The 63,243-nt window shown below is 39.9% G+C and overlaps 1 protein-coding gene and 1 pseudogene across 1 annotated transcript; one reads left to right on the top strand and one right to left on the bottom strand.

Annotated features, from left to right (window-relative positions):
* Nucleotides 1-19,555: 19,555 nt before the first annotated feature.
* On the bottom strand, nucleotides 19,556-51,272 carry LOC129006301 (zinc finger protein 37A-like; annotated as a pseudogene).
* Nucleotides 51,273-54,051: 2,779 nt separating this feature from the next.
* LOC129006302 (FXYD domain-containing ion transport regulator 6-like) lies at nucleotides 54,052-56,060 on the top strand. The gene has a single exon (XM_054435851.2). The coding sequence runs from the start codon at nucleotides 54,052-54,054 to the stop codon at nucleotides 54,337-54,339; it is 288 nt and encodes a 95-aa protein (XP_054291826.1). The 3' UTR covers nucleotides 54,340-56,060.
* The last annotated feature ends 7,183 nt before the right edge of the window (nucleotides 56,061-63,243 follow it).

Here is a 63,243-nt window from a genome sequence, read left to right on the forward strand (position 1 = left end):
GGAGCAGGTTGTTCAGTTTACAAACACCTCTATGCAAATAAACTAGAAAATCTAGAAGAAATGCATAAATTCCTCAACACATACACCCTCCCAAGACTAAACCAGGAAGAAGTTGAATCTCTGAATAGACCAATAATAGGAGCTGAAATTGTGGCAATAATCAATAGCTTACCAACCAAAAAAAGTCCACGACCAGATGGGTTCAAAGCCGAATTCTACCAGAGGTACAAGGAGGAACTGGTACCATTCCTTCTGAAACTATTCCAATCAATAGAAAAAGAGGGAATCCTCCCTAACTCATTTTATGAGGCCAGCATCATCCTGATACCAAAGCCGGGCAGAGACACAACCAAAAAAGAGAATTTTAGGCCAATATCCTTGATGAACATTGACGCAAAAATCCTCAATAAAATACTGGCAAACTGAATCCAGCAGCACATCAAAAAGCTTATCCACCATGATCAAGTGGACTTCATCCCTGGGATGCAAGGCTGGTTCAATATATGCAAATCAATAAATGTAATCCAACATATAAACAGAACCAAAGACAAAAACCACATGATTATCTCAATAGATGCAGAAAAGGCTTTGACAAAATTCAACAACTCTTCATGCTAAAAACTCTCAATAAATTAGGTATTGATGGGACATATCTCAAAATAATAAGAGCTATCTATGACAAACCCACAGCCAATATCATACTGAATGGACAAAAACTGGAAGCATTCCCTTTGAAAACTGGCACAAGACAGGGATGCCCTCTCTCACCACTTCTATTCAACATAGGGTTGGAAGTTCTGGCCAGGGCAATTAGGCAAGAGAAGGAAATAAAGGGTATTCAATTAGGAAAAGAGGAAGTCAAATTGTCCCTGTTTGCAGATGACATGATTGTATATCTAGAAAACCCCATTGTCTCAGCCCAAAATCTCCTTAAGCTGATAAGCAACTTCAGCAAAGTCTCAGGATACAAAATCAATGTACAAAAATCACAAGCATTCTTATACACCAACAACAGACAAACAGAGAGCTAAATCATGAGTGAACTCCCATTCACAATTGCTTCAAAGAGCATAAAATACCTAGGAATCCAACTTACAAGGGATGTGAAGGACCTCTTCAAGGAGAACTGCAAACCACTGCTCAAGGAAATAAAAGAGGATACAAACAAATGGAAGAACATTCCATGCTCATGGGTAGGAAGAATCAATATCGTGAAAATGGCCATATTTCCCAAGGTAATTTACAGATTCAATGCCATCCCCATCAAGCTACCAATGACTTTCTTCACAGAATAGGAAAAAACTACTTTAAAGTTCATATGGAACCAAAAAAGAACCCACATTGCCAAGTCAATCCTAAGCCAAAAGAACAAAGCTGGAGGCATCACACTACCTGACTTCAAACTATACTACAAGGCTACAGTAACCAAAACAGCATGGTACTGGTACCAAAACAGAGATATAGATCAATGGAACAGAACAGAGCTCTCAGAAATAATGCCACATATCTACAACTATCTGATCTTTGACAAACCTGAGAAAAACAAGAAATGGGGAAAGGATTCCCTATTTAATAAATGGTGCTGGGAAAACTGGCTAGCCATATGGAGAAAGCTGAAACTGGATCCCTTCTTTACACCTTATACAAAAATCAATTCAAGATGGATTAAAGACTTACACGTTAGACATAAAACCATAAAAACCCTAGAAGAAAACCTAGGCATTACCATTCAGGACACAGGCATGGGCAAGGACTTCATGTCTAAAACACCAAAAGCAATAGCAACAAAAGCCAAAATTGACAAATGGGATCTAGTTAAACTAAAGAGCTTCTGCACAGCAAAAGAAACTACCATCAGAGTGAACAGGCAACCTACAAAATGGGAGAAAATTTTTGCAACCTACTCATCTGACAAAGGGCTAATATCCAGAATCTACAATGAACTCCAACAAATTTACGAGAAAAAATCAAAGAACCCCATCAAAAAGTGGGCGAAGGACATGAACAGACACTTCTCAAAAGAAGACATTTATGCAGCCAAAAAACACATGAAAAAATGCTCACCATCACTGGGCATCAGAGAAATGCAAATCACAACCACAATGAGATACCATCTCACACCAGTTAGAATGGCAATCATTAAAAAGTCAGGAAACAACAGGTGCTGGAGAGGATGTGGAGAAATAGGAACACTTTTACACTGTTGGTGGGACTGTAAACTAGTTCAACCATTGTGGAAGTCAGTGTGGCAATTCCTCAGGGATCTAGAACTAGAAATTCCATTTGACCCAGCCATCCCATTATTGGGTATATAACCAAAGGACTATAAATCATGCTGCTATAAAGACACATGCACACGTATGTTTATTGCGGCATTATTCACAATAGCAAAGACATGGAAGCAACCCAAATGTCCAACAACGATAGACTGGATTAAGAAAATGTGGCACATATACACCATGGAATACTATGCAGCCATAAAAAATGATGGGTTCATGTCCTTTGTAGGGACATGGATGAAATTGGAAATCATCATTCTCAGTAAACTATTGCAAGAACAAAAAACCAAACACGGCATATTCTCACTCATAGGTGGGAATTGAACAATGAGAACACATGGACACAGGAAGGGGAACATCGCACTTCGGGGACTGTTGCGGGGTGGGGGGAGGGGGGAGGGATACCATTGGGAGATATACCTAATGCTAGATGACGAGTTGGTGGGTGCAGCACACCAGCATGGCACATGTATACATATGTAACTTACCTGCACATTGCGCACATGTACCAAAAAACCTGAAGTATAATAATAATAATAATAATAATAATAATAAAAGAACAATGGCTGATGAGTAAAGAGAAACTGGAGGCTTTAGAGAAATTAGTTACTGAACAATTAGAAAATGGGCACATAGCTCCAACATTTTCCCATTGGAATTCACCAGTTTTCATAATTAAGAAAAAATCAGGTAAACGGAGAATGTTAACTCACTTAAGAGCCATCAATTCAGTTATACAACCTATGGGAACATTACAGCCAGGATTGCCTTCTCCTGCTATAATTACAAAAAAATTGGCCTTTAATAGTCGTAGATTTAAAAGACTGTTTCTTTACTATCCCTTTAGCTGAGCAAGACTGTGAACGGTTTGCATTTACAATTCCTGCAGTAAACAGCCTGCAGCCTGCTAAGTGTTATCATTGCAAAGTGTTGCCACAGGGCATGTTAAACAGTCCCACAATTTGCCTGACGTATGTGGGGCAAGCAATTGAACCTACTCGTAAAAAATTTTCAGTGTTACATTATTCACTATATGGATGGTATAATTTGTGCTGCCCCCACTGGAGAAATATTACTCCATTGTTATGATCACTTGCAAAATTTGATTTTTTGCACTGGTTTAATTATAGCTTCTGACAAAATTCAGACTACTACTCCTTACTCCTACTTGGGGACCTTAGTAAATGACACTACCACTTTGCCACAGAAAGTAACCCTTCATAGGGATCAACTAAAAACATTAAATGACTTTCAAAAATTACTAGGGGACATTAATTGGATACGACTCCCTCTAGGCATTCCTACCTATGCCATGAGTAACCTGTTTTCTATCCTTAGAGGAAATCCTAGTCTCACTAGCCCTCAGCAATTAACAAAGGAGGCTGAGGCAGAGTTACAACTGATTGAGAAGCAAGTCCATAAAGCTCAAATAAATAGAATAGATCCAGAGAAGACTCTAGATTTGCTAATTTTTTTCAACTCTGCGTTCACCTACTGGTGTTATTGTCCAAGAACAGGACTTAGTAGAGTGGCTTTTTCTTCCACATACTAATTCATGGACTCTAACTCCTTATTTAGATCAAATCACTACTATGATAGGGATTGGGAGAACTCGGATTGTTAAATTACATGTATATGATCCTGGAAAAATTATTGTCCCTCTCACGAAGGCACAAATACAGCAAGCTTTTATAAATAGTCTTACTTGGCAAACCCATTTAGCTGACTTTGTGGGTATTCTCAATAATCATTTTCCTAAAATGAAGCTGTTTCAGTTTTTGAAATTAACTAATTGGATTCTCCCCCAAATAACTAAATTTAAACCAATTAAAGGTGCTGAGAATGTTTTTACAGAAGGGTCTAGTAATAGTAAAGCTTCTTATTCTGGCTCAAAATTAAAGTTATTCAGATGCCTTATAAAAAGCAAACTTGTAGCTGTAATTGAGGTATTGACTGCTTTTGATATGCCTATTAATGTGATTTCTGATTCTTCATACGTGGTTCATTCCACACAGTTAATTGAAAATGCTCAGTTACGATTTCATACAGAAGAAAAACTGACGACTTTATTTACCCAGTTGCAAATAGCAGTTAGAAGTAGAATGCACCCTTTTTACATCACTCACATAAGGGCTCATACACATCTTCCAGGACCTTTGACTGAAGGGAATCAAACTGCTGATTGCCTAGTTGCTACTACAATATCTAATGCTAGACACTTTCATATTTTAACCCATGTTAATGCCTCTGGTCTCAAATGCAGATACAGCATTACCTGGAAAGAAGCTAAAGCTATTATCCAGCAATGCCCAACTTGCCAAGTGGTACATTCCTCACCTTTCACAGGAGGAGTTAATCCTAGACGACTGGAACCTAACTCTTTTGGCAAATGGATGTCATACATGTTCCGTCATTTGGGAGACTAGCTTATGTACATGTATGTGTGGACACCTTTTCTTACTTTGACTGGGCTACATGCCAAACAGGAGAGTCTTCTGCCTGTGTTAAACATCATCTTTTGTGGTGATGGGAATTCCAGCTTCCATTAAAACAGATAATGCCCCAGGATATACTAGTCAAACTCTAGCTACATTTTTCTCTATGTGGAATATTAAACACATTACTGGTATCCAATACAATTCTCAAGGACAAGCCATAGTGGAAAGAATGAATCTCTCCCTAAAACAGCAGTTTCAAAAGCAGAAAGGGGGAGACAGAAAATATGGAACCCTACAGAGGCAACTGAACCTAGCATTATTAACTTTAAATTTTTTGAACCTGCCCAAAGGCCAGATGTTATCAGCAGCTGAACAGCATCTACAGAAAACAGCTGCAAACACAGAAACAGAACAACTGATTTGATAGAGAGATCCAATAACAAAAAGTTGGGAAATAGGTAAAATAATAACTTGGGGTAGAGGTTATGCTCGTATTTCTCCAGGCCAAAATCCACAGCTGATTTTGATGTCATCAAGACACCTGAAACTTTATCATGAGCCAGATGCCAAGGAAGAGATTCCAGGAGGATCCCGAGGACCCCCAATTGCAGCCATGTCGAGGCTGATGCTAAGGAAGACCCCAACTGTCATGAGCAACACCTGTCAAACACAGCCACACACCTGGGGACAGATCAAGAATCTGTCACAGATGGTGGAAGAAAACCTGAGGACAGTGGGACAACCAGTGACAATGAGTAATTTAATGGTAGCTGTGATAGTGACGATCACCACTGCCATGAGTATTCCTTCAATAAGGGCTGACAAAGAGAACAGTTACACTTACTGGGCATATTTATCAATCTTGGCTGGCAATAATGCCCGGATGCAATCACTCTGACAGTTACACATGCTTTCTGATCTCAGTATTTACTATAATAAGTCTGCTCCTATAAATGAGGCATACCACCTTCAAAAACCTATTTGTAAACAAAATAGAACCTCACCAGAAATAATGAACATACTTGTTAAGGAAGATAGCATTGCAGAACAGGCAGAGGTGCTGCACAATGATTCCTATGGAATCATTATTGATTGGTCTCCTAAGAGGATGTTTAGCTTGAATTGCACCTCTGAGTCTGTGTGCCACTACTACACTATGCTCAGATGTTCGAAAAAAATGGTCAGATGGTAGAAATGATAAGAAGTATGGCAAAAGTTCCTATTATCTGGAACCATGGTGGGATAGTGGCACCTCAACCTCAAATGATATGGCCAGCTCTAGAAGCTAAACATAAGGATTTGTGGAAACTATTAATAGCTCTTAATAAGATCAAAATTTGGAAAAGAATAAAAAAGCATCTAGAAAGACACTCTACAAACTTGTCTTTGGATGTTGCAAAATTAAAGACAAATATTTAAAGCATCCCAGGCACACCTGATCTTAATGACAGGAACTGGAGTGCTTGAAGGAGTTACAGACAAATTAGCAGCTAGTAACACGTTAAAATGGATAAAAACACTTGGAAGTGCTGTGATTTCAATGATGAGTGTGCTTTTAATCAGTGTTGTTAGTCTTTGTATGGTCAGCAGATGTGGATTCTGACTCCTGCTAGAAGTAGCTCACTGTGACGAAGCTACCCTTGCTTTTATCAATTTGCAAATCAGAGAAGGGGGACATGTTGGGAGCAGGCCCCCCAAAATCTGCCCATAAACTGGCCCCAAAACTGGCCATAAACAAAATCTCTGCAGCACTGTAACATGTTCGTAATGGCCATAACACCCACGCTGGAAGGTGGTGGGTTTACAGGAATGAGGGCAAGGAATACCTGGCCCGCTGAGGGCAGAAAACGGCTTAAAGACATTCTTAAGCCACTAACAGTAGCATGAGTGATCTGTGCCTTAAGGACATGCTCCTGCTGCAGTTAAGTAGCCCAACATATTCCTTTAATTTGGCGCATCCTTTCATTTCCCATAAGGGATACTTTTAGTTAATTTAATATCTATAGAAACAATGCTAATGACTGGTTTGCTGTTTCTAAATACATGGGTAAATCTGTTCGGGGCTCTCAGCTCTGAAGGCTGTGAGACCCCTGATTTGCTGCTTGGCACCTCTATATTTCTGTGTGTGTATCTTTAATTCCTCTAGTGCCACTGGGTTAGGGTCTCCCTGACTGAGCTGGTCTTGGCAAGGGCTTAATTTATCCCTAAGTCCAATCTAGCTGTTTATCTATATCCTCACAAACCACTAAAACACCTGTTGTGGGTTGCGCATTGTGGTCATGCCTGTAATCCCAGCACTTTGGGAGGCTGAGGTGGTGAGTTGAGATTGTTCCACTGCACTCCAGCCTGGGCAACAAGAGTGAACTCTGTTTCAAATAAATAAGTAATTAAATAAATAAATAAATAATTTAGAAATAAAAATAAACACCTGCTGTGAAGTCTTACAGAAATGTACCTGGCTCTGGCTTCTCCCTGCTTGGGTTTTTCAAATTATGCCAAGATAAGAGGCAGCAATTTCAATGAAAGAAAAGTATCTCACAGTCTATTTTGTTTCTTTCTTTTTGTTTTTTTTTTTGAGACAGAATCTCGCTCTGTCACCCAGGCTGGAGTGCAATGGTATGATCTTGGCTCACTGCAACCTCTGCTTCCCAGGTTCAAGTGATTCTCCTGCCTCAGTCTCCCAAGTAGCTGGGATTACAGGTGCCCTCCACCACACCTGGCTAATTTTTGTACTTTTAGTAGAGACGAGCTTTCACCATAGTTGGCCAGGCTGGTCTCGAGCTCCTGACTTCAGTCAGCCTCCAAAATTGCTGAGATTACAGGCATGAGCCACCACACACCCAGCTCACAGTCTTTAGTCTCCCTTTGAGAAAAACAGTTTTATAGATATATTCTCACTCAGCTGATCCTTTCCCTTTTCTTAACATTTCTGGTATTAGTTTTTACCACAGTAAATCTGCAACAGTGACTGAGCCCCCAGCCAATATGAACTGTATAGTCACATCCATTGTTTTCCACTGTGCAGTAACCTATGAACCAAAGGGTGAAAACTGTGCCTGAGTGACAAATTTGAAAGCCTGATCTAGTACTGCAGAAGTTTCTTTATACTCCATTCATGTGATAGAAAAGATCCCTAGTGAGAATGTAGAGATAATGTGAAAAAAAATAACAGATCCATTGTTAAAAATTTCCCACACAAATTTTAAAGTATAAAATGTCTGGCAAGAAAATGTTTAAAGGGAATGACACATGTGGAATTCAAATTACTCTCGGAGCACTTACAGCCTCTCTTAGTAGGTACGGTGAGCTAGATACCCTAACAAACAGTTCGTTTCCTTCCAAAATTTCAAATGATATTACTGACTAATTTTATTATAATAGTCACAGACAATGTGAGCCATAACTATTTCCATACCTTTTGTAAAATTTGTGGCATTCCGATCCTTTTTTCCCTGGATCTGCTTTTATTGTTGTTCTTTTTGTTTTGGAAAATGGGGAGTGTGTGAAAGTCAATAAAGCTGTTGAATTTGTCTCCTGTACGTTTAGCATCCAAGCCACTCAAAACTGCCCCAGGTGTGAAGGAGTGAGAAGGGATTTGCATTTCTGCCTTTCTTTTTAACTTTCCATGTATCTGCTGTCAAATCTCCATATGCTATTTCCCACACCTCCCATTTGGAAAATTCCTGTATAAATCCATCATTTTACTAAATGCATTGTTTTAGAACTGAACTGACCCAGCACTACATATGTTGTAGAATCTGGACAACTTCCAGCAACTTTCTTACCTCTGATTCTTGAGTGTTGTATGCAGCTGGGTGGTGCTGCATACAAGACTTGGTTTAAACCATGGGGGATGCTTTAAACCACACCCATGGCATTGGGTTCACTGCTGGAAACATTAAAGAATTTAAGATTCTATTATGAGATTATTGAACTTTTTCAACTTCATCCAAGCAGACATATGTAATTGATGTGCAGAAACATTTCAGAAATTAGGTCAGCAGACATTCAGTTGTCCAGGGGTGCCACCCATGTGGGCAGTGCTGGACACTCAAGCCATGTGTATTCATTAGGTCCTTTGGGGCTTGACCCCTGGTTGAGAAGCTGACACAGCATTAGACAACTATAATGAAAAAGAATTAATGCATACTATATTGTGTCATGAATCTGTGGGTCACATTATTCCAAAATATGTATTTTATAATTGTATTTGACTGTGAGAGAAATTAATGTACCCATGGATGAGTATATACTGATTAAAACAAAGTCACTGGTTACATTATATAATTTTAAACTTTATGTCACAGAAGTTAGTAAGAAGTTCTAGTATCGTTTGTTTCTCACAGACACTGAGTTCTGGCTAAATACATTACGATACAACTTTTAACAAAAACATTACTGCAAATACATAGTAATGTATATCTCAGTTAAAAAATAAATCTCTGAATACTATGATCAAAACACTTTGACAATTTCAGAGCTGATTCTATACCTCGAAGAGGTTTGATGACTAGAAAACTCAATTGCAATAAAAGACACTTCCATATCCCCGTTGATCTCTGTGTCTCCCCTTTCTCCCATCTCTGCTCACAGGCGCCATGTGGACCATGGTTCTCATGGCAGCCCTAAAGCAGTCACAGGTAGAAGCTCCCTCTAGGGCACTACAATTCCCATCCTTTGAGCATGCGGCCAGTCTCGAGCAGCTCCAGACCCCAGCTGACCTCACTTACTGTTGCCAGGGAAAGGCCCTGTTTGTGGACTTCTTGCTGCAAGGGGTGGCTCGCAGTGCATGTGATTCCTCCCATCAGGCAAACTGGCCATACTCTGCAGATGGTAAACTGCATGTCCAGGGAGCATAGGCCAAGGTTATTCACATGGAGCTTAAGTTGAAGCCCTGGCCAAGCTCTTGGTGTCTCCCATTCTTGACTGGACAACAGAGCAATGAAGGGCTCCTTCCTGACAGTTCATAAATGCTCCTTCAGACCACAATGAGATTTTGCTACTAACATCATGTCTTCATTTTCTGAAAATTACCTGTGTGTTTCTTTTCATAGACTTCACAATCAGGAGAGAACAGATAATTAGGCTGGGTTGGGTCAGGTGCAGTTCTTTCAAGAGATGAGACTGGGGACCAGATATTCCTCCTTATTCTTCAAAATCAACCTCATATAAAACATCAATTTCCTGTCTTTAGATGATCTCAATATGTAGCATGGAGCTGTTTCTCCCTGGTCCTACCAGTCTCAACTTGGTTTAGCCCTTAAATATTTATTGAAATGATTACCATATCTTTCCAGTGAGTCCCCCAGGTCTTCCAGATTATCCAAAAGATTAATCCTCATAAATACAGACTATCACCTTGAAACAATGGCTTCCATCCAATTCTGTCTGGTTTCAGAAGTGCTGGTGCCTTATCTTTTAGGTCAAGTGCAGATCCCTGCCACAATTTCAAGTCCTACAGCCCGTGTCCACCCTGTGTATCCTAGATCCACACTGCTGGCTGCCAGGGGGACCTGGGACTCAAGGAAGGACACAGCAACCTTTTTAAAGATGTGGCTAAAGGAAATTCCTGATTCAGAAACAAAATGATAAAAGAAGGAAACAACATCAGGGATGAAGAAAAATAGAAATAATAAAAGCATAGATAAATATGATAGACTAGCCTTCTTCAATTTTTCTAAACTGTGTTTGATGATTAAAGCAAAAAATTATTCCATGGTCTGATATAGTTCTTCATGCATGTAAATTATGTTGTAAAGTGAGAAGGAGAAATGGGCCTACATGGAGGTGAGGATCCTGCACATCACATGGCAGAATGTGGACACCAGTGGGCTGCAACAAGTGAGGTGCATAAAACGTCACACCTGAAGTAATGGAGGGTCTAGAGAAACCCACACATTCTAAAACAGTATAGATAAACCAAACTGGAATTTAAAAAAATATTACCTTGCTGAGACCAGCAGTCGGGGAGACCCTAACCAAGTGGCACTAGAGGAATTAAAGATACACACACAGAAATATAGAGGTGCCAAGGGGGAAATCAGGGGTCTCACAGCCTTCAGAGCTGAGAGCCCCAAACAGAGATTTACTCAGGTATTTATTAACAGCAAGCCAGTTATTAGCATTGTTTCTATAGATATTAAATTAACTAAAAGTATCCCTTATGGGAAACGGGAAACGAAGGGATGGGCCAAATTAAAGGAATATGTTGGGCTAGTTAACTGCAGCAGGAGCATGTCCTTAAGGCAGAGATCACTCATGCTATTGTTTGTGACTTAAGAATGCCTTTAAGCAGTTTTCTGCCCTGGGCGGACCAGGTGTCCCTTACCCTCATTCCAGTAAACCCACCACCTTCCAGTGTGGGTGTTATGGCCATCATGAACATGTTACCGTGCTGCAGAGATTTTGTTTATGGCCAGTTTTGGGGCCAGTTTATGGCCAGATTTTGTGGGGGGGGCCTGTTCCCAACATATCCCCCTTCTTTGATTTGCAAATCAATAAAAGCAAAGGCAGCTTTGTCATGGTGAGTTACTTTTCACAGGAGTCAGGATCTACATCTGCAGACTATACAAAGACAAATGATACAGATTAAAAGCACAATCATCATAAAAATTATGGAGTTTCCCCGTGTTTTTATCCATTTTAATGGGTTACTAGCTGCTAAACTGTCTGCTGCTCCTTTCAGCATGCCAGTTCTTGGCATTAAGGTCAAGTGTGCCTGGGATGCTTTAAATATTTGTTCTTTTAGTTTTGCAATATCCAAAAACAAGTTTGTAGAGTGTCCTTTTAGATGCTTTTTATTCTTTCCCAAATTTTGATCTTATTAAGAGCTATTAATGTTTTCTACAAATCCTTAATGTTTAGCTCCTACAGTGGGCCATATCATTTGAGGTTGAGGTGCCACTATACTGCCATGGTTCCAGATAATAAGAACTCTTGCTGTACTTCTTATTATATCTACCATCTGACCATTTTGTTCAGATCAGCTGAACATAGTGTGGTCGTGGCACACAGACTGAGAGGTGCAATTTAAGCTAAACATCCCCTTAGGAGAGCAATCAATAATGATTCCATAGGAATCATTGTGCAGCACCTCTGCCTGTTCTGCAATGCAATCATCCTAAACAAGTACATTCATTTTTTCTGGCCAGGTTCAATTTTGCTTACAAATAGGTTTTTTAGGGTGGTATCCCTCAATTATAGGAGCAGATTTATTATGGTAAATACAGAGATCAGAAATCATGTGTAACTGTGTCATAGAGTGATTATATCCAGGCATTATTGCCAGCCAAGATTGATAAATATGCCCAATAAGTATGAGTGCTCCCTGTGTCAGCCCTTACTGAAGGAATACTCATGGTAGTGGTGATCATCACTATCAGAGCTACCATTAAATTACTCATTGTTACTGGTTGTTCCACTTTCCTCAGGGTTTCTTTTATCATCAGTGACAGCTTGTTGATCTGTCCCCAGGTGGGTGGCTGTGTTCGACGGGTGTTGCTCATGACAGTTGAGGTCCTCCTCAGCATCAGCCTCAACATGGCTGCAATGGGGGGGGTAGTCCTCGGGATCCTCCTGGAATATTCGTTGGCATCTGGCTTATGATAAGGTTTCAGGTATTTTGATGGTATCCAAATCAGCTGTTGATTTTGGCCTGGAGAAATACGAGCATAACCTCTACCCCAAGTTATTATTTTACCTGTTTCCCAACTTTTTGTTATTGAATCTCTCCACCAAATCAGTTGTTCTGCTTCTGTCTTTGCAGCTAGTTTCTGTAGATGCTGTTCAGCTCCTGATAACATCTGGCTTTTGGGCAGGCTCAAAAAATTTAAAGTTAATAATGCTAGATTCAATTGTGTATGGACTGTCTTGTAATCCCTATTTCTCCCCCTTTTTAGTTTTTGTCATCAGTTGTTTATCTGTATGATATGAAAACTGAGCATTTTCATTAACTCTGTAGAATGAACCAAGTATGAAGAATCAGAAATCACATTAATAAGCATATCAAAAGCAGTCAATACCTCAATTACAGCTACAACCTTTGCTTTTTATAGGGCATCAGAATAACTTTACTTTTTGAGCCAGAATAAGAAGGTTTACCATTACTAAACCCATCTGTGAAACAATGAAAACACTTAGCAGGCTGCAGATTGTTTACTGCAAGAATTATACATGCAAACCGTTTACAGTCTTGCTCAGATAAAGGGATAGTAAAGAACTGAATTGATGGCTCTTAAGTCAGTTAACAGTCTCCATTTACCAGATTTTTTCTTAATTGCAAAAACTGGAGAATTCCAAGGGGAAAATTTTGGAGCTATGTGCCCATTTTCTAATTGTTCAGTAACTAATTTCTCTAAAGCCTCCAGTTTCTGTTTACTTAGTGGCCATTGTTCTATCCAAATTGGCTTATCTGTTAACCATTTTAAAGGTATAGGTTCTGGAGGCTTAACAATGGCCACCAGCAAAAATGATATCTTAATCTTTGGTGGGAACTTTGTCTTTCCACTTGAAGGTCTTCCAAATCCTGCATATTTTTTTCTAGTCCCATGCCAGGGACATACCCCATTTCATGCATTTTATGTTGACTTTGAGGGCTATATAATTGTCTTGGAATTAGAACTTGTGCTCCTCATTGTTGTAATAAATCTCTCCCACATACACTTATAGGTACAAAAGTTATAATTGGTTGGATAGTCCCAGGTTGTCCATTGGGCCCTTCACAGTGCAAAATATAACTACATTGATATACTTCAGGGGTTTTAACAACTCCAACTATGTTAAATTTAGTGGGTTGAATTGGCCATGCAGACAGCCAGTGCTGTAGAGAAATGATTGAAATGTCCACTCCTGTATCTACCAAAACTTTAAATTTCTTTCCCTGAATGGTTATTTCACAGGTGGGATGTTTATCAGTGATTTGATTTACACAATAAACTGCTTTGCATTATTTGTGCTTCCAAATCCTCCTGTTCATTTAATTTCACTTTTTCCCATTCCCACATATGGCACAATCAGGAGCTGTGCTATGCGCTCTCCTGACTCTGCTTTCCAGGGAACAAAAGTAGATATAACAATGTGAATTTACCCATTATAATCTGAATCAATGACTCCTGTATGCATTTGTATCCCTTTTAAACTTAGACCTTCCTAAAAGTAATCCTATTGTTCCTGCTGGCAAGCGTACACAGACTCCTGTAGGGACCTTTTGTGGGGGTTTCCCAGGCAGAAGGCTCACAGCTTTTGTGCAATATAAATCTACTGTGGCAATACCGGCTGTGGTGGGTGGCAGACATTTTACAGGGGTGAGGGAATGGCCTGAGCTGGAAATATCCCAGTATAGAACGGGGCCCGGGACAGGCCCCTCATGGCATTTCCCAAAATTGAGTTCCCATCTTTATGAAACTTAGAGTGACACTGATTAGCCCAATGTTTTCCTTTTTTACATTTTGGACATATTTCAGACTCAGCAGTTTTCTTTTTTTCCCCTCCCTGGCAGCCTGATTCGCTGATTATTTCTACATTCTTTTTTAGTATGAATAGCTTGTTTAAATTCTTTGAGTAATTTAAAAAGAAAAAGCTCAAATGTAGCTATAATATTTCCCTGTTGATCTAGGAGGTATATTCTAACAGGGAACTGCCAAGCCTCTAAATCATCTTCTCGTCTAGCTTGCTGAATTCCTGCCTGAATAGAACTGAGTGGTCACTTGAGGCGCTGCTCAAACAGTCCCTGGGGCAACTAGTTTTCACCCAGTGTCCTCCAGAAAAGAAAGATCTAGAGGGTCATTTTCTTCAAAATAATAATGAGGGGGTGCAGAAGGGTAGGGATGAACCTCTCCTTCCTTTGCCGCTTTAGCTTTAGCTGGTAGATAAACTTTCTCTGTAACCTCTTCTGTTACTTCATTATACTCTCTTTCATCATCAGTGTCAAAAAGTTCCAAGGTAGAATGAACCAGACCCCACACTTGTCCCATTGGTACCCTGATGCTTCTGAGCTCCCCTTCTTACTCACTACAGGGATTGCTTAATTCCATGTTCTCCAACCAATGCTCCGGCAACACTTTGACCTAGATTCAAGCCCGCATGATGGACACCACTTGCCAAGACCAGCTCAGTTGGGGAGACCCTAACCCAGCAGCACTAGAGGAATTAAAGACACACACACAGAAATATAGAGGTGTCAAGTGGGAAATCAGGAGCTTCTCAGCCTTCAGTGCTAAGAGCCATGAACAGAGATTTACTCACATATTTATTAACAGCAAATCAGTCATTAGCATTGTTTCTATACATATTAAATTAACTAAAAGTATCCCTTATGGGAAACGAAGGGATGGGCCGAATTAAAGGAATAGGTTGGGCTAGTTAACTACAGAAGGAGCATGTCCTTAAGGCACAGGTAGCTCATGATGTTGTTTTTGGCTTAAGACTGCCTTTAAGCAGTTTTCCACCCTGGACAGGCCAGGTGTTCCTTGCCCTCATTCCGGTAAACCCACAAACTTCCAGCGTTGACATTATGGCCATCATGAACATGTCACAGTGCTGCAGAGATTTTGTTTATAGCCAGTTTTGGGGCCACTTTATGGCCAGATTTTGGGGGGCCTGTTCCTAACACCCATCATATACCAGCAGTGCATTTAGAGAAATGCACCACCTGAATGAGCTGTGTAACACTAGGAAAGCACATCTTTAGTTGGAACATTACTGGTTTCACTTAACACCAAGTATCACACACATTGTATACACCCTTTTTTTTTTCTATTTTTCATTTCTGATGTTCGTATATTAGCATTAAAGAGAGAAATACAATTTGAGTGCTTGCCATCAGTGAAGAAAGTGATTGGCGTAATTGAAAAGATGAAAAGAGCAGACATTCTGAGAGTCCTAAATTGATCTTATTGATTTTTAAAGGATTCTAGGGCTTAAATGTCTCAAACTAGTCCAAAAAAAGCCAACGGCAAGACCCATACAACTATAAATCTCACTAGGTACATCCCCTATTCCATGAACATGGGAGGAGATGAACATATCAGCCTTGCCCAATTTCTCAGCTTACATTTATTTGGATGTTAATCCAATACCATTATATGAATTATTTGGAAATTGGAATATTTGAGCAAAAATGTTTACTTTTTGCACTTGAAAATACAAAAAGATATGGACATAGAATGCATCTTTATTAGAGAATACTGAAAGTTTTGAAATTCCCAGTTGACTGTTTGGCAGAATGGCTCATTGTCAGGTAGAACTCTTTTCTAGAGCCCAAACTACATTGCTTAGATACAATGCACAGAGAAATGGGCCAACCCCACCTTTCCAGCTCATTCGTTATCAGCAAAAAGCTTCTGTCTGGGCTCCAGTTATGGCTATAGTTGGCTTCACAGGTGTGTGAACTGTCATCTGGGTGATCACAAGGTGATGACAAGGCTGCTGCATGTTGCTCTGGAGGCTTTTCACTGCACAGTGAACTGCCCGATCACAGCAGCCTTAGACAAAACTGGATAACATAGTTCTTAATGGTTCCTTCCTCATTGAGCATCCCCTGATCTGAGAGGCTGTGAGGCAAGTTTTTACAAGACAAAGGTATTAACTCAGAGGATCAAGTAGAACAAATGTATTGTTGCTGAACACCAGGGGTTTGGCCTAGGTGTGGTTGCTCGCTGCACAGAAAGCCAGTCACTAAGACGAGTATTGCCAGGGAAGAAGAGATTTATTGTGGTTGCTGTCAGTCTAATCGTCAAATCCGTTTCTCTCCCAACTAAAATTAGGAGTTTATATAGACAGGAATTAAGGGGAGTAAGAAATATGATCAACAGACAACAGTGGTTAGATGAGAGGTCTAGCATCTCATTGCAACCACCTGTGGGAAAACAGGAACGGGAAAGAAGGAAGAGGAGTCAACTGGCAACAGCTCTCCTTGTCCAGTTGTGGTGATCTGTAAAGTTTCATTTCCACGAAACCCTGTGGGAGTCCTAATGATCAGTTTATTGAGAGAAGAAACTCAGATGACAAATGTTAAGTTTCTCAACCTTTAAGACTGGGAGGTCAATCCTATACTTTGGATATTTTTGCCTGCTTAAATGTGATGTTGTATTTTAATTCCCAGTGCTGGAGGTAGGTCCTGGTGGGAGGTGATCATGGGGATGGAACTCTCATATGGCTTAGTGCTGTCTTCCTGATACTGAATTCTCCCAAGATCTGGTCATCTAAAAGAATGTGGCACTTCCCCCAACTCCCTCTCTTGCTCCTGCTTTGCCTTCTGCTATGACTGAAAGTTGAGGCCTCACCAGAAGCTGAGTAGATGCCAGCACCATGCTTCCTGCAAAGCCTGCAGAACCTGAGCCAATTAAACCTCTTTCCTTTATAACCTCTTTTCTTTATATTACCCAGTCTCAGGAACTTCTTTACAGAAATGCAAGAATGGTTTGACAGTCAATTTCTATGTTTATTTCCCTCAAAAAAGGCCCCCATAAACATCAATTGCATAGGAAAATTGAGCTGGTTTCAAGATCAGAAATTTGGCCCATATTAATAGTGGAATTACTGTATTGTGCTGTTACTAGTGGTATTGTAAATTGACAACTACAGATTTTATTCTGTTCTGTGGAAAATTAAGATCCCTTGAGACTTTATGTTTACAATTATTACTTCTGTTCATTTTACCATCTCCTCTTCCTCCATGAAGCAGTGGCATGTTGCAAATCACACACTCCAAAAAATTAAACACAGGACATTTCAAAAATTAGCATTGGTACTGAACACACTCCCCCAAATCAGGCTTATTTGCCATTCGTATTTTTTCTGTAGTGAACTTTTCATATCAATCTTTCACCAATTTTCTTATTGGGATTTTTCTTCTATTCTTATCCAAAGCTGTTTTACAAGTATTTTTTTCAGTCCATAACTCAGCTTTCCATTTCCTTAATTGTGCGCTTTAAGAACACAAGCTTTTGAATTTAACAAAATCTAATTTATCAAAGTTTAAAGTGAGTACATCGTTTTTATTAAGTGCATTAAATTTGTGTATATTCCACATTTTTATTGTCCATATAGAAATCATCACCTAACTCAAACCTACAAAAATTTTCTCAGTTTTTCTTCTACAAGTTTTAACTTTGAGCTCTTATATTTAGATCTATGATGAGTTGAGGCTTTATATATGCTTTGGGGAGTCAAATTTAACACGACTTTTTGAAGATGTATCTTTCCCCTTGGATTTCATTGGCACATTTGCTGAAAATGTCCCAAACACCTCATGGTGTATGGCTGTGATTCTGGACTCATGTATTCACAATTGTTTTGAATATTCACATAAATTTATAATCCACTGTCAAATTTTAATTCAGGTGGTGTTTAATTAATAGAACAATTTGAGGAAAACTGACATCTCAAAAATAGTTTTCTTGCCTATTTTGGCCCTATTTCTGCCATACACATTTTGGAAAACTTTTTCCAGTATTAAGAATAAATATTGGAAGCTTTATTGAAATTGTATTAAATTTACAGAAACATTTAAAGAAAACTGATATTAATAATGGTCTTCCTAATCATGGAAATTTTTACTTTATTTTTAATTTTTTTGGGTACATACTAGGTATATACATCTATCGGGTTCACGATATATTGATACAGGCATGCAATGTCTAATAATCACATCAGGGTAAATGGGGTATCCATAACCTCAAGCATTTATCCTTTGTGTTACAAACAATTCAATTATACCTTAAAAATGTACAATTATTATTGACTGTAGTAACCTTGTTGTGCTATCGAATACTAGGTGTTAGTCATTCTACTTTTTTGTGACCATTAACGTTCCCCACTTCCCCCTCATCATGCCCCCACTACCTTTCCCAGTCTCCAGTAAACATCCTTCTACTCTATATCTGTAAGTTCATTTGTTTTCATCTTTAGCTCCAACAAATAAGTCAGAACATGTGATGTCTGTCTTGCTGTGCCTGGCTTATTTCACTTAACGATCTCTAGTTCCATCTATAATGTTGCAAATGACAGGATCTCATTCTTTTTTATGGCTGAATAGTACTCCATTTTGTATATGTACCATATTTTATTTATCCATTCATCTGCTGATGGACACTTACGTTGCTTCCAAATCTTGGCTATTGCGAGTAGTGCTACAGTAAACATGGTGCAGATTTATCTTGAATATACTGATTTCCTTTCTTTGGGGTATATACCTACCAGTGGAATTGCTGGATTGTATGGTAGCTCTATTTTTAGTTTTTGAGGTACCTACAAACTGTTCTCCATAGTGGTTGTACTAATATATATTTCCACAGTGCACGAGGGTTCCCTTTTCTCCACATCCTCTTCAGCATTTGTTATTACCTGTCTTTTGGACAGAAGACATTTTAGGTGGGGTGAGATGATATCTCATTGTAGTTTTGATTTGCATTTCTCTAATGGATCAATGATGTTGAGTACATTTTCACATGCCTGTTTGCCATTTGTATGTCTTCTTTTGAGAAATGTCTATTCAGATTTTTGTCCAGTTTTCAGATTAGATTTTTTTTCTATAGAATTGTTATAGCTCCTGATATATTTATAGTTACAGCTCCTGATATAGCTAGTGATATAGTTTGGATATTTGTCCCTGCCCAAATCTCATTTTGAGATGTAATCCTCAGCATTAAACGTGGGTCTTGGTGGAAGATATTTTGGTCAAGGGGGAAGATCCCTCATTAATTGATGCTGTCCTCACGTCAACACCCATATTTCTGCCATATGCATTTTGGAAAAGTTTTTCCAGTGTTAAGAGTAAATATTGGGAGTTTTATTGAAATATTAAATCTATAGAAACTGCTATTATTTTAATAATGAGTCTTTAAACATTGAAATTAACTTTATTTTTAAATTTTTGTGGGTACAAATAGGTGTATATGTTTATGGGGGTACATGAGATATTTTGATAGTCATGAAATGTGTATAAACACATCAGGGTAAATGGGGTATCCATGACTTCAAGCAACCCTCACAAGACCTGAGTACTCACAAGATCTGGTTAAGTGTGTGGCACCTCCCTCCCCCTCTCTTTGCCCTTGCTCCTGCCATGTGAGATACTTATTCCCCTTTTGCCTTCCACCATGGTTGGAAGCTTCCTGACGCCTCCCTACACACTGATCAGATGTTAGCACCATGCTTCCTGTACAGCCTACAAAACAGTGAGCCAGTTAAACCTCTTCTTTATAAATTACCCAGTCTCAAGTATTTCTTTATAGTACTTCAAGAATGGCCTAATACAGATGGATAGTTTGCAAATATTCTTTCCCATTCTATGGGTTGTCTCTTCACTTTGTTGTTTCCTTTGCAATACAGAAGGTTTTTCACTTGATGTGATCCCACTTGTCCACTTTTGCTTTGGTTGCCTCTTTGTCAGGTATTACACAAGAAATCCTTGCCCACTCCAATGTCCTGGAGAGATTCCCCAATGTTTTCTTTTAGCTGTTTCATAGTTTGAGGTCTTAGATTTAACTCAATTAATTTTGACTTTTGTATATGCTAAGAGATAGGGGTCTAGTTTCATTCTTCTGCATACGGATATCCAGTTTTCCCAGCACCATTTATTAAAGACACTATCTTTTCCCCAATGTATGTTCTTCATACCTTTGTCAAAAGTGAGTTCACTGTAGATGTATGAATTTGTTTCTGGATTGTCTATTCTGTTACTATGTGTCTGTTTTTATGCCAGTATCATGCTGTTTTGGTTACTGTAGCTCTGTAGAATAATTTGAAGTCAGGTAATATGATTCCTCCAGTTTGATTCCTTTTGCTCAGGATAGCTCTGACTATTCTAGGTCTTTTGTGGTTTCCATATAAATTTTAGGATTCTGTTTTCTATTTCTTTGAAGAATGTTAAAGTTTTCTGGATGTTGCACAGTTTGTCCATTAACTTGCTGAGCGACATCTTTTTTTTTTTCTTTTTTCCTGAGACAGGGTCTCGCTCTGTCTTCCAGGCTGGAGTGCAGTGGCACGATCACAGCTCAATGCAGTCTCAATATCCCAGGCTCAAGTGATCCTCCCACCTCTCTGCCTTCTGAGTATGTTGGACGACAGGTGCATGCCACCATGCCTGGCTAATTTTTATTTTTTTTTGTAGAGACAGTTTTGCCATGTTGCCCAGGCTGGTCTCAAACTCCTGGGCTCAAGCAACCCACCCACTTCGACCTTCTAACATGCTAGAATTACAGGCATGAGCCACTGAGCCCAGCCAGAGTATTTTCTCACTGTTAGGTACATGAAGTGATTCAGGCTCATCTTCTTTTTCTCCCAATCTCTGATTAGGAATCATCCCTGGTCCCCTTTTTTGTGGATAGTATTTAGGAACTAATAACTTGGCAGTTGGTGTGCTTACTGTTACTGAGGTGTCACTGCGTTTATATCCTCTCAGTAGAATGAATCACTATATATATATATATGGGCAAACACAACAATTTCTCTATTGTTCCTGTATATTTAAAAGATATGAGTTCTATTCTAATCCCACACTCCAGGTTTTCTAGCTCTCCTCATTCCTATTTCTATAAATACCTTCTCTAACAGGGAGAAACCTTGCCATCATCATTCTCAACATATTTATTTGCTCAGTGGTACCAATCTCTCAACAATGCTGCCCATCTCCTCCACCTGTCCCTTCCACACCTCACCCTCGGCCCTCTTGGTGCCAGCAGACACATAGCCACAACTCCTCTCATCCCACGATGCAAGTCTAACTCCTCCACTCTGGGGGAAGGCAAAAGAGACACATAAAGAGTCAAAGAGGGGAATCAAAAGAAAGGAATGGAAGGTCACATTGATTTTTTTAAAATAATAAATCATCTTTTGATTGCCCTAATAAACATCTCTTGGTGATGATACAGTTTATGGATATGGCTAGACTTTTTTTTTTTTCAATTTTAGGATTTTGCATCTAAATCTATGAGACTTTGGTCTATAGCTTTATGTTTTTTGTTTGTTTGTTTTTTTGGTTTTGGTATCAAGGTTGCACTGGCCTCAAAAACTGAATTGGAAAAGTTCCAATTTTTTTCTTCTAGAAGAGTTTATAAAAGCATGGCATGCTTTATTTATTAAATATTTGGAATAACTTCAGTGAAGCCATCTGTCCTAGAGTTTTCTTTCTAGGCACGTTTTTGAATATTCCACTCAGGTATTGTTTGCAGTTGTGACAAGGCACAATGAATCTCTGGTATGACCTTGTTTCCAGGGCTTTTATTAATGGCATGTTCACAAAAGGACAAACCCGCTGGCACTTTCTAAGTTCTAATCATTTCTCCTCCATAATGCAAAATGCAAAACAACATAAAAATCCTACTTGTTTTCTTCTCAAATTAGCTTTTCAGCCTCCTGCCCTATGCAGCATGAGACATCTAGAAATTTCCTGAGAAATTATATGTGTTTGAAGCCCCTAATGTATCCATTTTTTTTCATTACAGTCTTGATTGTTCTCCTGGTTTCTGGTTCCCCCATGACTTCCCCTGACCTCCAGGGTATGGCCCGCTGCCTGAACCAAGTTCAGTATTCAGGTTCTTCCCTATAGCCAGAAGTAGAAAGGGTCCCAGAGCAAAGAGCTTCATTCTGTGCATGTGCTTTCTGGGATTTACCACTCTCTAGAATTTTGCCCCTTTAGTTCTCTTTGCTTCTATAGCAATAAGTTGCATTTAAATATTTTTTGTAATTTTATTGTTGTCCTCAATCAGTCTATTCTGCTGCCAACTACTATACCTTACCCAATAGCAAAATCTATTTTTTTTTTTTGAAAGTGTCTGTCACTCAGGCTGGAGTGCAGTGGCATGATCTCAGCTCACTGAAACCTCCACCTCCCAGGTTCAAGTGATCCTCCCACCTCAGCCTCTCTAGTAGCCAGGACTACAGGTGTGCGCCATCATGCCTGGCTAATTTTGTATTTTTAGTAGAGACAGTGTTTCATCGTGTTGGCCAGGCTGGTCAGGAACTCAGGTCTTGCCCACCTCAGCCTCCCAAAGCACGGGATTACAGGTACGAGCCACCATGCCCAGCGTACTTGTGCTTTTTCAAAGCCCCATATTTAAGTTATATCTATATACATTTTAAAAGTTATATCACCTATGAAAAACGTGTTTCAGTTTGGAGAGAAATAGAGTTGGGTACAATAAGTCACTCACAGCAGAATGTCCTGGCTTATGTGTTGGACATCTGCTAGGGCAGAAACCACCAGAAATCTGGACCCAGTCTCTTCTACTAATCCTCATAAGCTTCATACAAGGCAAGTTGACTTACCCCTTTGATCCACCGTTCTGAGACGGGTCTCCTGAAATTAGTCTGCCCCAGGATTATTCAAAAATCCTGCTGGTGGGCTCCTGTCCTATGGCCCCAGATTAAGGGTCTCTTTCTTCCTCAACATACAAGAGCACTCTTGCTTATGGTTCCCTTTGCTAAAAAAATCTTCCCTTATTTTACATATGGCTAAGCAATAAACCTCTGAACTAGTTATAGTCATTGGATCCAGAGTGGCATCTTTTCAAGTCTCAGAAAACAGCAGTATTGACAATGAATGAACTGGATATTAGCAAAGTAAACTGCTATTTCTCAATAAAAACCTTTTTCTGCATGGCGGCTCATGCCTGTAATCCCAGCACTTTAGGAGGCCAAGGCAGGCAGATCACGAGGTCAGGGGATCGAGACCATGGTGAAACCGTCTCCACTAAAAATACAAAAAATTAGCCAGGTGTGGTGGCAGGTGCCTGTAGTCCCAGCTACTCAGGAGGCTGAGGCAGGAGAATGGTGTGAACCCAGGAGGAAGAGCTTGCAGTGAGCCAAGATCATGCCACTGCACTCCAGCCTGGGTGGCAGAGTGAGACTCCATCACAAAAAAAAAAAAAAAAAAAAAAAAAAAAAAAAAACCTTTTCTCTACATTTTCTTAAATTGCTAGATATCCTGTAATTCAACACCTCTGGTCTATATTAAATTTAGATTTTAACCTAAAACATCCACACATTGGATACAGTTAAAAATACTTTCTCTACTATCTGATGTTCACTGAGAAGGTACTTCTTATTACATTTACTCTATAAAATATAACCTTATAGTAAATGCTTTCCTATAATTTCCTATACTTTGTGCATTTTCTGTGGCCTCTTGACTTCACACAGAATGATTTTCCACATTCATTACATCCATAGGGTTTCTGTCTTATATGAGTACTGTGGTGAACAAGTAGGGCTGACTTCTGATGAAAGGTTTTCCCACATTCATTACACCCAAAAGGTTTCTCCACTGTGTGTCTTCTCAGATATTCTGTGAAACTGTAGTAGTAGCAGAAAAATGCATCCCTTCTCAACCTAGGGATGCTGAGTCAGGTTTCACCCTGTGTGAACTCTCTGAGGTTTACTGAGGTGTGGCATTGAGCAAAATGTTTCCTATAGTCATTCACCAATAAGTGTTTTCCACTTTTAGTTTTTAAACATAATCTATGGCCCAAATTCCAGAATAATGTTTTCCTGCATTCCATATCTTCAGATTGGTTTTTCCCTCTTTAAGTTCTCTTCTATACTGTGAGAACTGACTTCATGGCAAAGGTGTTCTCATTATCATTATATTAACAGATTTCTCTCACCCTTTACGTTCTCTGTTCTACAAAGTTCTGACTTCACCCAGAGTAATTTCCCTCACTTACTACATTTATAGGGTTTCACCTCAAGTGTGTTCTCTGATGTACAGTTAGTTTTGACTTAATAATTACTTTCCACAAACATTACATTCATAGGGTTTCTCCCCTGTGTATGTTCTATGATGTGCAATGAGTTTTGACTTCACACAGAATGATTTTCCACTTTCATTACATCCATAGGGTTTCTGTCTTCTATGAGTTCTCTGGTGAACAATTAGGGCCGACTTCTGATGGAAGGTTTTCCCACATTCATTACATCCAAAAGGTTCTCCCATGTGTCTTCTCAGATGTTCTGTGAAACTGTAGTAGCAGCAGAAAAATTTTCCACATTGAATACATTCATAAGATTTCCCATCTGTGTGTTCTTAGATGTTTATTAAGGGTTGACTTCTCAGAGAATGACTTCCCACATTCATTACATTCATGAGGTTTTTCTCCTGTGTGAATTCTTTGATGTTCAATGAGGTCTGATTTTCCGAGAAAGGTGTTTCCACATGCATAGCATTCATAGGGCTTCTCCCCTGTGTGTTTTCTGATGCACAGTAAGAACTGACTTAAACGAGGTTTTCCCACATTCATGACATTCATATGGTTTCTCCGCATGTGTGTTCTCTGATGTTGAGTAAGGGATGACTTTTCACTGAAGGATTTCTCCATTCATGACACCTGTAAGGTCTCTCCCCTGTGGGAATTATTTGATTTCTAATGAGGTCTGAATTCTTATAGAAGGTCTTCCCACATCCGTGACATTCATAGGGTTTTCCCTGTGTGTGTTCTCTGACGTCTTGTGTGGGCTGACTTCTGGGTGAAGGTTTTTCCACATTCATGACATTCATAAGGTTTTTCCCCTGAATGTGTTCTCTGTTGTAAATGAAGGACTAATTTTTCACTGAAAAAGGTTCCACATTCATTATATTCAATAATATTGTTAATTGAGTGGGTTCTCTGAATTGGAGTGGTATTTAACTTCTGGCTGAATGGGTAAACACTCTGATGTTCAAGGAGAATGGATTCCTCAAAGATACTTTCTCCACATTCATTACATTCATAGTGGTTCTCTCTTGGATGTGTTTGCTGATGACTAATAAAAAACGACATATCACAGGTTTTCCCATGTTCAGTATATTTGCATGTTTTCTGTCCTGTGTAAGCTCTCTTATGTAAAAGGAAGAGTGAATTCTCAGGGAAAGCTTTCCCACATTCATTGTATTCAAAAGGTTGCTCCCAATTTGTAATCTTCTGATGCCAAATGAGGTCTTCATTCAGCCAGAAGCCATTCCCATTGTTATTATATTCAGAAGGTTCCTCTTCAAAATGAATTATTTCATGCTTTCATCACAGAAACATTTTCCACCTTTGTTAAACTCATTGAACTTCATTCTTGAATAGTTTCTACTGGTATTAATTCTGAAATATAGAGTGACAAGAAAGATTAGTTGACAAGGATATATAAGAGAAATAAAGTTAGCATTATGTTTGAAGGCTCAGTTTAGGCCATTATCTCCTCACACCTACATTATGACAACAATGTGCACACTTCCAGTCTTACACCTCTTTTCAACTCAACACAGCAGCAACAAATCAAATTTCTAAAAGTTCTAATTCATAGATAGTCCTATAATCCACGCTCCAATTCTGTGTGTTGTTGTTTTTGAGACAGAGTCTTCCTCTGTCACCCAGGCTGGAGTGTAATGATGTGATCTCAGCTCACTGCAACCTCCACTTCCTGGGTTCAAGCGATTCTCATGCCTCAACCTCCCAAGTAGCTGGGACTACAGGCATGCACAGCCATGCTCAGCTAGTTTTTATGTTTATAGTAGAGACAGGATTTTGCCATGTTAGCCAGGCTGGTCTCAAACTCCTGGCCTCAAGCAATCCACCCACACTGGCCTTCGAAAGGGCTAGGATTACAGACATGAGCCACTGCATCTGGCTTGTTTTTCTAGCTCTGATTCACTAGGAATAAAAGTATGCAACAATAAGAGTGAAATTAATGAGTGAACAATTCATCATTGCCACAGGATCAGGCTTATGGTTCTATTCCGGCTATGGGATTTGCCCTTTATTCCATCAACTGTACTATATTATACTGAGTCCAATGTTCCAAGAACAAACACTTTTTTTTTTAACAAGGTATCACTGAAGTAGACATATCTTTACATTTAGATTCAGATTAGAACCAAGCCATTCTTTTACAAGTCTAGAATTAATATATTTCACTCTAGGCAAGTTCATCTGTTTGTCCCTCATAAATTGCTCATTCCCATCATAATTTTATACTGATTGTTTTTTCATTGTCAGCTTACAGTCTAACAGTGTTTTTAAAAAGTTGCCTTCCCAAATTTTCCCTCCACTTCCAGGTTCATTTACTAAAAAATGTGAAAGGACTGTTTGTATAATTCATTTAAGCACAAACATCAGCTGGATTGCTATAACAATATTCTTTGTTAAACACTGAATTTTAAAATATTCCATGCAGTTCTGTTTTCCTTCAACTACTATGTTCCTGGCAGCCATTACTTTACCTATGATTTTCTCTCAGTGTCCTACATAGATATTTATATCAATCGTACTTAATAAATAATGTTTATCAGAATTACCCAGAGAGCTTTTTCAAGCACAAATTTTTTCAGGCTTCACGCTGAAATCATTAGTGTTTGAATGTTTAATTTTAATTGCTTTTTATATTTTAGAGAAAGAATCTTGCTCTGTCACCCAGGCTGCAGTGCAATGGCACAAACACAGCTCACTGCAGCCTCTTCCCAGGCTAAAGCAAGACTCTCAGATCAGCTCCCCAGTAGCTGAGATCACAAAAATAAGCCAGGCATGGGACTGCAGGTGTGTGCCACCATGTCTGGCTAATTTTTTAAGTTTTCATAGAGATAGAGTCTCCCCGTGTTGCCCAAGCTGGTCTCAAATTCCTGGGCTCAAGTCATCCTCCACCTCAGCCTCCCAAAGTGCTGCTATTACAGGCATGAACCACTGGACCCAGGCTATTTTAAAATAATTGTGTAAAAAAATGTGAATACGGTAGAATGCTAATGAATGAGCAACTCAAAAAAGCATGTATAGAAAAAGATATTTAATATTTTATAGAAGGAGGGATGCTTTTTAATGGGAAGACTACACCAGGGAGGTTTCCAGGGGTGCTGAAAAACACTCTATATATTCATCTCAATGATGGATACATGATTGTCTCATATATATATATATAATTTAATTTAAGCTGTGACAACTATATAATTTATACCACAATTTAAAAAAGAAACAAGATGTGTGAATGGAAGTGATACTGGGAGATGCTGTGTGATTCAGAGCCACTGGATATTTGGGTCATGTCAATATGTTACTTCCAAAGGTCTAGAGCCTCTAAAATATGATTCCTGAAGAACATTTCAATGGTCTTATTATCTGAACTTACCGTTTGTGATCTGCCTACCTTTAAATTCCATCTGGCACTAACTCAGCCCGATGACTCTGGCTTCGAAATTTTTCCTCTAATATCCATGGCTCCTTGCCTTTCTCCAACTTGAGGGTCACTTCTGGTTCAGGAATGCAATACCTTGTGAATGAGAATTATATTACTTCTGACAAACTGGGTGGGTTTCCCTGAAGGAGGAAGACAGTATACCCCAAACAGTATACACACACAGACACACACACACACACACACACACACACACACACACACACACACCTCATTTAATCCTGTCATGGGGCAGAGGAAAATATTCTTTCTGGTATCCAAAAGGGATACATTGTCCTTGACCTCTAAATTTTAAACCTAAATATTATATTTTACAAAATTTCCACAAGTTTCTATTGATAAGAAAGGACATGCATTCTGGCCTTCTACATGGGAAACAATTCCTACCTATCTACTGAGACAAGGTGGCTGTAGTTCTCCAGCATCACATTCCTGTACAGGGTCCTCTGAGCAGGGTCCAGATGCTGCCACTCCTCTTGAGTGAAGCCCATAGTCACATCCCTAAATGACACTGATCCCTGGAAAATCACAGTTTTGCTCAGTCTGACGTGATAAGAATCAGCTGATGTGAGAAAAGATGTTTAGTGAATAATTCTTACCATTTTTGTTGTTGAAAATTAAATACAAAATGTTATAAAGGACCTCCATGATATATGTTGTTTTATGTTACACATTGTGGGTAAAAAATCATAGCAGAAACATCCTGTCGGTGCATTAATTACTTAATGCAAAAATATTTAATACCTACATGTGCCTAGAGCTTTCTTAGTTTCTGAGTATTCCAATTTGAATACAAGAGTCTTCCTTACAAGAGAGGATCATATCTTCTCATAAGGAAACATACATACAGAGACATATCTACCACAGGACTTAAAGGACTCACACCACAGATATGTGCAACACAGATGGATCATAAAGGTGTTCTGTGCAAATTCATGTGAGAGTGTGTCAACATATTAGACTTCACTGAAGTGATAAAACTTTAGTTCCTTTGCAAACATATAACAAAAACTTAAGAAAAGGTTAAAAACCTGAAAAAATATGTGGCAAGTCAATGGAATTGCTTAACAGGATAAGAGCATGTCTTATCTGTGATGAGATAAAGGTTGCAGAGGCATGGGAGATGAGGGAGACTAGGAAATACTTTTGGCTTTAATCCTGTTAGTGTTCTCCAAATATTTATCACTCATCTAATCCATAAAAATGTTTAGCAACTACTAGTTTTATTTATATTTATTTAAAAAGTAAATAAAATACAATCCACATATAAGGAAAGCTTAATTTTGTTCTTATTTTTTAGATAAAAATATAAATAGGCATGCTGATAGTTTCCTCCCATGCCCTAAAGGACTGGCAGTATATGACATAAATACAATTATCTTGCACACCTCCTTTAGGCCATAGGCTCCCTGCTCCCCCGACTCCAAGTCATTGATGCAAATAGCAGAAGTTGATGGTGAACTGAAAATACACACCTGAATCCCTGTAATGTAATTCAGTTTTCACTCAGGAAGCAATGCCACCAAAGTAGAGTGGAGACTGTGCTGGAGAGCAGCGTTAGAGGTAGACTGTCTATATTAAGGGGCAGCAGTGGACATGTGGAAGAGGGAATTCACTAAGCAAAGGAAGAGATGAAGGGCTACTTCCAGAGGGCCTGTATAGGGGCCTTAGAAGGTCTGGAAATTAGAACCAGGAGGTTGGGTGTTGGGGGAGGTGAGGGTGCAGAGTGACAATAAGACACATGCAGGCCATGCAGCTCTTGGAAAGTCTTCATGTCATGGAAGTGAGCATGTCCAGTGGAAGTTTACAGAGATGATTCTGAAGCTTGGGAGAGACCTAAGGTCTGGAGTTCAAGACCAGCCTAGCGAACATGGTGAAACCCCATCTCTATTAAAAATACAAAAAACAGCCATGTGTGGCAGTGGATGCCTTTAATCCCAGCTACTCAGGAGGCTGAGGCAGGAGAATCTCTTGAATCTGGGAGTTGGAGGTTGCAGTGAGCCAAGATCATGCCACTGAACTCCAGCCTGGGTAACAGGGTGAGACTCCATCTCAAAAATATATATATATATATATTTCAGAGAAGAAAAAAACAGCATTCCAAAATTAAATGTTAATATTTGTCTAAATGTGAAAACAAAACAAATGCTCTGTGAACACTACTAGAAAACAAAATAGGTCAGGTGTGGTGGCTCACGCCTGTAATCCCAGCACTTTGGTAGGCCAAGGCGGGAGGATCACGAGGTCAGGAGTTCAAGACCAGCCTGGTCAACATGGTGAAACTCCTTCTTTACTAAAAATACAAAAATTAGCCAGGCGTGGTGGCAGGTGCCTGTAATCCCAGCTACTCAGGAGGCTGAGACAGGAGAATCACTTGAAAATCCAGGAGGCAGATGTTACAGTGAGCCAAGATCACACCACTGTACTCCAGCCTGGGCAAAAAGAGTGAAACTCTGTCAAAAAAAAAAAAAAAAAGAAAGAAAAAGAAAGAAAGAAAACAAAATGGATGTAAAATGCAGAATTGTACAAATCTAAATGTATAAAATTGCACAAATTATCACAAAATAAAAACTGGAAGAAGAGATAATAAAAGAATAGTTTGTAAAATATAAATAAATCTAGGAGATAAATTCCATTCTATAATGAATTCCAGAAGAAAAAAAAAACTAAAGAGAGACTTTTTTCCAGGGGAAATGAGGGCAATCAAGAACATTGTGTACGTTATAGCCCATTTATGCCTGAGGTTACAATTTTTTTAATTTTTGTAATCAGACCTTAAAATGACCTTAAGCAGTAGGATATAAATAACTCCCACATGCTTAGTGTTCCAATAATGGAACACTAGGCATAAATGCGTTAGGGAATTCAGAAAGCCAAGCACATACCCAGGACAGGAGAAGCTTGGCAAAGACCGGAAAAGACCGTAAGGTTTTACTTCTGGCTAATCTCTATGCTCAGTTCAAGCAAGCAGTGAAGACTAAGACGAAGTTCTAAATGGACCAGGCTAAGTGCTTAAATAATGCCCCAGGACAGAACCAATTTGCAAATAATAAGAAAGGGGTTTTGTCGTTTTTTTTTTTTTAGTTTTTTGTTTTTTTCTTTTTCTTTTTCTTTTTTGTTTGGTGGTGGTTGTTTGAAACCTGGCCTTCCAGGAAAAATGCTTGTTAAAACACTACCTGAACACAACCTAAAGAGAGAGAATTCAGTGACCACATATAAGACTGCAAAAAAAGTTTGAAAAATGCATAAAAACAAATGGATACTGAAGACTTCAGTAATTAAGAACAGCAAAGTCTAGAGAAGAATGAGAAAGTGATTTCTAAAGTTACCAAATTATAATATTAAAATACCCAGTTTCAACACGAACAAGAAAATCACAAAGCATACAAAGAAACTGGAAGTGTTGTCCAATCAAAGGAAAAACAGAAATTGACAGATACATCCCAGAGGCAAACCAAACATAACACTTCTTAAACAAAGACTTTAAATCAACTGTCTTAAATATGCTCAAAAGCTAAAACACACGAGCACCAGAGAGAACCATGAAACAACTTACAAACCAAATATCAATAAAGAGATTGAAATTATAAAAAAGCACCAAATAGACATTCTAAAACTAAAAAGTACCATAATTGAAATAATGAATTCACCAGAGGAGTTCAACAGCAGATTTGGGAATTCCAAAAAGAATCTGTGAATTTAAGTATAAGACTATTGAAATTATGAAGTTTGAGAATCAGAGCAAAAAAGAATTAAGAAAAATAAACGGAACCCAAAAGACCTATGGGACACCATCAAGCTGACCAGCAAAAACATTATGGGAAATGTAGAAGAATAGAAGAGAGAGAAGGAAATAGAGTATTTGCAGAAAAGCCAAAATTAAACTTCCTAAATTTGGTGAAAGACACAAATCTTCACATCCAGGAAGCACAATAGACTCAAAATAAACTCAAATACATCCACCAAGACATGTTATGAGCAAACAGTCAGAAAAAAAAAAAAAATGACAGAGAATCAAATGCAAAGGAGAAGCAATTTTTCATATACAAAAAAACCTCAAAAAGATCATCAGCAGAAACCTTGGAGGTTAGAAGGCACTATATTGATATATTCAAAGTGCTGAAAGAAAAAGCTGTCAGCTGAGAATTCTATGCAGGGCAAACATGCCTGTCAATAATGAGGACGTTCCCAGATGAACACAAGCTAAGGGAGTATGTTTTTACTATATTTACTCTGCAAGGAATGCTAAAGGGAATCCTTTGGGTTGAAATGTAATTCATGACAAACAAGGGAAGTATTAAAAGATTATAAACCAAGTTTTCATCTGGATTTCGTCTTAAAAGAGAAATTAGGATTAAATAAATATGAAAAATAGCAGAGATTGGCAGGGTGGATACATTTCTTCAAATAATACATACAAAAATATAATTAGAATGAATAAGATCGAGTATTTGATAGTACAACACAGGGTGACTATAGTCAACAATTTTTTTAAATTATACTTTAAGTTCTGGGGCACACTTGCAGAACATGCAGGTTTGTTACATAGGTATACATGTGCCATGGTGGTTTGCTGCACCCATCAACCCATCATCTACATTAGGTATTTCTCCTAATGCTATCTCTCCCCTAACCCACCACCCTCCAACAGGCCCTGATGTGAGATGTTCCCCTCCCTGTGTCCATGTGTTCTCATTGTCCAACTACCACATATGAGAGAGAACATACAATGTTTGGTTTTCTGTTCTTGTGTTAGTTTTGCTGAGAATGATGGTTTCCACCTTCATCCATGTCCCGGCAAAGGACATGAACTCATCCTTTTTTATGGCTGCATAGTATTCCATGGTGTATACGTACCACATTTTCTTTATCCAGTCTATCATTGATGGGCATTTACATTCATTCCAAATCTTTGCTATTGTGAATAGTGCTACAAAAAACATACATATGCAAGTGTCCTTATAGTAGAATGATTTATAATCCTTTGGGCATATACCCAGTAATGGGATTGCTGGGTCAAATGGTATTTCTGGTTCTAGATCCTTGAGGAACCACCACACTGTCTTCCACAATGGTTGAACTAATTTACACTCCCAATAACAGTACAAAATCATTCCTATTTCTCCACATCCTCTACAGCATCTGCTGTTTCCTAATTTTTTAACGCTCGCCATTCTAAATGGTGTGAGGTGGTATCTCATTGTGGTTTTCATTTGCATTTCTCTAATGACCAGTGATGATGAGCTTTTTTTCATATGTTTGTTGGCCACATAAATGTCTTCTTTTGAGAAGTGTCTGTTCATATCCTTCACCCACTTTTTGATGGGGTTGTTTTTTTCTTGTAAATTTGTTCAAATTCTTAGTAGATTCTGGATATTAACCCTATGTCAGATAGACAGATTGCAAAATTTTTCTCTCATTCTGTTGGTTGCCTGTACACTCTGATGATAGTTTCTTTTGCTGTGCAGAAGCTCTTTAGTTTAATTAGATCCCATTTGTCAATTTTGGCTCTTGTTGCCTTTGCTTTTGGTGTTTTAGTCATGAAGTCTTTGCCCACGCCTATGTCCTGAATGGTATTGCCTAGGTTTTCTTCTAGGGTTTTTATGGTTTTAGGTCTTACATTTAAGTCTTTAATCCATGTTGAGTTAATTTTTGTATGCAGTGTAAGGAAAGGGTCCAGTTTCAGTTTTCTGCATATGGCTAGCCAGTTTTCCCAACACCATTTATTAAATAGGGAATCCATTTCCCATTGCTTGTTTTTGTCACGTCTGTCAAAGATCAGATGGTTGTAGACATGTGGTGTTATTTCTGAGGCCTCTGTTCTGTCCCATTTATCTATATATCTGTTTTGGTACCAGTACCATGCTGTTTTGGTTACTGTAGCATTGTAGTATAGTTTGAAGTCAGGTAGTGTGATGCCTCCAGCTTTGTTCTTTTTGCTTAGAATTGTCTTGGCTATCCGGGCTCTTTTTGGGTTCCATATGAAATTTAAAGTAATTTTTTCTAATTCTGTGAGGATGTTAATGGTAACTTGATGGGGATAGCATTGAACCTATACATTACTTTGCAGTATGCCCATTTTCATGATACTGATTCTTCCTATCCATAAGCATGGAATGTTTTTTCATTTGTTTCTGTCCTCTCTTATTTCCTTGAGCAGTGGTTTGTAGTTCTCCTTGAAGAGGTCCTTCACATCCCGTGTAAGTTGTATTTCAAGGTATTTAATTTTGTTTGTAGAAATTGTGAATGGGAGTTCACTCATGATTTGGCTCTCTGTCTATTATTGGTGTATAGGAATGGTTGTGATTTTTGCACAATGATTTTGTATCCTGAGACTTTGCTGAAGTTGCTTATCAGCTTTAGGAGATTTGGGGCTGATTCAACGGAGTTTTCTAAATATACAATCATGTCATCTGCAAACAGAGACAATCTGACTTCCTCTTTTCCTATCTGAAGACCCTTTATTTCTTTCTCTTGCCTGAATGCCCTGACCAGAACTTCCAATATTATGTTGAATAGGAGTGGTAAGAGAGGGCATCCTTATCTTGTGCTGGTTTTCAAAGGGAATGCTTCCAGTTTTTGCCCATTCAGTATATTGGCTGTAGGTTTGTCATAAATACCTCTTATTATTTTGAGATACATTCCATCAATACCTAGTTTTTTGAGAGTTTTTAGCATGAAGGGGTGTTGAATTTTGTCAAAGGCCTTTTCTGCACCTATTGAGATAATCATGTGTTTTTTTTTCATTGGTTCTCTGTATGTGATGGATTATGTTTATTGATTTGCCTATGTTGAACCTGCCTTGCATGCCAGGGATGAAGCCAACTTGATTGTGGTGGATAAGCTTTTTGATGTGCTGCTTGATTTGGTTTGACAGTATTTTATTGAGGATTTTTACATAGATGTTCATCAGGGATATTGGCCTGAAATTTTCTTTTTTTGTTGTGTCCCTGCAAGGTTTTGGTATCAGGACAATGCTGGCCACATAAAATGAGTTAGAGAGGATTCCCTCTTTTTCTATTACTTGGAATAGTTTCAGAGAGAATGGTATCAGCTCCTCTTTCCACCTCTGGTAGTATCTGGCTGTGAATCCATCTGGTCCTAGACCTTTCTTTGGTTGGTAGGTTATTACTGCCTCAAATTCAGAACTTGTTATTGGTCTATTCAGGGATTTGACTTCTTCCTGCTTTAGATTTGGGAGGGTGTATGTGTCCAGGAATCTATCCATTTCTTCTAGATTTTCCAGTTTATTTGCATAGAGGTGTTTACAGTATTATCTGATGGTAATTTGTATTTCTCTGGGATCAGTAGTGATAGCCCCTTTATCATTTTTTATTGCATCTATTTGATTCTTCTCTCTTTTCTTCTTTATTCTTCTGGCTATTCTATTTTGTTTATCTTTTCAAAAAACCAGCTCCTGGGTTCACTGATTTTTTGAAGGGTTTTTCGTATTTCTATCTCCATCAGTTCTGCTCTGATCTTAGTTATTTCTTGTCTTCTGCTAGCTTTTGAATTTGTTTGCTCTTGCTTCTCTAGTTCTTTTAATTATGATGTTAGGGTGTCTAATTTACATCTTTCCTGCTTTCTGTTGTGGGCATTTAGTGCTACAAATTTCCCTCTAGACACTACTTTAAATGTGTCCCAGAGATTCTGGTATGTTGTGTCTTTGCTCTCATTGGTTTCAAATAACTTCTTTATTTCTGCCTTAATTTTGTTATTTACCCAGCAGTCATTCAGGAGCAGGTAGTTCAGTTTTCATGTAATTGTGCAGTTTTGAGTGAGATTCTTAATCCTGATTTCTAATTTGATTGCACTGTGTTCTGAGAGACTGTTATGATTTCCATTCTTTTGTATTTGCTGAGGAGTGTTTTACTTCCAATTATGTGGTCAATTTTAGAATAAATGTGTTGTGGTGCTGAGAATAATACATATTCTGTTGATTTGGGTGGGAGAGTTCTGTAGATGTCTATTAGGTCTGCTTGGTCCAGAGCTGAGTTAACGTTCTGAATATCCTTGTTAATTTTCTGTCTTGTTGAACTGTCTAATATTGACAGTGGGATGTTAAAGTCTCCCACTATTATTGTGTGGGAGTCTTTGTAGGTCTCTAAGAACTTGCTTTATGAATCTGAGTGCTCCTGTATTAAGTGCATATATATTTAGGATAGTTAGCTCTTCTTGTTGCATTGATCCCTTTACCATTAGGTAATGCCCTTCTTTGTCTCTTTTGATCTTCATTGGTTTAAAGCCTGTTTCATCAGAGACTAAGATTGTAACCCCTGCTTTCTTTGCTTTCCATTTGCTTAGTAAATATTCCTCCATCCCTTTATTTTGATGTGTGTCTTTGCACATGAGATGGGTCTCCTGAGTACAGCACACTGATGGGTGGTGACTCTTTATCCAATTTGCCAGTCTGTGTCTTTTAATTGGGGCATTTAGCCCGTTTACAATTCAGGTTAATATTGTTATATGTGAATTTGATCCTGTCATTATGATGCTAGCTGGTTATTTTGCCCATTAGCTGATGCAGTTTTTTCATAGTGTCAATGGTCTTTACAATTTGGTATGTTGTTGCAGTGGCTGGTACTGGTTGTTCCCTTCCACGTTTAGGGCTTCCTTCAGGAACTCTTGTAAGGCAGGCCTGTTGGTGACAAAATCTCTCAGAATTTGCTTGTCTGTAAAGGATTTTATTTCTCCTTCACTTATGAAGCTTTGTTTGGCTGGATATGCAATTCTGGGTTGAAAATTCCTTTCTTTAAGAATGTTGAATATTGGCACCCATGCTTTTCTGGCTTGAAGTGTTTCTGCAGGGAGAGCTGCTGTTAGTCTGTTGGGCTTCCCTTTGTGGGTGACCTGACCTTTCTCTCTTGCTGACCTTAAAATTTTTTCCTTCATTTCAACCTTGCTGAATCTGATGATTATATGTCTTGGGGTTGCTCTTTTCAAGGAGTATCTTTTTGGTATTCTCTGTATTTCCTGAATTTGAATGTTGGCCTCTCTTGCTAGGTTGGGAAAGTTCCCCTGGATGATATCCTGAAGGGTGTTTTCCAACTTGGTTCCATTCTGCCTGTCACTTTCAGGTACACCAAACAAACATAGATATGGTATTTTCACATAGTCCCATATTTCTTGGAAGCTTTGTTCATTCCTTTTTGTTCTTTTTTCTGTAATCTTGTCTTCTCACTTTATTTCATTAATCTGATCTTCAATCTCTTATACCTTTTCTTCCACTTGATTGAGTCAGCTATTGATACTTGTGTATGCTTCACGAAGTTCTCATGCTGTGTTTTTCAGCTCCATCAGGTGATTTATGTTCTTCTCTAAAATGGTTATTCTAGTTAGCAATACGTCTAATCTTTTTTCAATGTTCTTAGCTCCCTTGCATTGGGATAGAACATGCTCCTTTAGCTTGGAGTAGTTAGATATTACCTACCTTCTGAAGCCTACTTCTGTCAATTTGTCAAACTCATTCTCCATCCAGTTTTCTTCCCTTGCTGGCAAGGAGTTGTGATCCTTTGGAGGAGAAGAGGCATTCTTGTTTTTGGAATTTTCAGCTTTTTACACTGGTTTCTCCCCATCTTCATGGATTTCCTTAACTTTGGTGTTTGATGTTGGTGACCTACAGATGGGGACTCTGAGTGGATGCCCTTTTTTTTTGATGTTGATCTTATTCCTTTTTGTTTGTTAGTTTTCCTCCTAACAGTCAGGCCCCTCTGCTGCAGGTCTGCTGGAGTTTGCTGGAGTTCCACTCCAGACCCTGTTTGCTGGGTATCACCAGTGGAGGCTGCTGAACAGCAAAGATTGCTGCCTGTTCCTTTCTCTGGAAGCTTTGTCCCAGAGGGTCACCTGCCAGAGGCCAGCTGGGGCTCTCCTGTATGATGTGTCTGTCGGCCCCTACTGGAAGGTGTCTCCCAGTCAGGAGACATGGGGGTCAGTGACTCATTTCAGGAGGCAGTCTGACCTTGAGCAGAGCTTGAACGCTGTGCTGGGAGATCTGCTGCTCTCTTCAGAGCCATCAGGAAGGAACCTTTAAGTCTGCTGAAACTGTGCCCACAGCCACCCCTTCCCCCAGGTGCTCTATCCCAGGGAGATGGGGGTTTTATCTATAAGCTCCTGATTGGGGATGCTGCCTTTTTTGTCAGAGATGCCCTGCCCAGAGAGGAGGAATCTAGAGAGACAGTCTCAGCCTTGCTGAGCTGTGGTGCGTTCCACCCAGTTTGATCTTCCAGGCAGCTTTGTTTACACTGTGAGGGTAAAACTGCCTACACAAGCCTCAGCAATGGCAGGGGCCCCTCCTCCCAAAAGTTTCGAGTATCCCACATTGAGCTCAGACTGCTGGGCTGGCAGTGAAAATTTCAAGCCAGTGGATCTTAGCTTGCTGGGCTCCATGGGGGTAGGACCTGCCAAGCCAGGTCACTGGATACCCAGCTTCAGCCCCCTTTCTAGGGGAGTGAACGGTCCTGTCTCGTTGGTGTTCCAAGGCATCACTGGGGTATGAAAAAAAACTCCTGCAGCTAGCTTGGTGTCTGCCCAAATGGCCACCAAGTTTTGTGCTTGCAACCCAGGCCCTGGTGGCATAGGCACCAGAGGGAATCTCCTGGTCTGCAGGTTGTGAAGACTGTGTGAAAAGTGCAGTATCTGGGCCAGAGTGCACCATTCCTCATGGCTCAGTCCCTAATGGCTTCCCTTGGCTAGGAGAGGGAGTTCCCAGACCCGTTGTGTTTCCTGGATGAGATGACGCCCCATCCTGCTTCAGCTCACCCTCCATGGGCTGCACTGACTGTCCCACCAGTCCCAGTGAGATGACCCAGGTACCTCAGTTGAAAATGCAGAAATCACCCACATTTTGCATCAGTCTGTCTGAGAGCTGCAGACCAGAGCTGTTCCTATTCGGCCATCTTGCCAGCAAATCCCAACAATAATTTACTGTATATTTTAAAATAATTAAGAGTATAATTTGATTGTAACACAAAGAAAGGATAAGTGCTGGAGGTGATGGATACCCCACTCACTCTGATGTGATTTTACACATTGTAGGCCTATATCAAAATACCTCATGTATATAAATCACATAAATATATATACTCACTAGGTATCCATAAAAATTAAAAACAGAAAATAAGGGGAAAAAAAAAGAAAAAAATCTATCCATAAGCTGTCTCCAAGAAACTCATTGTAGATCCAAAACCAGTAAGCTGAATGTGAAAGGATGAAGAAAGATATTTATGCAAATAATAACCAAAAGAGTGTTGGGTAGCTACACTAATGCCAGAAGAACAAACAACAACAGCAAAAAAAAAAAACAGAATTTAACTAAAAAACTGTTACAAGAAACAAAGAAGGACATTATACAACTGGAAAAGTGTTAATAAAAAAAATCAATTGCAAACATACATGGATCAAAGAAAATAGAACCAAATATATAAAGCAAACACTGACGGATTTAAATGAAGAAATGCAGAGTTCGGTAATAATAGTTGGACACTTCATTGCTCTGCTTTCATTAATGGATAGAATATCCAGACAGAAGATCAGTAAGAAAACAGAGCATTTGAATAATGGTATAAGCCAAGTAGGCCTAAGAGAAGTATGTGGACTACTCCACCTACCAATAGCAGAATATGCATTATTCTCAAGTGCACAAGAAACATTCTACAGGGAAGCCCACAGATTAGGGCACAAAATAAATCTCAGTAAATTTAAAAAGACTGAAATAATAAAAAAAAAATTTCTGACCGTAATAGGATAAAGCTAGAAATCAGTAACAGAAAAAAATGTTTAACATGGATATTAACGTTAAATGGATCAAATGAGAAAGCACAAAGGAAATTTAAAAATACTTAGAAATGGGTGAAAAAGTAAAGAGACTGTATCACAACTTATGGGATGCAGCCAAGAGTATGCCTGTAGGGAGATTTATAGCAATAAATGCCTATTTTCAAAAAGAAAGAAATCAATAACTTTACACCTTCAGCAACTAGCAAAGAAGGATCAAACTAAACCCAAAGCTAGCAGAAGGAAGGATATAATACATATTAGAGCAAAGATAAGTGAACAGAAAATAGAAAACTACAGAGAACCAAAAAATCCAAAAGCTGATTCCTTAAAAAGAACAAAATTCATAAGCTTTTAGCTAGGTTGACTAAAGAAAAGAAATTCAAAGAACTAAAATCAGCAATGAAAGTGACATTACAAAAAAAATGGGTTATAAGAGAATACTATGAACAACTGTACACTAATAAATTAAGTAACTCAGTGAAATAGACACATTTCCTAGAAGCACACACATTACTAAAACTGACTCAAGAAGAAATAGAAAATCTCAACATACTTATAACAAGTAAAGAGATATATCAGTAATTTTTTTAAAAACTGCCCAAGGGCAAAAAATCCAGGGTAAGATGGCTTCACTGGTCAATTCTATCAAATTAAAGAAGTAATACTAATCTTCCTCAAACATTTCCAAAAATTAGAAGGGAATACTTCCTAACTAATTCCCATGAGTTTTATAATGCCAGCCAGCATTATCTTGATACCAAAGCCAAAAAAAGACTTCACAGGAAAATAAAATTACAGGCTAATACCCCTTATGAATACAGATGCAAAAAATTATCAATAAAATACTAGCAAACCAAATATGGCAGCATATTAAGAACATTACTTACTATGACCAAATTGGATCTATCCCAGGAATGCAAGAGTGGTTCTATATAAGAAAATTAATCAGTGTAAGACACCGCATTAAAAAAACAAATGAATAAACACATGATCATATCAATGATGCAGGAAAAAATACAAAACCCAATACCATTCAAGGATAATAAAACTCAGAAAACAGAGGAAAGGAAGCAAAGTTCCTCAACATAATAAAGTGCATATATAAAAAACTCACAGGTAACATACACCATAGTGAAAGACTGACACATCCCCCACTAAGATCATGAACAGGCAAAGGATAGTGCTTTCACCACTGCAATTCAACACTGTATTAAAAGTTCTAGCCAGAGCAAATAGGCAAGAAAAAGAAATAAAAGACATTCAAATTGGAAGGCAGAAGTAAAACTACTCTATTTGCAGATAACATTATTTAGCAAATAATCCACAAAAAATCTACGAGCTAACAAATGGTTTTGGCGAAGTTGCAGAGTACAAAATCAACACATAACAATTAAGTTTTTTTGTAAAAAAAATACTCCAACACTGAACCATCCAAAAGGAAATTCAGAAAATAATCCCATTTATGATAGTGTCCAGTAGAATAAAATATTTAGTGTTATGGTCTGAATGTTTGTGCCCTTCACAACTTCATATGTTGAAATCTAATACCATTGCAATAGTATGAAGAGGCATGGCCTTTAGGAGGTGATTAGGAAGCTCTGCCTTCCTTCATGAATGAGATAAGTGACCTTATAACTTAATGGACAAAGTAGTGGCTTGACAACCTGGAAAGACAGGTTTCGATACTGTGCTGCCAATAAGCAGAAATTTTATTTTTGATAAGCTTACATAAAGTAATAATGTTTTTCCAAAAATAAGACTTAGTCAAATGGCCCCTTTTAACTTCTAGAATGTTCAATACATCAAATCTGATTTGAATATTTAATATAGCAAGTATGGATAATTCCAGGAAGATGGTAATCTAAGGGATCAAACCAGAGCTGAGGAGACAGGTAGCGCTGGCAGGTTTAGAAGATTAGATACAGGTCAGGTGCAGTTGCTCACACCTGTAATCCCAACACTTTGGGAGGCCAAGGAGGGCAGATCACCTAAGGTTGGGAGTTCGAGACCAGCCTGATCAACATGGAGAAACCCCATCTCTACTAAAAATACAAAAGTATCCAGGTGTGGTGGCACATGCCTCCAATCCCAGCTACTTCAGAGGCTGAGGTAGGAGAATCACTTGAACCCAGAAGGTGGAGGTTGCAGTGAGCTGAGGTAATGCCATTGCACTCTGGCCTGGGCACAAACAGTGAAATTCCATCTCAAAAACAAACAAAAAAACAAAAAAAAAATGACTGGATACAAACAGGGAGAAGGAGCAAACAAATATTGTGGATAATGATATAGTCTGGTTTCTTACTGTTGGAGAAAGAAGTTACAAAGATGGAAAACAGAAAGGCTATGGGGTTAAGATTGAAACTGGGAAATGTCTATGTAAACTCATTGTTTAAAAAATATGTATAGACAAACCAATACAAAAATAAGTGTACACATGTGTATTTCTGTGTGTGTGTATGTATACATATATACATATATTTCCTAACTCTGTCAATTGAGAGGGTCTGAGGCAGTGACAGCCTCTAACAATGAGCACCCAGTTCTTGGTTTTTAAATTCCATCCTCCACTAGAAAGAACAATGTCCTTTGGAGAAATGGCTGATGGCAGAGGTAGTGCAGGAAAAGGACAAGATGGGCCAGGCGTATCTGTTGTGCCACAGAGTAATTACCCAAAAATTGATGTGGGAAGAAGGCTGAAAATGGAATAGGTAACTCCAAAACTCCATCCCAAACTAAAGCAACAATTAAGCTGGAAAAAAAAAAAAAAAAACCCTCTCAGCATCAAGCTTTTCAGAATTCTCCAATCTAATTAAAAACCTAGTACACCCAAAACATTCCTTGTGTGGCTTGCTGATGCCTGTGCCAAAATGGACAGTATGCACTTTGTTTTCAGAGAACTGTAGTTGTGTATTTTGATCTGTCTATGCGGGCTCTCTGAAGAAGTGGCTCACAGGCTTGTCTTTGTTTTGCCTGCCTTGGAACTTTCTCAGGGCTAGTCTTCCAGGAAGTGCTAGTTGAAATCATTTAAAGAAATTATCTGGCCTCAGCAGCCAGATGAGAAAAGCAGCAGATGGAATGACAAAACTGGGAGTGGAAAAACTGGGAAGGAAATACCTGGAGGCCGGGATGGGGATAAGGGGTTTGAAAAGCTCCTGCATAAACCAGGGAATTGAGGTTATGTGCAAGGCCAGGGCAATATGCACGCTCACAAGAAACCTGAGAGGAATCTAAGCTTTCAGTCTGGTTGACCTTCAGGCTCAGTGTAAGCAGGAATTAAAGTTTTATACAGAGATGTAAATGGCCTGGCAAACCATTACAAGAGTGCCCTAAAACAGCGCCAATATGCAAAGACCAGAAGAGTTTTTTGTTTTGTTTTGGCTTTGGGCAATTAAAGAAATCTCTGTCAGATCACAAACTGACCATTAAACTAACAGAACAGAGGTTTCAGTGACCATGTACAACAAAGAACTTTAGAAAAATAGTTTTGAAAAGTCACAAAATAAACAAACAATGCAAAATAAAAGCAACAAGAAATTCTGGGGAAAAGAATCTGATTTTTAGATTTAACACATTTTAATATTCAAAATGTTCTGTTTTCAATAAAAAATTATGAGGAATGCAAAGAAGATAATATGACCCACAGACACACAGAAAAAAGAAATGAATAAAACCAGTCCTCAAAGACACCTTTGTTATTGGTCTTACTAGATAAAGAATTTAAATCCACTGTTCTAAATGTGTGCAAAGAGCTAAATGAAACCAGACAAAGAAATAACAAACCAGGTGAAAGATGCTGTGCCAAATACAAAATATTAATATACAGAACAAAATTACAAAAATGTAAATAGGACTGTCTGGACCTGACAAGTACAAAAACTAAATTTTTTTAAAACCAGTGAAAGGATTTAATAACAGATTGGAGCTCAAAGAGAACAAAGAATCAGCAAAATTGAAGACACTGATGGAGATTACTCATTCTGCAGAGCAGAGAAAAAGAATGGTGAATAATGGACAGTGCCTAAGAGATCCATGAGACAACATCAAGCATACCAACAAGTTAATAAGAAGAGTTGCTGATGAAGAGGAGAAAAGGGAACCAAAAAAATCTGAAGAAATAATGTCCGAAGACCTTCCAAATTGATGAAAGACATGAATCTCTATGTCCAAGACTCTCAAGAAACCATAATTAGGATAAGCTCAAAGAACTTCAAACTGAGAGAAACAATAAATTGTCACAAGACAAAGAATCTCAAAAGTAGCAAGAGATAAGGGACTAACCATGTACAAAGGATCTGAAATAAGATTAACAGCCAGCCTTTTATTAGGAACCATGAAGGCCAGAGGCAGTAGGATAATGGCACCTTTCAAGTGCCAAAAGAAAAAAATATATCAAAAATTCTACATCGGGCAAAACTGCCTTTCAAAAATGAAGGAGAAATGAAAACATTCCTAGATCAACAGAATCTGAGAGAATTTATTAGTACTAGATCTGTCCTACAAGAAATGCAAAAGGAAGTCCTTAAGGTTGAAACAAAAGGACATTAGACAGTAACTCCAATCCAAACACACAAAAAATTCAAATGGTAAAAGTAACTACTGTAAGTAAATGCAAAAGCCAGTCTTATTGTATTCTTGGCTTTTATGTTCTCTCTTTTTTCTATATGATTTAAAAGACAAATACATAAAACAATAATTATAAATCTATGGTAATGTGCACACTATTTATGAAGGCATAAAATGTGACAATAAGAAGACAAAGGACAGGGACAAAGCTGTACAGGAGCAGAGTTTTTATATAATATTAAGGCTTAGTTAGTATTAATGCAAGCTAGACTGTTATAAATTCAATATGCTAACTGCAATTCCAAGTATTAACACTAGGTAAATAATGACTACAAATACAAAAGGAATTAAAATGACACATTAGAAAAAAACGAACACAAAAGAAGGCATACACAGAAAAACTGAAAACAAAAAAGATATAATACGTATGGAAAACAAATAGCAAAATGGCATAAGTCCTTTCTCAGTTTATCATTTACTCTAAATGTAAATAAAGTAAACTCCCAAGTAAAAGACAGAAATTGGCAAAATAGGCTGTGCACAGTGGCTCACACCTGTAATCCCAGCACTTTGGGAGGCCAAGGCAGGCAGATCACGAGGTCAGGAGTTTGAGACCAGCCTGACCAATACGGTGAATCCCTGTCTGTACTAAAAACAAAAAAAAAACAAAAAAAAACAAAAATTAGACAGGTATAGTGGTGTGCACCTGCAATCTCAGCTACTTGGGAGGCTGAGGCAGAAGAACTGCCTGAACACTGAAGGCAGAGGTTGCAGAGAGTGAAGATCACACCACTGCACTCCAGCCTGGGTGACACAGTAAGACTCTGTCTCAAAAATAAAATAAAATAAAAAAATGAAAATAAATTGGCAAATTAAATACAAATATATGATCCAGGTACATATTGTCTACAAGACACTCTCTTTAGATACAAACACATAACACAATAGGTTGAAATTGAAATGACAGAGGAGGATAGTAACCTAAAGAATGCCAGGTGGCTATACTGAGACAAAAGAGACTTTAAATCAAAAATTGTTACAAGAGAAAAACACTACATATTGATTAAAAAAAAAAAGTCAGTCTACAAAGGAGACATAGTAACAGAAATAGAAATAAATCATCCTGAAGTTTACATGGAATTTCAAGGGATCTCAACTAGCCAAAATAATCTTGAAAATCCATGCATGTATGGTAAAATGACTTTCAAAAAAGTTGTCAAGAACAGTTAATAGGGAAAGGACAATTTTTCTAACAAATAGTATTGGTAAAACTGGATAGCCACATGCAAAACAAAACAAAAACAAAAAAATTAACTCAAAATGAATCAAAGACGTAAATCTAAGAAGTAAGTTACAAAACTAATGGCAGAACACATAGGAGAATGGATTTGTGTGGCAATGTTTTCTTGGATATAATACCAAAAACCACAGGCAACAAAAGTAAAAATAAATTGGACTACAACAAACTTAAAAATTGTGCATCAAAGGACACAGTTAACTGAATGAAAAGACAACAAACACAACAGGAGGAAACATTTGCAATTCATGTATCTGATGAGGAATTAATATAAAAAATATATAAAGAACCTCTACAACTCAAAACAGACAAAATAACCTGATTCAAAGATGGACAAAGGACTTGAAGAGACATTTCTCCATAAAAGATATATAAATGGCCAGCAAGCTTATGAAAATATGCTCAACGTCACTAATCGTTAGGGAAATATAAATCAAAACCACAATGAAAAATTACCATACACCCATTACAATGGCTGCTATCAAAACAACAAAAGAAAATAACGAGTGTTGGCAAGGATATGGAGAAATCAGAATCCTGTACACTGAGGATGGGACTGTAAAATGGTGCACCTTCTGTAGAAAACAGGTCAGTGTTTCCTCAAGAAATTAAAAATAGAATTACCATAGGTTCCATCCATACCACTTCTGAGTATATAACCAAAATAACTGAAAGAAGGATCTCAAAGAATAGTTGTACCCCATGTTCACAGTAGCATTATACACAACAGTTAAAAGGAGGAAGGAACCCAAATGTCCACTGACAGATGAATGAATAAACAAAACATGGGTACAATGAAATATCATTCAACATTTGAAAGGAGATAAATTCTGACACATGCTACAACACTGAGGAAGCTTGAGGACATTATGCTAGGTGAAATAAGCCAGTCACAATAAGACAAATACTGTATGATTTCACTTATATGAGATATAGCAAAAATAGTGAAACTCATAGAAACAGAATGTAGGATGGTGGTTGCCAGGGGCAAGGAGGAGGGGAAAATGGGGAGTTATTTTTTAATGGGTAGAGAATTTCAATTTCTCACAATGAAAAAGTTCTGGTGATTAGATGTACAATATGAATATACTTAACACTGCTTCTGAACTGTACATCCAAAAATAGTTAAGATTGCTAAAACAAAAAACTAACAATAAATGAAGATGCCTGCTTTGGCCACATATATTCAACATTGTACTAAAAATTCCAGCCAGAGCAATTAGGCTAAGTAAATAAATAAATAAACCCAAATTGGAAAGAAAGAAAGAAAATAGTTTTGTTTGCAGATGACATGATCTTATATGCAGAAAATACTAAAGAATCCACAAAGAAACTACTAGAAGTAGGAAACAAATTCAGCAAAATTACAAGATACAAGATCAACACTCAAAAATTAGTTGTGTACTCATTACAATGAGCAGTCAAAAAGCAAATTAACAATTCCACTTACAATAGCATTGAAACAAAAGAAATTTTAGGCCTGTGGGCCATCACAGTCTCTACTGCAACCAGTCAACTCTGCCCTCGTAGTGTGAAAGTACCCACAGGCTATACATAAATACATGAGTATGGCTGAGTCCTGATAAAACTTTATAGACACTGAAGTCTGAATTTCATATAATTTACAATAGAATTTAAATGAAAAACTATTTAATAAATTTAAGCAAGGATATGCAACACTTGTACACTGAAAACTACAAAACATTAATGAAGGAAAGAAGATCTAAGGAAAAAAAATCTTATGTTCATTGATTATAAGATTTAATATTAAGATAACACTCCCCAAAGTGTTATCACCCACTCTAATACTTACCCAATGCAATACTTATCGAAAACTCAACATACTTTTTTGCAGAAATAGAAAAGCTGACTAAAAATTCCTATGGATTGCAAAGCACCCTGCTGTGGAAAACTGTCGGTTTCACAATAAATTAAATGTAAAATTACCATATCACCCAGCAATTTCACTCATAGGTGTATACCCAAAACAATTGAAAGCATGTATTCAAACAAATATTTGTACATGAATGCTCATAGGAGCACTATCCACAACAGCGAAACACAGGATGACCCCCAATATCCATCAACAGATGAATGGATAAACAAAAGGTGGTATATCCATATAATAAAATATTGTTCCATCATAAAAAGGGACAAAGTACTGATATACAGCTACAACATAAATGGGTCTTGAAAACATTATTCTAAGTGAGAGATCAGACACAAATTGTATGATTCCATTCATATGCCATATCCAAAATAGGCAAATCTATAAAGACAGAAAGGAGATTATTGGTTGCTAGCGGCTGGGAACAGAGGGGGGAAAAGGGAGCAACTCCTTATTAAGTTACAATACTGCTTATTAAGGGTGCTGTTTCCTTTTGGTGTGATGAAAATATTCCAGAAATAAATGGTGGTTATGGTTGTACAACATTGTGAATGTACTAAAGTCATTGAATTCTATACTTTAAAATGGCTTGTGAATTTCATGTGATGTGTGTTTTACCATAATTATTTTTTTTTTAGGTAGAATCCCTCAAAAGTTATTGCAAATATTCCATTTCTGCCCAGTCTCTAAGGCTGTCACAAAGCCTGCCACATCCTAACAACCCATGATCACCCTAGCCTACCAGGACTGTTTCTTTAAAAAACCATGAGTCCTAATGCTACACAATTCATTGGATTTTTTTTTTTTTTTTTTTTTTGAGATGGAGTCTCACTCTGTTGCCCAGGCTGGAGTGCAGTGGCATGATCTTGGCTCACTGCAACCTCCAACTCCCAGGTTCAAGTGATAATCCTGCCTCAGCCTCCTGACTAGCTGGGATTACAGGCACGTGCCACCATGCCCAGCTAATTTTTGTAATTTTAGTAGAGACAGGGTTTCACCATGTTGGTCAGGCTGGTCTCGAACTCCTGACCTCATGATCCACCCACCTCGGCCTTCCAAAGTGCTGGGATTACAGGCATGAGCCAATGTGCCCAGCCTATTTGAATTTTTTAATCATATACTTTCTTTTGCGATCTCTTAAGTTTTCCCCTGGACTGTACATGAATTATTCACTTTGTTGTACTACTTTTTTATGTAACTGCAAGACTGTCATCGGAAGTTTCACAATGTTACCTAATAAAGCCCACTGATAAACTGTTTTATGTTCCAGTTTCACAACTGTAAGATCACAAGATCTGCATTCACCTATATGACATTTTTGTCTTACTCTTCATCAACTCTCTATCAGAAATCAGCAAACATTTTCTGTAAAGGGTCACACAGTAAATATTTTAGGCTTGTGGGCCATTACAGTCTCTGCTGCAACCAGTCAACTCTGCCTTTGTAGTGTGAAAGTACCAACAGACAATACCTAAATACATGAGTATAGCTGAGTCCCAATAAAACTTCATAGACAGTGAAGTCTGAATTTCACATAATTTCCAAGCAAAATAATACTCTTGGTTTTTTTCCCTCAGCCACCTAAAAATATAAAAACCATCCTTCATTTGTGGACCATAAAAAATCAGACAGTAGGCTGCATTTGACCCATGAACTGTAATGTGACCTCTCCTCTATATTTTCCGGGATGTTATTTCTACTTTCATATGAATGTATAGACATTTTTTAAACCTCAATAATTACTTTTAAGCAAAACTGTGAAAAAATAAACAACTTACCTGGGATGTGATCATCTTCCACTAGTGTTGGCAGAGCAGAGAAAGCCGACAGGTGGTAGCTGAGAAATAAGAAAAGATCATGAGAAATGTCACTTGCCTAAAAATGTCCACTTCCCAGCTGGCAAAACATCTCTAAAAGGGAGATACTCACACGTCCATGCATGACTCTGGCATGGTTATGTACTGCTTGGACACATTAGTTTTCAAATGTAAAAACGTTTGGTTTTCTACTGACTTATAAACAACTTATGCTGTACTCTAACCGAGTATACAAACCAATATATTAAACTAATTAAGCAAGTTAGGAAAAGCCAAAGAATGGAACATAATACTTTCATTAAAACTGATGCTAAACAAAAATACTCAGGTTTTAATCTTTATTATAAACCAGAGACTCCCAACAAGGTTTTGAAAAAAGTGATGTGGTATTTTTCAGCCCAGTTTTTTTTGTTTGCTTTTGTGAGACAGAGTCCTGCCCTGTCACCCAGGCTGGAGTGCAATGGCACGATCTTGGCTCACTGCAACCTTTGCCTCCTGTGTTCAGGTGATTCTCCTGCCTCAGCCTCCCAAGTAGCTGGGACTACAGGTGCGCACCACCACATCTGGCTAATTTTTTTGTATTTTTAGTAAAGACGGGGTTTCACCATGTTGGCCAGGCTGGTCTCGAACTCCTGACCTCATGATCTGCCGGCCTCAGCCTCCCAAAGTGCTGGGATTACAGGCGTGAGCCACTGCGCCAGGCAGAGCCCAGTTTTTTTGGAAGGAAAACGAACTTGCTCTAACTTGGTTTCAGGTTCTCAAAACCATCTTTGGATTTTAAAAAGCAAACGGATTTTTACTTACTCTGTTGTCAATGCAGCAAACACCCGCCTGAGTCCTCAAGCGACTCAGTGTCTGTTCTTGACTCTGCCACAACAAAATGTGTCAATGTCAACAGTCACTTAACATGTTAAGCTTGTTTCCTGTCCACCCCACCCCATCCTATCTTTTAAATAAAGCCGAAATAGATAACTTACAGACCTTTCTTGCGGCTGCACCTCTGATTCTGTAAGATCAAGATGGGGGCATCCGTACATCTCTAGTTGTGCTGCAATGCGCCAGCAGCTCAACATCTAGAACGAGCAAGTAACGAATCCAGGCATGGAGGGTGCTGTCCTCCACTTGGCTGCTAAGCTCGGCCCTCCGCATGATGCCTTCACAACTCCCCAAGAAGCGGTGCTGTCTGCTCCTTCGGCCTTGCCCTCCTCTGCCGCCACATCTGAATGGGCACAAAGCTCCCACCATCACCCAGCCTGTGGGAGTCTGGACAGGACACAAATCGAGCCTCTGCTCCTCCCACCCATGCTCTAGATCTCTAATGACGTCTCGGCCCAACTGGTCTGGTGTCCTCCTAGGAGGGTCCCTGCACCCTCACCGCCCCCACCTTCCCTTCTCACCCCACAACAGATGTTTTGCTCCAAGACAGCTGGGCCTAAGCCCTTCAGTTCGAATCCTCATCCAAGACTGAAAGCTCCTACATCTTCCTGTCACTTGAGCCACAAGCTGGACCGTCTGGAAATGCCCACTGCTACTAGGGACACAGGCGAGGCCGGAAAGTGCGGGAGGGCCCGGGGTGCCTCCCTCCACGTGCGGGGCCTCACAGGTCAGTGGAAACAAGAAATCCCCCAATCCACAGCCATGATCACTTCAAAATACTTCCTGAAGGCGTCAGGCCATGAAGCTGCGACCTGCGAGGACATAGCAAGCGGGGTGACGCTGGGCAGAGGCTGGGTATGGAGTCCGCACCCGCAGGGTCCCTCCCCGCCCCGCGGGTGCTTCCCGCCACCCCGCTTGCCTCTGCATCGCAGTGACAATGCGGGGATGCCGACTACAGGTGGTTGGAAGGAGACAGCGAGATTCTGAGGGGAAAGAATAAGGAGAGAAGCACGCATCTTTTGGGCAGAAGGCCCGTTTCCGCGCGGTCCTGCCGAGGCCTCCGGGCATCCTTCATCTCAGGGAAGAGAAAATCCAACCTCACTTGTCACAGGCGCGGGACCTGCGTTCCCTTCGGGAGCAGAAGAACCAGGGCAGGATTAGGACCCAGGCCAGGCGGCAAAGCCGCTCCCTCTCTCCCACCTCCAGGCCAAGCGGCACCTCCAGTCCACCCTCGCTCCAGCCCTCCCGTACTCTAACCTCCGCGTCCTCTGCCCCCAGGCGGGGAGATGCCGGGAGCCCTCCCTTCCAGGCTGCACCGGAGAAAAACAAACTTGGAGCCACACCGCGCACATGCGCAGAAGGCCCGAAGCGGCTCCCGCGACTGGGGCCAAAAAGTGCACACTACATTTCCCACAAGTCCTCGCGCGGCTCCCTTAGAAAGTGCAAGCCACATTTCCCACAAGCCTTCGTGCCACTCCCTGAGAAAGTGAAGACTACATTTCCCAAAGGCCCTCGTGCCGCTCCTTTAAAAAATGGCATGAGATTTCAGCCACATTGGGTAGTTAGTTCCCAGAGGCACAGAGTGCAGTACTGCAGTTTTATTCGTTAGCTGAAATAAATTATGAGTATTTAAATTACACAGGTTTCTTATGAATTACATCTCCCTGATGATTTGGCTGTCCTCAACACTTCCTTTTTTGGCAGAATTCAGGAGTGGAATTTCTCCAGACATGGTCGGTTCCTGCGGCCCTGCTGCGCTGCCTCAGCACTACCTCCACTTGTGCCTGTGGCTCCACTTGCTTGGTTCTGGTCCACCTGACGCTCACCATGAGAAAACACGCTGGACATGAGCATTACCAGCCTGTACACTTGTAAAGGTAACTCGGAATTGCTCTTCAAATTTTATTTGTTAAACCACATAATACCATCTTTCATGGCAAACCTGCATTTTCCATTCTTCAGGAGTATGTTGGATCTCTTGATCACAATAACTTTTTAAAATGTTCACTGACAGAGGTAACACAGGAGTGGAAAACCAAAAACCGTAGGTTCTCACTTATAAGTGGGAGCTAAGCTATGAGTACACAGAGGCCTACAGAGTGATAAAATGGACTTTAGAGACTCAGAAGGGGGCTGGTGGGAAGGAGGCGGGAGATTTAAAAAAACTACACATGGCCAGGCGAGGTGGCTCACACCTGTAATCTCAGCACTTCGGGAGGCGGAGGCGGGAGTCAGGAGTTCAAGACCAGCCTAGCCAACACGGTGAAACCACGTCTCTACTAAAAATACAAAATTAGCTGGGCGTGGTGGCACACACCTGCAGTCCCAGCTATTTGGGAGGCTGAGGCAGGGGAATTGCTTGAACCCAAGAGGTGGAGGTTGCAGTGAGCCAAAATCGCATCATTGCTCTGCAGCCTGGGCAACAAGAGCGAAACTCAGTCTCAAAAAACAAAACAAAACAGAAAACTGCACATTACGTACAGTGTACACTACTCGGGTGACAGGTGCACTAAGATCTCAAAATTCACCATTTTATAATTCATCCATAACCAAAAACCAATTGTACTCCAACAGCTATTGAAGTTTAAGTTAAAAATAAAATAAATGTCCACTGACCAAAACAGAAGCATTTTTCTCCATTTCTATTCCCTTTTTTTTTTTGAGATGGAGTCTCGCTCTGTCACCCAGGCTGGAGTGCAGTGGCACAGTCTCAACTCCCTGCAACCTCTGCCTCCTGGGTTCAAGCGAATCTCCTGCCTCAGTATCCCGAGTAGCTGGGACTACAGACGTGCACCACCAAGCCTGCTAATTTTTTTGTATTTTTAGTAGAAACGGGGTTTCACCATGTTGACCAGGATGGTCTCAATCTCTTGACCTCGTGATCCGCCCGCCTTGGCCTCCCAAAGTGCTGGGATTACAGGCGTGAGCCACCGTGCCCGACTTCTATTCCCTTCTTTACCACCACTGATGATAATCCCACTTGTTCCCATGCTGGAAAAGCATTTAGTACCGTACCATCCACGTAAAAGAATCAGGATATTCAAGGGATAAGATGTATTTCAGAAGACATCATGGCAAGTACAGATACTTGAAGTATCACTTCAAGTCACAATTTATTTTCCTGCTCATAAGTTTTTTTTCTTTTTCTTTTTTTTTTTTTTTTTTTTTGAGGGAGTCTCGCTGTCACCCAGGCTGGAGTGCAGTAGCATGATCTTGGCTCACGGCAACCTCCGCCTCCTGGGTTCAAGCGATTCTCCTGCCTCAGCGTCCCAAGTAGCTGGTACTACAGGCTTTTACAACCACACCCGGCTAATTTTTGTAAGTTTACTAGAGACGGGGCTTCACTATGTTGGCCAGGCTGGTTTCGAACTCCTGACCTCGTGATCTGCCTGCCTTGGCCTCCCAAAGTGCTGGGATTACAGGCATGAGCCATGGCACCCGGCCTAATGTTTTTCCATTTTAAGAACAGTCTTGACACTTGTGAATATTCCATTTTTTTTTTAGACTGGGTCTCATTCTGTCTCCCAGGCTAGAGTGCAGTGGCATGATCTCGGGTCACCGCAACCTCTGCCTCCTAGATTCAAATGATTCTCCTGCCTCAGCCTCCCCAGTAGCTGGGATTACAGGCACATGTCACCACGTCTGGGTAATTTTTCATATTTTTAGTAGAGACAAGGTTTCACCATATTGACCAGGCTGGTCTCGAATTCCTGACCTCAAGTGATCTACCCGCCTCAGCCTCCCAAAGTGCTGGGATTACAGGTGTGAGCCACCTCACCCGGCCTCCATTATTTCTTTAATTATTCAGGTTCCATTATGTCATGGATTATTTCAGTAACATTGTTTGCTCTTTCAATTTGCATAATCCTATCCCTAAAGAGATTGAAAACTATGAACATGCCACTCCCAGGCTCCTTGGGACTTGACACATCCTCCTGGGATCATCTCAGAGGGGACTGACTGTGCCGGCACCATGGAGGTAGTGCTGATCTTTCTATGCAGCCTTTTGGCCCACATTGTCCTGGCCGGTGCAGTTGAGAGGGAGAAGGAAATTGACCCTTTTCGTTATGACTACCAGACCCTGAGGATTAGGGGGTTGGTATGTGCTGTGGTCCTCTTCTCCACTGGGATCCTCCTTATCCTAGGTTGCAGATGCAAGTGCAGTTTCAATCAGAAGTCCGGGACCCCAGGAGAGGAGGAAGCCCAGGTGGAGAACCTCGTCACTGCAAATGCAACAAAGCTCCAGAAAGCAGAGAGCTGAACGAAGTGCAGCCCTCCAGTGGGAAGCCTCTGGAACCTGAAGGCAGCCGCTTGAACTTTTAGATGCAAATGTTGATGCTTAAGAAAACAGCCACCTCAGCAACAAATCTTTCCCCAAGAGAAGCCAATAACTTGTGTGTCCCCCCACGCCCTTCCCTGTCCCTTCTAAACACCATTCCTCCACCTGATGATCCAACTAATCTCCTGCCTCACCACTGCAGCCTGCAGGCTCCTCCAACTCCTGTGATGTGTCTGTGTGTGTGTTTGCTGACTGTAGTGTTCATGGCTACTTGTTCATGGTTATTACTGTTAGTGAACTGTGGATTCACTTTCCTGGGCAGAGGCTGAGCCATGTGGCCATCTGCTCCTCTCTGCCCCCCATCACCTCTCACTCTTGGGAGTCTGCTTTTTTCCCTGGAGAGTCTAGCTCCTTCCCTTTAGAGCATGGGCAGGAGTCTCCAGTTGTCTTGGGACCTGGGAAGGTTTGCACCACTTTCATCATCTTTCTTTATGGAGTCTCTTCACTCCTTTTACAAGAACCTCGCTTCCTTATCCCACTCCAACCCCAGTCTGTTCTGAAGATCAGCAATTAGAGATACAAAGCAAAGCAAGGAGTTTGTGAGCCCAGCATTGCCTTCAGGAGGCTATTATACCCTTCCATGGTTATTTTTCTCCCTGGGGAAGCACCAGGTAGCTCCATCTGCCCTGCCCTTCACATAGCACCCAGGGATTCCAGGCTCAGGGCTGCTGCTTTTTTTCTTTTTTTTTCAGAGTCCCACTCTGTCACCCAAACCAGAATGCAGTGGCACGATCTCAGCTCACTGCATCCTGGGTTCAAGGGATTCTCATGCCTGGGTCTCCCGAGTAGCTGGGATTATAGGCATGCAGCACCACACCCAGCTAATTTTTGTATTTTTAGTAGAGATGGGGTTTTCCCTGGCCTCAAGCAATCCACCTACCTTGGCCTCCCAAAATTCTGGGATTACAGGTGTCAGCCACCATGCCCAGACCAGGCCCAGGGCTTCTAATCTGCCCTTGGGGAATGTAGCCATTACATATCTTATCAGCAATAACCACAGGGGCTGTGGTACCCCACCCGTCTCCAACCTTCCTGCTTCCAATACTTCAACCTACAGCCCAGTTTTTGTGAGCACAGGCTTCCATCCTTGAAGTTGAGTCTCCAGCAGGTGATGACTGAAAGATTCCCATTCTGTTGCCGCCAGCACACTGGAACGGACAGAGGGAGAGTAAGGGGCCTTTGCTTCTCTGCCCATGTCCCCTTGGTCAGCAAACTCCCGCATCCTTTGTGCTGCCTGTCAGTGGTCAGAGAGGTGAGTGAGGTAGGTTAGAGACCCAGTAGGCTCCATGCAGTGCTGCTGCAGAGGGTACAGGAAGAGGTCAAAGGTCATAATGACAGCGGGAGCTCAAACGAGATCCCGCCCTTCCTGTCCTCCATGTGCCTGTGGAAATCAACCAACCGAGCCTCTGTGCCAGACTGCTGTTTTCTGTATCACGATCTGTCTGAACAACAGAAAAAAGGAATAAAATATTTGTTTCCTAGTGAAAAAAACCCATGAACAAAAAACAAGTAAACTTCAATCAATGGATTATTTTTAAAGTAAACAAAAGTTTTGGAATCTTTTCTTGAGAATTAAAATATTATTTCAAGACTTTACATAAACTAACAACTTTCTCAACTGTTAGTTACAGGAGCCAATGAGTTTCTAACTACAAAGGAAATGAAGAATATCGAATGCCAAAAAAAAAAAAAACAATCCTTTAATCACTCAATTCTAATAGTATAAATGCTGAAGTAAGAGAACAATTTTATGACAGTTACTTCAATGAAAATGCAAAGAACATCAGATGCTATTTGGACCTCATGATGCAGAATGTGGGCAGGATGGCCCACAACTTGGAATCATTCATGCTGTACTTCAGCTTGGACCAAGCATGTCTGTGCCTTTATGCAAACATCAACCACAATTTGTATTTGTGTTATCACCACCAAAAGCAGTTCAGAAGCAAAGGGAAAATATCTTCTGCCTTGAGATTACTTGTATCCATGGCTCTGCTGTAAATAGGTGAGGCATTTAGATCATAGATCATCTCTGTGATCATAGTGAGGCTATTACTTTTGTTGTTGTTGCAGTAGATTTCATTCTGGCTCTTCAAAATTTGATTGCATCTTTGGAATCAGAAAATACTTCTAGCAATAGTACTTTCAAATTGTCATTTGAGCTGAAAGACTGCTGCTGTTATATAGTGTGGCAGATAGTTACAACTTCCACTGCAATTACTATATCTCAATCTGAATTCTTTTCATTTTTTTTTTTTTTTTGAGACAGTCTCCCTCTGTCGCCCAGGTGACACCATCATGCAGTGGTGCAATCTCAGTTCACTGCAACCTCCACCTCCCAGGTTCAAGCAATTCTCTTGCCTCAGCCTCCCGAGTAGCTGGAATTACAGGTGCTCGCCACCACGCCACGCTAATTTTTTGTAATTTTAGTAGAGACAAGGTTTCACCATGATGCCTAGGCTGGTCTTGAACTACTGAGCTCAGGCAATCCACCCACCTAGGCCTCCCAAAGTGCAAGGATTAAAAGTGTGAGTCACCGCACCCGGCCTTGAATTCTTTTTAATAAAAAAATTTGTTTACCACTTTATATAGTATTAGTTGAGGAAATCATACATCTTCCATGTTTAGCTGTTACTATGTGCTGGTGCCTTTCTCTATTTTTGCATACTGCACAAAAAGCTTCAAAAGGAATCTTTCCTCATTTAATAAATCTTTGCCTTTCAAACAATTCATCACAAAGTTTATGCTTGAATTTTGGTATTTGGCATTCAAATATACACAAATAAAAATAGATAATAGCAACCATCACAAAAATTGAGCTGAGTGAATTTGATAATCTCACAGCTGCCTTAGTGTGTCTGTCACTCATAAATCTGAATTCAGAACTAACATCAAACAGGGGTTGAACCATTGAAAGCATTACAAACTTGCAAACTAATAATCAATTGAAGTGGCCGGGCATGGTGGCTCACACCTGTAATCCCAGCATTTTGGAAGGCTGAGGCTGGCGGATCACAAGGTCAGGAGATTGAGACCATCCTGGCCAACACGGTGACACTCTGTCTGTACTAAAAAAAATACAAAAATTAGCTGGACGTGGTGTCACATACTTGTAACCCTAGCTACTCTGGAGGCTGAGGCAGGAGAATCACTTGAACCTGAGAGCTGGAGGTTGCAGTGAGCCAAAATTGCGCCACTGCACTCCAGCCTGGCGACAGAGTGAGATTCCTTCTCAAAAAAAAAAAAAGGAAAAAAAAATCAATTGAAGTAGAGTTGCCATTGAAGTGGCCTGAGATGGCTATCCTATCCTTGGCTGGTATCTGGGAATGTGAATTTTGGGAAGGTTTGGGTACCTGGATTTCAGAAGGGTTCCTTCCACCCTCACTGATCAAATGGCTCACTGTACCTAAACAATATGGTTTCTGTGGAACACCTGCTTTTTTTCTGGGAATCTGGATCTTGATTTGTGCACAATAGACAGTGTCTACATGAGCAGCCCCCCAATAAAAAGCCCAGGCACCGAGTCTCTAAGGAGCTTCTGTGACAACATTTTGCATTTGTTGTCACAGCATGTTGCTGGAGGAATTCAGCACATCCTATGTGGCTCCACTAGGAGAGGATGCTTGGAAGCTGGTACCAGGTTTCCTCTGGACATGGCCCTGTGACCTCTCCTTTGCTGACCTTGCTGTAATAAGTTGTAGCCATACTGTGACTGTATGCCAAGTCCTGTCAGTCCTCCTAGCAATTTGTTTAGCCCAGAAGTGTTCTTGGAAATCCCCAATACAGTTGGCATCAGAAGCAAACTTTTTAATTCTGACTCTGTCACCCAGGCTGGAGTGCAGTGGCACAATCATAGCTCACTGCAGCCTTGAGCTCCTGGGCACGAGTGATCCTCCTGCCTCAGCTGGGACTACAGGTATGTATCCTCCTGAATAGCTGGGACTACAAGCATGTGCCACCATCCTGGGCTCTTTTTTTTTTTTTTCTGAAAAGATGGGGTCTTGCTATGCTGCCCAGGTTTATCTTGAGCTCCTGGCCTCAAGTGATCCTCCTGCCTCAGCCTCTCTATGTGCTGAGATTACAGGTGTGAGCCATTGCACCTGGCCCAGAGGTGGAATTTGCTAGAACAACCCTGATTCACTAAGATTTGGCTCCATCACTGTTTGGGAAAAGGAAGAATGAAGGGGAACGGTGATAAGCCTTTTATAACTGGGTGTCTATCGATCCCTCCATGGTTTGAGAGCAGCAGCTGAACTGCCACCTGCTATTAGAAGCCACAGTGACCTTTGGGGTTAGAAATGGATCCAACCCTGGCTTCTTTGAGCTGTGCTGGATGAAGTGAGGGAGAAAATATACATCTGGGGATTGGCTTTGTTTTTAGTTCTCTTCTCCAGGTGGGAACAACAGTGAAAAATTATAAAAGTGAGTGTTAGGTGACCACAAAAATGTTAGAAGTTCTCAGGGCTAGAGCAAAGCTGGGGTGGGAGGGTGGGAGGGTGGGAGGGTGGGGAGGGCACCAAGACTTCATCCAGTCTCTTCTTCAGCCCAGCTGCTGCCCTGTTGCAAGAGCTGCCTCCTTCTTTGCCACCCCCTGTACCATCCCCCATCTGCTTTCCAATCTGAATCTTTCCCACAGCAGTAATGCTAACCTAACTGCAACTGCTGGATTTACTGCTATGGATTTAGTTTGCAAAAGAAAAAAAAATTTTAATGGCTTTGTGTTTTGTGGCTATTACATCTAGATGTATTAATATTATAAAATTGATATAAAATGTTAAATGCTTACAATTTCATAAATTCTAGAGGGAACATACTTATTAGGAAACGCTGCAGAGGAAAGTGAGTGTGACACAACTTCCTTGCTTTTTGCAGCTAGTGGGCAGCTTGGAATTTAAATTCTCAATACTAGAAACAGAACAAGTCCCCCAAATTAACAATTTTTGCTATAGTTTTTGCCTATTGGAGCCACTGGAAAAAAGGAGACAATATGAAGAGAGGCAATCTTGAGCTAGAGATAGGCTTTGGAATTTACCAAGCAGTTTTTCATCTCTAATGAGCTCTTGTAAGATCATATAGCTGACCCTCAGAAGCTGATGATTTTCTGGCCCCATGTGTATAGTTTTGAGGTGGTCAGCTTGGACTCTAAGGTGAATAATGTAAAAAGGGCCCAACAAAGCCTTGCTTGTCACTTGGCTAAGCACACAGCTGTCTGACCCTGCAGCATCTCAGTCTCCAGTTACTGGAAGAACATATATTAGATGTTGGGGAAACTATAAGGCTACAGGGTGATGCTGCATGTTGGCAGGGAGAATTGTTCAAGGTAGAAACTGTGGGGAACAAAGAGAGAGATTCTCATCTGTGTAGCTGCTGCTACGTGCTAATTTGGGGGTAAGAAAACTGTTAAGGAATAAAAAAGCCAAGACCTCTGTCCTCACAGGGCTTTCAGGCTAGAAGGGAAACTGGCCACCATACAAATTGTATACAACTGCATTAGTACCTAAGAGGTCTGATTTATTGCTTTGAAACACAAGTGCAAGATGTTTAAGGTTATCAGCAGCCTTTCCCTTTGTGGAAATTGTAAACTAAAAATGAAATCCTAAGCCCCCACCAACTGAAAGACACTCCCCTTAGCCAAGGGGACCCCAGAAAAATCTTACAACTGAGTTCCTGGCCATGATGAGATGGGAGGTCAGACATGTCTCATTGTACCCTCTCATGTTTGTGGTTTAGACACAGCAACTGACCAGCATTAATGTTAAAATAGAGATCATAAGACTGGCAGAGCGGACTTTTTGTGGCAATGAGATACCAAATTATAAACAAGACCTAAGGCCATGCCAGGCAAGGGTTAGGTCAAGCACTCTAAACTTAAACATTAACTATGGTCTAACTGCCACAAGTTTTTCTTTTTTCTCTAGCAGCTAAATAAACACTGGCCTTGACATAAGCAAAATAAAAACAATTGTAGCTCATCACCAGACACTAATTGGCTCCCAACTCCTGTCCCAAGCACCATAACTACAGCTTTGATTAGACAAGAGATTGATTTCAGTAACTTTCTCCTGATAAGAAGACCACCCACCATGAACTGGTTCTGGCTGGGTTTACAGAGATTGCACACTTGAGTGCCTTCGTGTCCTGTAAAGACCTTTTGACTGATAGGGCCTAATTATAAAACATTCAAATGTTAGGTCTCCATCCCAAAGTGAACACGGGTCATATGTTACATGCATGTTGGTTCAATACATGTGCATCAGGACCACCTTCATGCATATTCATAGCTCCTCCTGTAACCTGTTGAAGATGTATGTTTAGCAAACTTGTCCAGCATAATGCTCCTATCCCAACCTATAGTCCTTCAAAGTGCCTGTCCCTGGTCCCTGGTTTTAGCCAGAGACATTCTTCTCAGCCTGTTTGCAGGCTGTAACCCCTTATAAGAAATAAAGCTTCCTCTCCATTCCAAATAGTTAAATCTTGTGAATTTGTTTTGTTTTGTTTTGTTTTTTTTAAGATGGAGTTTCACTCTTGTCACCCAGGCTGGAATGCAATGGCACGATCTTGTGTCACTGCAACCTCTGCCTCCCAGGTTCAAGCAATTCTCTTGCCTCAGCCTCCTGAGTAGCTGGGACTACAGGCACCTGTCACCATGCCCGGCTAATTTTTGTATTTTTAGTAGAGGTGGGGTTTCACCATGTTGGCCAGGCTGGTCTCGAAATCCTGACTTCAGGTGATCCATCTGTCTCCGCCTCCGAAAGTGCTGGGATTACAGTTGTAAGCCACCGCACCTGGTCTAAATCTTGTGATTTTTAAATTCAACAGTCAATTAAATGGTTCCTTGATATAGAAACATTTAAGGCAGACATCAGCTTTTTTTGCCCCATAACGCTTTAGTAAGTTTCCCTGAATATTTGCATTTACTTGTCAATCAACTCACAGGGACTGAGGCAGAAGTAAAACCCACAATTGCCTTACCCCTGGCCTATGTGACAAAGTAAAAAATCTTTTATCACATATTTGAGAGGCATCTCTGCTACCAAGAACTTTTTTTTTAACCTTTTATTTTAGGTTCAGGGGGATATGTGCAGGTTTTTATGCAGGTAAACTCGTATCACAGGGGTTTGTTGTACAGATTATTTCATCACCCAGGTACTAGGCCTAGTACCCAATAATTATTTTTTCTGATCCTCTCCCTCCTCCTACCCCACCCTCACATAGGCCCAGTGTCTGCTGTTCCCCTTTGTGTCCATGAGTTCTCATTATTTAGCTCCCACTTATAAGTGAGACTGGGCGATTGCTGACCTGCATCTCTTTTGGGTGGATCTCCCAGGACATAAGCAAAAGACCTCTGGCCACAACCACTACCAAAGTCCCTTTTTCTGCTGCCTCCAAGTTGGGGAGGAAACGTAAGCCCTAAGATCACCCCAGAGCTGTGGTGGAAAGCCCAGGAGGGAAAAAAACCTGAGTAGTTTTAAACTAGAATATGCATGTGGCTTTTTAAAGATGTTTGCAACTTTTTTGCTACTCTCCCCTTGAGATTTGGGGGTCTATGCCCACCCTTACCAGACTGAACACTAGTGCTCACTTGTCACTGACACATGACGTAAAAGTGATGCTGTGTAACTTCCAAAGTTATGTTTAAAAAGTCCATAAGCATCTGCCTGGTTCACTCCAGTCACTCACCTATGGTGCCCTTGATCACCAAGTCAGAGCTCTGAATGTCCTGAGACTGCTCTGCTACCTGGAATCCCAGGGTACCTGGGAGGTCTCCTATAGGTCCTGCAGTCAAGCCCCATGTCCTCTGCAGACATGTGAGTGAAGTCACCTCCAGATGATGCCAACCGTTTGCTGTGGATTCAACTTCGGCCAATGAGTCTTCTCTGCAGTCCCCAAACACCAATAAGCAGCAATAAGCCATCTTTTCTGTTTCTTCCTAGCCCTGTGAACCATGAACAAAATAAAATGTTTGTTTCATGCATTATTTTATGGTGGTGGTTCTTTCTTTTAAAAAAATTCACAGTAAAAGCACCAAGAATAACACACTTGTAGGACATTCACAAGGCACAAAATAACATACATTGAAATCTAGGTTTCCTTCTTTCCCTCTTCCACAGCCTATCAGCTTCTGCCTCTGGAAGTAACAATGGTTAAGTTTCTGCACATCTTTCCAGATTTATTAATTAAACAATCATATAGCACTGACACTGTGAGGAAGCTTTTTAAGGGCTTTGCTTATATTTATTCATTTACTCTTCACTCACTGTGGACACTCAGGTGGCAGTAGGAAGGAAAGTATTTTGCTCAACCAAATGAAAGTCTGATCTGCTCTTTGAATGCTGTTCCTTCAGCTAATTCTATTTTCTTCATATATTACCAAATCTTTTTTATTTTCTCCCCTAATTGAGCATTCAGAGGTGTGACTCTGTTTTCTAGTTTTTCTTATGTTTCACCACTAAATGTTAAATTTCAGATGAGACAGGCAGTGATGAAATTCCTGTCACTGGACATATCTATGTATGTTTATGATGGTGCCTTACACATACACATTTTTCTATCTAGCGATTAACCATTAAAACTCTATACTCAGAGTGAGGAAACATTACATGTTCCTTCCCAAACCCTGTCAACTACCCCATCAATTAAATAATCCCTGAAAAAATGGCAACATCTATATTAATGCAAATTTTATATCTCATCAGTGACACATTTGATAAAATAGTTCTAGAAACTTGTAACGAATCAGCAGTGATGGAAATTTGTACTGAACTATTTCATATCTAAAAGGGTATCTACTTTGTTTCAGACATGACAACTCTCTCATGTTTATTT

This window comes from Pongo pygmaeus, chromosome 8 (genome assembly GCF_028885625.2).
Source record: "Pongo pygmaeus isolate AG05252 chromosome 8, NHGRI_mPonPyg2-v2.0_pri, whole genome shotgun sequence".
Taxonomy (NCBI): Eukaryota; Metazoa; Chordata; class Mammalia; order Primates; family Hominidae; genus Pongo; species Pongo pygmaeus.

Bases quoted from the DNA above. Each gene is read 5' to 3' on its own strand.
- LOC129006302 (XM_054435851.2), top strand. From the start codon at position 54,052: ATGGAGGTAGTGCTGATCTTTCTATGCAGCCTTTTGGCCCACATTGTC.